This window comes from Cryptomeria japonica, chromosome 5, assembly GCF_030272615.1.
Source record: "Cryptomeria japonica chromosome 5, Sugi_1.0, whole genome shotgun sequence".
NCBI lineage: Eukaryota > Viridiplantae > Streptophyta > Pinopsida > Cupressales > Cupressaceae > Cryptomeria > Cryptomeria japonica.
Window position 1 is genome coordinate 858,511,018 of NC_081409.1, and position 72,089 is coordinate 858,583,106.

The 72,089-nt window shown below is 34.6% G+C and overlaps 1 pseudogene; it reads right to left on the minus strand.

Moving 5' to 3' along the window:
- Positions 1 to 23,451: 23,451 nt before the first annotated feature.
- Positions 23,452 to 59,031, minus strand: LOC131876236 (pectate lyase 1-like; annotated as a pseudogene).
- Positions 59,032 to 72,089: the final 13,058 nt, after the last annotated feature.

Genomic DNA, 72,089 nt, shown 5'->3' on the forward strand with positions numbered 1-72,089 from the left:
AAGTAAATTCTTATCTTTTCAGGAAAACAATGGAGGTCTAGTAAGATTTGGAGATGACAAAAGGCACTATATCTTTTGATGGTAAGCACAATACTAACAATGTTTATTATCTTGAAGGTCTGTAGCACAATCTTTGGAGTGTTGGTCAATTAGTTGAAAAAGGATTTCAGTTACAATTCAAGAATGGTAAATGCAAAATCATGAATAGAACTGGTTTGGAAGTTGCAACCGATAATCAAACCAAAGGTAATATCTTTTATTTGAATAACATTGAAAAGACATGCTTAATTGCACATATTGATGAAAGTTGGTTATGGCATAAAAGACTCTGTCATGTAAATTTTGATTGCATTGTGAAGATTAGTTCAACTATGGCAGTAAGATATTTACCTAAGATTGTAAAACCTCACAATCTAGTATCCAAGGAATGTCAATTGGAAAAGCAAGTTAGAACAACTTTCAAAAGCATTTCTGAGAAAATCAATAATGTTCTTGATTTAATTCATACAGACTTATGTGGTTCGGCAAGAACAAGAAGTCTTCAGGGAGATAGATATTTTATGCTAATCATTGATGATTATTCTAAAATGTGTTGGGTTACCTTTCTCAAGGAGAAATCAGAAGCTTTTGGGAAATTCAAATTATTCAATGCACTTGTAGAGAATGAAACCGGCAAGAAAATCAAATGTTTAAGATGAGATCAAGGAGGTGAATTTACCTCCAAGGAGTTCAATACATTTTGTGAAGTGAATGGAATTAGAAGACAACTATCAGCACCCTGGACACCTCAAAAAAATGGAGTTGTGGAAAGGAAGAATAGAAATATTCTGGATGCAACTAGAAGCATGATATCAAAAGCAAATCTACCTCATGTATATTGGAGAGAAGCAGTGAGTATAACAATTTATACTTTCTACAGAGTTCACATCAAAGGTGAAACCAGTAAGACACCTTATGAACAATGGTTTGGTTATATTCCTACTCTTAAGTACTTCAAAATATTTGGAAGACAATGTTATATTAGGAGAGATGAATATATTGGCAAATTTGATCCTAGAATTGATGAAGGAATATTTCTTGGTTATTTATCTAAGAGCAAGGCATATAGATGTTTTAATAAGAGATTGCAAAAAATCATTGAGAGTGCAAATGTGAAGATTGATGAACACTTTAGAAGAGATTCAAGGTCTATGGACTCTAAACCGATAGTTGAGATAATCACAAATGAACCTATATAGAATGCACCGGTATAGAATGTTGATCCAGTCACATCAGCATCATCAGAGAATTCCATAGTGACTGGAGAACAATAGCAAGTGAACACACCCAGGTATGTTAGATTGAATCACTCAGAAAGTTAGATAATTGGGAATAAGTATCAAGGAGTTATGACTAGAGGAAGAATGGCAAATGAAGAGGTATGTTTAATTTCTCAAATTGAACCAGCATCAGTTAATGAGGCATGTGAAGATAAACTTTGGATAAGGCTATGGAAGATGAATTAGAACAAGTTGAAAAGAACAATACATGGACTCTAGTTCCCTGACCTCAAAATAAAAATGTAATTGGAACTAAATGGGTATTCAAAAATAAACTTAATGAAGATGGTAAGGTAATCACAAATAAAGCAAGATTAGTGTGTAAGGGATACTGATAGAAAGAAGGAATTGATTACAATGAAACCTTTGCACCGGTAGCTAGAGTTGAGGCAATCATATTATTTCTTGCATTTGCAGCACACAAGAACTATAAAGTTTATCAAATGGATGTTAAATGTGCATTTCTAAATGGTGATCTTGAAGAGGAAGTTTATATTGAACAATCTAATGGATTTTCATGTACAAATGATAAAGATATGGTTTGTAGGTTAAGAAAAGCTATATATGGATTGAATCAAGCTCCTAGAGCTTGGTATGCTAGATTAGACAAATATCTTTTAAAGTTTGGTTACACTAAAGGTAATGTTGACAACAACTTATATTTCAAAGTGACTAATGATGACATCTTGGTTATTGAATTTTTTGTTGATGATATCATTTTTGGAGGAGAAGATGGATTGTGTAAGGATTTTTCTAATAAGATGCAGGAAGAATTTGAAATGTCTATGATTAGGGAGATTAAATTTTTTTTAGGATTGCAGATTTCACAAATTGATAAAGGTATATTCTTATGTCAATCAAAATACTTGAAGGAATTACTGAATAAATTTGGTATGAAAAACTCTAAACTGGTAAGTACTCCTATGACAACAACTAATAAACTATCATTGAAGGATGATTCAGTTCCTGTTAATCCGACAAGATATAAATCTACGATTGGAGGTTTACTGTATTTGACACAAACAAGACCTAATATAATGAATGCAATATGTATTGTTTCAAGATTTCAGAGTAATCCTATAAAAAATCATGAATCAGCAATGAAAAGGATTTTCCAGTATTTACAAGGCACAACAAATCTTGGTTTATGGTATCCTAAAGATGAAAATTTTGAGTTATGTGCATACACTGATGCTAATTGGGTAGGAGATGTAGATGATAGAAAGAGCACCATCGGTGGGGCATTCTTTCTTGGTAGTAGATTGATTTCATGGTTGACCAAGAAACAAAGTTGTACATCATTATCAATAGCACAATCAAAATATGTTGCAGCAACAACTAATTGTACTCAGGTATTATGGATTAAGAAAATGTTGAAGGACATAAAGGTAAAATGCAAAGAACCTATAATCATCTATTGTGATAATTCAACAATAATTGATATATCTAAGAATCTGGTATTTCACTCTAAAACTAAACATGTTTCTATCAAATACAATTTTTTCAAAGAGAATGTTGAAGCAAAAGAAGTGAAATTGGTTTATGTAAATACTAAAGAGCAGATTGCAGACATTTTTACCAAGCCTTTGCCTAAGGAAACCTTTGAATATCTCAAAGAGCAGCTTGGGATTATACCCTCACCGGTAGAGACTTAGATAGTTGATACTTGGCATTAGACTAACAGAAATTAACAGAGAAACTTTTTTTTCTGGCTTTGATGGAGGAGAGCTACTTCTCAGGGGGAGTAGTTGGATAACTTGGTAGTTTGAACTGGTTGTATCTGGTATTTATATTACTATTGCATTTGATTTCAAAGGGGGAGAGATATCTATGGAAAAACACATTATATTTTGGGGAGAGAGCATCCATTGGGGGAGTGATTATACAAATGTAGAGATGATTTGTATTTTAATTTCTGGTATTGATCTATTATGGAGATTGTTGGTTTTTGGTTTATTGGCATTTCTTCTTTGGCACTTAGATGGTTTTTCCATCCTGTGTTGCCATCAATGCCAAAGGGGGAGATTGTTGGTATTATGGATATGTTGCTTGGTTTTGTCATTGATGTCAACACTTATCAACACTTATCCTTCTGGAGATGTTTGATTATGTTCACCGGCAAGTTCAGTGACCTATGCATAGTCACTGATATTTGGTTCACCAGCAGGTTATATTGTTTACCGGCACTAAGGATGACTTGTTATCATCTAGAGATTACCTGGTTATGTCGAAGACATGGTTTGGACACTTGGCTTTGGAGATTTGATTATTGTTCTAATCAAGTTGGCATATTTGTTGTTATCGACAAATTGGTCTAGGTTATGGACCGACATGCATTATCTATTACAGATCAGCATGACACATTATGGAGATGGTTTAATCAATTAATATTATTGTTGAGCCAACATGATGTGTCGCATCTTGACTTGTTGTAATTAATTTTTATTGTAATATTCTTAGTGAGCCAACCTACACATTTGGTCTTAGGTTTTGGTATATATGTAAGATCTCATTTATGAGATTATGAGAGGAGAGGAGATAAGGTTGTGATATTTGGTATATGTGAATATAAATAGAGCTACTCATGCATACATCATTTGAATATTCAAGGAAGGTTTGAAGAAGACAATTAGAGCTTAACCGGTATTGAATCCAGCATTGGAGATGCTACTTTGAGTAGTACATTATCATTGGATTTAATCATCCATTTTGTAGTCAGTGTGACTCCCATTCTATGATTGAGCAGTGAGCTCTAGGTAGCTGGCCTTCCTGCATGTGCAGACTCCATTTGTAAACACATACTATCTGAAGTAGTATCATCTGATTGTGGGTAAGGTTTCCCACCATGGTTTTTCCCCTCACAGGGTTTCCACATACAAATCTCTGTGTTATGTGTTTTGGATATTGTTTCTCTTCCTATTTCATGCATTAAGATTTACCAGTACTATTATTAACTGTTAATCTATTTACCGGCATTTAGTTTGGTTTGCCGATATTATTTTTCAAGTTTGGTTAAAGTTGTATTAGAGATAAAATTATTAGACAACTGATTCACCCCCCCTCTTAGTTGCCTCTGGGTCCTAACATAAACATTGACCGGTAGAGTTACTTAACAAGTTTACTAAACATTATGCATGCAATCCAAAGTGATATTAAAGCATCCACAATAAGTAAAACATCCACCATAACACAAGTGTTTATACGTGGAAAACCTAAATGGGAAAAACCATGGTAAGATGAGACTCACAAGTTAACTATTTGCAGTAAAAGGTAACTGATCGATTAAGGTCTACAAAAGTGCTCTGCTAGGAGCGAATCCTATTAAAGATCCCAAAGCTCTGTTAGGAGCTATACCCTATTAAAGGTAGTACCCTATTTAGAGTAACCTCAGTAGAATATTGCAGAATCCAAAGTAATGGATCACCTTGTTAGAAGATTTGTACAACGAAGCTTGTTAGAGCTTACCCGATTAGGGGATTTGACTGTTGTATTGATTAGAAAACAACAGGTGGTGTGATCTAGAAGTAGCACAACTTTCTTGAATAGATCCTCTTCTGCTCACTTAAAATTACATCACCAACATATTCTACAACAACTTAACACTTCTATCTCGTATCATACTATACATAAAAAATGGTTCATCATAATGTCATTATATAGACATTAGGTTTCATGTTGGCTTAGAAATCACATCACAATTTTCTAGGTGTAGTGTATCTGGATAATCTAACAAAAGTCATCACAAATTGCTGCCAAATCTGTTGGTTAGGAATAACTCGTCACGACCAGTGATAACTCATCACACATTCAATGAATACCATTGGAACACTGATACCAGTTATGAGTTAACCACTATCAACATGTAAACTGATTGTCCTCCATTTTCTTCTTTGAGGGTCTCCGCTGAATCTCCACGCTACTGTCTGGCCATTCCTGCATATACCAGTTTGACACATATACCGGTTTGACGCTCTCTAAACCATCATAAACTAAACATCCAATACCAGTTGCAATACAAGTAACTTTAGAAGTATTACCGGTTTGTCTAAGATTACAATGACAATATGAACATATCTATGTGTACATGTTCCATCAATGACAATACATGAAGTCATTCATTACAATCATCATCAAGCCAATAGACATGTGGCTCAATAAGAAACAAGGGTAGGTAGGGATAAGTAGGAGTAGGTGCGAAAAACAATATAATATTCCACATGTGAGGTGGTTCACCCACCAAATATGGAATGTAACAACAAGACCACAAAAGATGGAAATTCTCCTACACACAATATCCTAATGTGGCACAAACACCCAAGTGTCTCATACCCAAAATACTATGGAATTTATTATCCTAAGTAAACTTAAGTAAGGTGTAATAATATCCAACATGAATAATTAATTACACCAACTAGGATAGCTCACACCGATCAATAGTTACAGAGGTCATTGGCTTATGTTATCCCAATGAGTAAGAAGAAAATAGCAGGTCAATAGGTAATCTCATTGTATTGAAGAAAGGGAGAGAGTTATGCTGATGGCACCAAAATAAAATTACATCTGGGAGACCTGTGCATATGAGTCGTTGCCAAATCAAATTTCAAAACTAAAGCAGAGGACTCTTATTAAATTCTTGCATCGGGTTCACATGAAGCCAATTTATGGGATGCTAATCATTGCAAGTTTTGCATTGAATACATTTGTTATATAATTCAAGTTGCCTTACATAAATCTCACACAATGAAGGAAATTGGCAGAATAGAGACTCTTAATTTGTAAAGGGTAGAGTGAGAAATTGCAGTTGCAGAAATGGAGGTGTCTAGTTCTATGGGGAAAAAGAAATCAGCCAAGAGTTTAGAGTTAGGAGCAAAGAATTTCAAAATAGGAGAAGATACCCCAGTTAGAAAATTGAACCAGGATGTGATTGATCAAATACAAACACTTGGCCCTAAGTCTAGAATATAGAAACAACATCTACCTAGTCGGGATCAATTGGAAGATAGATACAAGGATGTCAAGGATTTTTGGACTAGGGTAAGGGGCTATGAATTATTTTTATTCCATTACTTGAGGAGAAATAGGGAGGTGCCACTCTGCAACCCCTGGGTTACAAATTTGGGTAAGCTAATTGTCCCTAATGTTTTTGTAAATTTGAAATTTTTAGATATTCTAGTGAGAAATTATAATTCTGCAAGCAGATACATTCAGACTCCAAATGGAGAAGCCTTCATAATGTTTTCAGTAAACACTATCAATGAAGTGTTCAACCTAGATTTTGGTTTTGATAAACCTCTGTCTTTTGGGGAATTGGAAGAGGAATATCAAATAATGGACACTACACACCTTGCGTGGAAACTAGTTGTCCATAAAGAAGAAGCAGGAGAGCTTAAAAAATAGGATGGGCCACCATTTAACATTGATTTATTTAGATATTACCTTCAATACATCTATATGTCTTGTGGGCAGTTAGGAAGCATTGAGGTTCTAGACATCATGAATATTGGGCCATTAGTTTTAGCTTCGGACATTCAAATGTATGAACCCAGGCCATTTGATTATGCATCATATTTGGTTGAGAGATTGCAGGAGGGTTTTTTGAACCTCTGGGATAATAATAATAGCCCTTAATTTTTGTTTTACTCATTATTGATGCATTTAATCTTATTCTATGGATGTTTTAGGGGTATGTGGCCCAAGGAATTGAGGCTTAACATCAGAAATAGACAAGGGGAGGAGAAACTTGTTCAATTATGGACTTCTATTTGGGATTATCGTTACACAAGATCAAATTATATAAAAATTGAGGAATGTATAGTAAAGACAATTTATCGGATGTATGGATTTCCTTGTGATGGATCAATCTCAGATGATATTAAAAGATTTTTAAGACTTAAAGATTTTGATGACAGAAAGATAGTGAATCATAACTAGGGAGATTTGTATGTCCATAAGGACTTCACATGTTTCAGGATATATGGGTTTGAAGGAACTCCCTATATGTTGCCAAAATATGTTCCCAACTGAATAGCACACTTGGAGATTGTCAGACAATTGAGTGTCTCAAATGCTAAAAGCTTTGGGGATTTGCGTAAGTAGACTTTTTTGCCAGGTACTCTTAGCTTTGGATATTTCACAATTGTTTCAATAAAAGCCTATGATGTAATTGACAAGAAATTAATGGAAGAATTTAATTTATTCAAACATTTTTCAAGAAAGAATTATGATCTGGAAGGATATATCCACTCTGCAAGAAAAGGCAAAATCCAGGTGATTATTTGCATGTAAGTTTGGAAGCGGAAGATATATTTAGGAACATTGAAGATGCAGAGGCTCAAGAAGTGATTGATAACCTAAAAAAACAATTGGAGGAGAAAATACAGAGGTTAATGGAGATGGAGTCAGAAGAAGAAATGTCAGAAAATGAACCAGAAGACACCAAAGCCATTTCTAGGTCATAGGAAAAATATGTGGAAGAAGAGTTCAATGAAGATGATCAAATTGTAACTAAAATATAAATTTATAAAGATGCAAGATTGGATGGACATGTTGCTTTTGTGGCAGATGATGTATTTGTTAAATCCAAAGAATTTAAGTCTTTCCTTTATAATTTCAAAGGCAAAAGGTTGACGGAGTCTATCTCAAATGTGACTCCTGAAAATGAGGCAAAATTATTAAACAAACTAAAAGAGGATATAGAAGAAAAATTGGTGAAAATGACTCCACAGAGAGGGAGACAATTGCTGACAGAGGTCGGAGTAATTCTTTTTCCAGGATGGGACCTAAGTGCCTCTTTTATTTTTGATAGTTTATTGGACTCTGATAATAAGGAATTCAAATTGGATATTTAAGGAGTTAATGAAATTTTTAATGGGTAAAGGTTTGATCTAGATGAGGAAGAAGTAATTCTATGGGAACTATATCCACCAAACAAGAGACCAACAATCATTGATGTGGATAGGGCTTTTGGACACATGATGAAATTAAAGGTGGGAGAAATTGATCCTATTGTCTCAATAGATATAGGAGTAGATATTTCCAAATTCAACAGGGCACATACAGTTAGAATGGTAAGGGAAAGGAATCAATACAAAGCTATGTATGAGGAGGCCATCAGAAGAAGTGGATAGTCTGAACGCATGTTGCTTTATCCCAAAAATTCAAAATGGAAGAAGAAATGTGAGGAATTGTAGTAGAAAAATCAAAGAATTCTCAAACATATGCAAAGTGTAAGAATTGATACTACTTCTTTCTTATTGAATAAAGATTTGACAAGCTACGGGGTCACTAGGAAGAATTTTGGGTTGTGTTTCAAAAAAATGTGGACAATGCAGTATCACATAACAGGATAAAAAATAGACTGGGGGTCAAGCTACATGAGAATAATTTGGAGGGACTAGATGCCAAAGAGATTGAAAAAATTGAAAGGCTACTTGCAAAGCATGATAAATTCGATGCAAAATTACAAAAATAATATAATGAGTGTAAAAATGTAATCTAACATGGTATTCCTATGTTAGTTGACCAGAAAGGTGAAATTAAGGATAAGGATAAATGGATTTTTGAATGCGAGAGTCTCCTCAGTGTTGCCCTTGATTCTGCCAAGATAAATGGAATAGAGTTAAAGGAAACCACTTTATAGATGGAGCGGTTTGTCACATTGGAGATCGTTGTCAGGGACGTGATTTATGATGCGGATACCTATAAGTTGGAAAATTATTTGGAACATATTAAGAACTATGGCAAAATGCTTGGCATTAGCTCTTGCTTTGAATGTTTCAAATTGTTGTCTTTTAAAGTCTTATGTAATATGTTTGTTATGTTGGTAGTTGTGTTAGGGTCAGTTAATTGGTTTTTTTAAGTTAAGATATTAGTTAGTGTAATTTTGAATGAAGGGGTATGCCCTTTCATTTTGAAACTGAATCCTCATCTGTATATACAGAGGACCTTTTGATGAAATGAGAGATAGATCCGAAGATGTAATTATATACAATACTCTTGGGGTTTATTTTTTGGAAATGCCAAACTGGTGAAATGACATTGTGCTATATGTAATAAATTGGTTATCTTATGTGTAATTCAATACAAAGATCAAGTGTTTTTCATCTCTGATTGTATTTATCTTTATGATTGTTTGATTAGTTACCTATGGTAAATCTATTCATTTAGATTGTTTCAATGTGCTATCCTATGTTATTATAGTTTGGGTTAAGTTTCAACTTGAAGGATTGGATGTCAAGCTTCATTCTGTCTTATTGGTCTTTCAAAGAAACTTTAAATTCAGTAAGACTAACTGCAACATTATGTCAGGGGTGAAGGCACTAGTCTACTATTATTTGAAGATGATTTAATTAGGTGATTTCAGAGTAATCTCAATTAAGAAATTAAACATAATAAAGTAACCTTTTATTTAAAGAATTTACTTACAAGCAAGCAATTCAAAGTTTTCAAAAATTATTTAATGGAAGTGACAATCTTAGGAATCATTTGCCCTCTAATGCACATAAACATTGGAAAAATTCAATTCCAATCAGGCATACTTGACTAGAATGGGATTAATACCCATCAAAAGTCTCTTCTCAATCTTCAAAACACCCTTACAAGACAACAACTTAATAGACACCAACCATACATTGAGGAAGACAAACAAGACAAAGGGTACCCTTACCTTTTAATGAAGCCAATCACTCTGGTCAGTCTCTTTCGATCATTGTTACCGACTTATCCTCCAATTTATAAAAAGATCCAACGGTTCAAATGAAATTTATGATAATTCTTCCAAATCTACTACAAGATACAAGAAAGACAATATTAAGATAAACTATACAAGATATACATTATGTAGAAAACTAGTCAAAATTCTTGATAACATCAAATGAAATATAGTGTTTGATTATATTCTACTTTATTTTAAAGTTCTATACAATACCCATATTTCTATTAACCCATAACAAAATATGCAACTAACAAATAAAATGAGATAAATTATTCATATTTCAAGCCTCCAATTCAAAACGTTTCTGCATGCTAGAACCAATATCCATTAGGACTCATTTCACCTTGTGTTTTATGATGATGAATTAAATACGTATGGAAAAATTTATGGGTTGGATCACTCGGTAGCATATGATTTTTATTTAAAGCTAGTTGATAAGAGGATGATAGATGGCATATTGGTGCTTGGAATTGGGTAGGATGAATGTTAGTAGGCACATGGGCATCTTTTAAAACTTTAGTAAGGATCTCTTGATGGATAGATGATAATTTTAAAATATTAAAACTAGATCAATCAAATTTCTAGGAGAAGAACATCTACAGTAGGGATTGTGAGGCGCGTTGTGGCTCTTGGTCGGTATCTTTTGAATCCATTGGCCATGGTTGCAAAATTATGTGGTCTTGGCAAAGATATATTATCATTGAAGCTTCATTCACTAGAACATTTCCTTAGTCAAGATGACAAGTATGAAGTGTTCGAACAGGTAATGATTATAGTAACAAACCAAGTTGGTGTTGACACAAACCTAGAAACATCACATGAATAGATGTTTGCTCCTTTGCAATTTGTAGTTGGCCTTGGACCTAGAAAAGTTGCTTCCATACAAAGGGTTATTTTGAGGGCTGGAAGGCTTTACAGTCACAGAGAATTTTTCACCATAGAATAGAGGTTAAGGAGGTTGATGGCTATTAGTTAGTTGGTTTACAGTTGCAGAGAATTGTAGATGTCTTTATAACTTTCAGCCATAGAATAGAGAGGTTAAGGAGGTTGAGGATCCATATTTTTTCAAAGCGGATACCATTAAACAAAGTGAACAAGAGAATGCAAGGAAAGGAAAGGAACTTGCAAAAAAATCTTGATAAAAAGAACGAAAGGACCAACCTCTTGTATAGTTGTTGCCAAACATCTATCTGCAACAATTATGCTTGCTTCCTCCCAATTTTTCGCACCCTGAGCTCATGTATAATGATGATGCGTAATTACTTTTTTTTTTAAATACCACATCTTCGTCCGAATTTTGATGCGAAATATGAAATCTGCACTATTGGCAAAAGTCAACCCATTGGTAACACACAAGTAGAAGCATGTGATCGGAATAGAATACACCGATGAAGTCCATCGACAAAATGCATACTAGCAACAATGGATAAATCTTGTATTGTTGATAGCCAATGATGCTATCGATAAGACTTATCCCAATGGACACCAACAAAAGTAAAATGCATCGGCAAAGGTTACGACGATAAAGGGTCACAGCTTATGCTGAGAAGACATAACATATCAGGAGGAGCTACACCAAGGGAAAAGACATCAAGGAAATTATGCCCATCGCCTGAACACATTTTAAGCTATCCCAATGCCCGATGAGATTAGCGGAATAACTCACACCGATCACCAAGAAGAGAGGTCATCATCTTATATTATCTCGTTGAGTAAGAAGAAATCAAGCGGCTATGAAAATCATTGGACCAACATATGCCGATCATGGGTAAAATCCCATGAAATTTTAACATGTTATAATTTCAACAAACATGAGGTAATTTTTGATAAAAAAATAAATTAATCTGACAAAGCAAAAGAAATCCCATAGCTCGTCGGAAAACCTCTCCAAATCCATGAAATTTTAACACGTCAAAATTCCAATGAACATGGGGTAATTTTTTAAAAAATAAATAAATAAATCTAACAAAGTAAAAGAAATCCCATAGCTCGTTGGAAATCCTCATCAAAAAACTGCTCCAAATGTACTAGTGTGGTTCCAAAAAAGTTACTTTCATCTACATCTAATATTTTAAGAATAGGGAGGTTTTCTTGTTCTCATTAATAAAAACAAGGATAGGCCCATACATTAACATATCCACTAAAAAGTGCCACCTAGGGCACATGAGAAGTGCACACCTAGAAAAATGAATCCAAAGAGAAGAAACAACAAAAGACCATAAAACACAAAAAGGACCCAAGATAGAACTAGCAGCAAAAACTACCCACAACTAAACTAGAAACCCCAATCACCATAGACAAAAAGAGATGTCCTAGTTGTCGATGACATTACTTTCTTTTGAATCCTTACAAAAAATAAGGACTTTGTAATAGAAAATAAATTATGTTGTTGGAATCATTAGCAAGGATTAGGCTATTCGAATTAGGAGTATCCTTGACCATAGACATTGGGGGATCCATAGAAACAAAAGGTGAAAGAGCATCTTTTTAGTTTGGCTTTCCTACTATCGATCTCCTCTAGTATAGCCTTTAGGGAAATTGAATTTTTGAGGAGAATCTCCTAGATTCAATTGTACATTTCCTCAATTTTGTCTTTCACGACCTCCTAATTTTCCTTTAAATCTAAAACCATCTTATCCTAATTCTTCTACAGCACCCCTTCTAAGAGATTGTTTATCTTCTCTTCCAATTTCTCTCAATTTTCTAGTTTGTCATTCATATTAATTGCCACTTCCCAAACACGTTCATCTTGAAGGTCCATGACCCATTTGTCCACTCTATCCCATGCTTCTATCATAGCCTCGAGTCTATTTATTTTCCTATAGGCCATATAAAACTATGAAAGAAGCCATTATATAATCAAATCATGTCATTCCATGTTCTCTTCCAACTTTAAAATAGTGGTCTCCAAATTAAAAGGGCTCTTTTCATGGTTAGGAACCTCCAGGTTAGGGTGGATATGGCTCTTTTCATGGGTAGCCTTCTCAAAAGCCTCTACAGACCATTCAAATTAAAAACCATAGGAAGAATCTAAGCCCTTCACCTCCTCCTTATCACTTGATTCCAACACCTCCACTTTCTTAGGAGTTGGAATAGAGGGCTTCTAATTCACTACTCTTAAGGGATTAAAACACTTGTAATTTAGATTTTGTTTAGAAGAGGAACAAATAGAGGTATTTTCAGCCATGAGCGCCCTCGAAATCTCAATCACCAAATTTGGGTCTGACATAGGTTAGTAAGAATTAGTAGGGAACTACCAGGAGAGGTTAAGGCAAGGTGAAATTTATAAAGCCTAAGAATCAAACCTTGATAAAGGGGAAAATATTTTTTAGCCTTAGCCCCAGCCACAGATTGAGATAAAGAAGAGAACACCTAATAAGAAAAGATCATCTAGATACCATACCTTAGGTGGTTTAGCAGAGGGAAAATCTAGGTGTGAAATATTTTGAAGAACCCATCCAAAGTGAATTATTTCCTTAGCAGAAAGGTTGTGTCTTTCCATTTTCTTGGAGATCCTCCCAATTGTATCCACTTTGTAATATCGACACTCCTTCACCTACCTTGAAGAAATGTTTGAATTCCTCCTCATAAGATCCATTTGGCTTCTTATGGAAGGTAATACCATCCTATAGAAGCCCAATAATGCAACAATCTAGTCTAGGTTGACTTTGAAGTCAACCTTCCCAATCCTCACTTACCCTTTTTCCCAAGTCTAAGAAAAGTTCTTTGAAAGCTCTGGATCGAAACCTTTCATACCCTCAACATAGTTTTCCACATTACCTTTAACTATCTTCTACCAAAGCTTCAGCTTGATTATTGACTCTTCAGAGGAATTTGGTTTAATTTGAATTAAATCCCCTTATTTCAAGTGTAGGGAGCTTTGGAGAAAAAACCAAGTAGGAAGTGCAAAAACTATCTTTTTGAAACTAACATCACTTTCAAGGAAGAAGGATAGTGACATTTCTTTTTGAGATGGATGTCTGCCACCTTAGCAAAAAATTACTAGCCAAAAAGATGGCTAAAAAGGTAATAAAAGCCATTTTATAATCCATCAATAAATGTTTTGACCTCAAAGATCACCACACAAACCAAATCTAGTAAATCATAGAAATTATTCTGCAAAAGCTTAATAATAGCAACAATCAAGTTCGGGGTGACTTTGAAGGCAACCTTCCCACTTCCCCCATTTGCCAAGCTTGAGAAAAGTTCTTTGAAAGCTCCAAGTTGAAACCTTGCATACCCTCAATATAGCTATCTGAATTACCTTTAACTATCTTCTGCCAAAGATTCCACTTGCTTCTAAACTCTTCACAATTATCTAGTAGTATTTGAATTAAATCACCCCATTTCAAGTACAAAGATCTTTGGAGAAAAAATCAGGTATGAAGTGTAAAAACTAGTTATTTGAAAATAACAACACTTTCGAGGAAGAAGGATAGAAACACTTCTTTTTGAGAATGACATATGCCACCTTAATAGAAAATGACTAGCCACAAAGATGGCTGAAAAGGTAATAAAGGTGATGTTTATATTATGCTCCATCAATAACCTTTTTGACGTCAAAGATCACCACATGAACCAAATCTAGTAAATTATAGATATTCTCCTAGATTTTCAAATCCTTAGAAAAGTAACCTATAAATGCTAGCTTGTCCACAACTTTGTTGCTCTCCCTTCTTGTGTGACATAGGCTGACATGACTAATTCCTCAAATGAGGGATTATCACTTGGCCACTATGTCTTCACACTTCTACTATGACGTCACTTCATTCTTTGGGAAGAGAATCATATTCTTCGAGTCATCTTCTATAATTATATGATTGTACTTCCTTTAATAATAATTAGATAATAGTAGATGGTTGCCACTTCTACAAAAATAGACATCCACAAGCCCAAATTGATGACCATGTAGGCTTGCACAAAATTACCCATATAGTCTCAGATCATGCCACCCCCATGCACCTAACCTGGGTACCCTTTGGATGAGCTGTAGAAGTGTAACTTCAATCAACTACAATTGGAGGGGGGCGGATTTTGATTGAATTTTTTAAACCTATAGTTGGGACCATAAATCTAGCCAAATAGTTAGATAAACTACATATTTTAGACACCGACCAATCAAGGCGAGAGGGGCGACACGTGTGCTTACTTTTCTCAAACCAATTCATTTTTTTCTTAACATTAGATATTATAGAAGCAACACTCACCTCCCAACCACTCATTTTATCCATGAAAATTTTATTATTTCATTCTTTCCATAAAGTCCAACCAGAATAGAAAAATGTTTGCCACCAAAACTCATTAATAAGGGGATTATTTGAGGAGGTAGATGAGCTAGACACACAATCTTTAATATCTCTATCTTAAACCCCACTACCAAGTAAAAGTTTTGGTATCCATCATTTGAGTTTCCAAGAAAAATCACAATGAAATAAGATGTGACTAATGCTCTCCTCTTCCTTTGTGCACAATACACATCTGTTAACAAATTGAAAACCATGTTTTCTTATATTTTCAATAGTGAGGAACTTACCATGAAAAACTGTCCACTAGGAGAAACACACTTAATGAATCATACACATTCTCTAGAAAATCAACCAATTAAAATGGGGGGGAGTTGAAGGAGAAGCCAACTCAAAACCAAAACTAACTAGATACTTACCATTTTTGGAAGGGGCTTAGATTAGTCTATCCCAAGCATCTAGCCTAAATAACTTTACATTATTAATTATCTTAAACAATACCATAATCGGCATTCTTAAAAGAGGATCAAAGTTAGATGGAAGTAGATTGCATTTTGGCAAGGAAGAACTAGGGATCTAGTAAAACTCATAAAAATACCCTATCTAGTTGTTAGAATGCATTTGATGGCAGAACAGATGGGATGGAACTCTAGATAGACAAAGGAAACCCATGGATCTTTCCAGAATCACACCCTTCAAACATTACCAATTTTTGAGTAAATTCATTTCAAAAGGATTTCTTTGGATTTTATTAAATTATTCCAAACATGGGATCCCCTTGGAAGATCCATAGAGGATATGAGGGAATAACTGTACCTTCTATTAAGATACTTGAAATTAATAACATGCATCCAATCCATTTTTTCTGAAAGAAGCCTCCAACAAATTTTAGCCATAAGAGAACAATTCAAAGATTAGGAATCACAAATATTGAGGTCTCCAAATCTTTTATTATATCACAATTTACCTCAATCAAGAAGGGACATTCTATTCTTCTGCTCTACACCCAACTAAAGGAGTCTCCATTGATCTGATCTAATTTCTTTGCCCAAGATATCAGGATATGAAAGAGGGAGAGCATATAGACCATCAATCTTTGGAGGGAGGATTTTAGCAGCTGAAATTTACCCACATTACTAAGAAGTGCACCCTTCTAACCAACCAATTTTCTCTGAATCCTTTCTAGCAGACCAGTCCAGACCAAATCTAACACCTTCCTTGTAGTCAAAGAAAGACCTAAAGAAGAAGAGGGGATGGAAGCGATCTGACAATTCCACATTCTAACAATGCAGTCTTGGATACCACTAGGAATATTCATGAAAAAAAAGGCACGCTTATCCAAATTATTTTATTGCCTAGATGCACTAGCATAATCTAAAAATAAGGAAAATCATCCTTCATCCTCCACCATCAAATATTCTCCAAGTAAAAGAGTGTCATCCATAAATTACTTGTGGGAAATAATGAAGAGACCAAAAGAGGGTTTGATACCTTCAAAAGTACCCTAGAGCACAAGCTTATCAATATTACAACCAAGAACATCAGCCAACAAGATGAATAGGTAAGGGGATAAATGATCACCTTGTCTTAGACCTCCAAAGGAGCAAAAAAAGATATTTGCATAACCATTCACCATCATCAAATAATAGGAGGATTTTACACAACATTCATTAAGCTTCAAGAACTTCCTTCTAAATCCAAACTTTCTTAAAACTAGGGAGAGAAAGGGTTATGAAACCATATCATAGGCTTTTGAGATATCCAATTTTAGAAACATGCCCATCATTTTACTATTCTCCATAGAATGGAGAGTTTCATAGACAAATAGAGCCACATCAAAGATTTGACACCTAGGATCAAAGCCTTTTTTATTACCATGAATAAGTTTAACAAGAAAAGGCTTGATGCAATTGAGAAGAATTTTTGAGAAAAAATTATAAAGCATATTACATAAACTAATAGGCCTAAAATTAGACATATGATTGGCCCCTAATGTTTTAGGAATTAAAACAATGAAAGTTTTATTAATCTCTTTAAGTAATCTAGCTAAAGACAAAAATTCCCTTACTACCAAAATGATATCTAGACCCACAATGTCTCAGTATTCCTGGAAGAGAAAGAAGGGGGGAAAACCATTAGGACTCAAAGATTTAAAAGGCCCAAAGGAAAAGACAGCCTCCTTCACCTCATTGTCTTAAACCCTCCTTTCTAATAAGGCCAGATCTAAGTGATCAATAATCTTAGGGATAGCCTAAATAAGTCTTTTTGATAGTTCCACTAAGATCTGGTTCGAGGGAGCGTAGAGGTTGAGAAATGAACAAAAATATGATACAACATCCTCATTGATGTCATCACTATTAAAGAGTAGGGTGCCATTTGCACCATGTAATTCCTTAATTGTTTTATCTTTTTTTATGTCTACTAGCAGATAGATGAAAGAATTTAGTATTCCTATCTCCCTCCTTGATCCATTGAATTCTTGATCTTTGCTTCCAATAGAGTTCCAATTTGACCACTAAATTATGAAGATCAACAATAAGAGTCTTCTCTCTATATCTCCTGGCCAAGGGGGCACCCAAGGACTTGATCTTTTTTCAGATTAGATTAATTTAAGACTTCAAATCTTTCTTTTACTCAAAGATATTGTCAAAGGAATCTTTACTCTACGAGAACATACTATTCTTAAGGAGATTCAGCTTATGGGACATTTTGAACATAGGATTACCATGAACATCGTCATCCCACCATTCAGAAACAAGGGCCTTAATGTTAGGAAAATGCACCCACATAATATCAAAGAGCAAGGGGAACCTAGCCTTAGGACTAGTGGAGTCCCAGTACAAAAGGATAGTACAATGGTCTCACCCAAATCGGATAAGAGAGGATAGATGACAATTCTTAAAAATATTCCAAGAAGAAGAATTCACACACCCATCCAAATGCACATGAATAAGGTTATCTCTAGAGCATATTTTAGACTAAGTGTAATTTCTATCTTCAAGATCTACATCACAAAGAGACCCCTCACCAAGAAATCATGAAGGTCTTGCATGTTGTCAAAAAATTCAGGAGTATCCCCCAATTTCCTAGAAGTGTATAATAGGGAGTTGAAGTCTCCCATAACGATCCAAAATGAATCTCTTAAAGATTTTGTATGAGAGATGATAGTATTCCAATATATCTCTCCTTGCACTAACATTATTAAAGGTGCAAATATTAGTAAGAGTCCACTTTTCACTAGACATCTTATTCTCAAAGTCTATAGACTAAAAACCTTTACCCTAAAATCTTAGAGACCCCTCTAGAAGATGGGGTTTCCATAAAACTACAAGGCAACCAAAATAATCCTCTACTTTCAAAGCATAGGCATTAGAAATAGGACACATACAATTACTTGAAAAAGCCATCTGGGATCATCTTGATTTCTTGAAGATTAAGGATATCAAGCTTCAATTATTTTACCAGGTTTTACACCAAAATTTGTTTGTGGGGTCCATTAAGTCCCTACACATTCTAGGAGAGGATTTTCATTTAGAAGAAAGGGGGGAGGAACACTGCTCCACAGTACTTTGACAACCATTAGAAACATCTTGATCATATTTTGACTATCTAATTTCCTTGGTAGACTTCCCACCAACCTTAGAATCTCTCCCTAAATCAGTTAATTTATGATCAAACAAAGGAAGACTATGAGCACCTGTAGCCTAAAAGAAATCAAAAGGTCTCTTAGTAGAGGTGTGAGGAGGTTCCAACTAAGAGATTGTCAGCACAAAAGCTGGCATGAAAGGGACCACACCCTAGATGGGGATAATATTATTAAGGGATAGGAGATTTAGAGACATCCCATAACCATCAAACACCAAGAGGGATCCTAGAGGGACAAAGGGGACAATGTCGAACCTCTTAGATGAAGAAGGGGCCACAAGGGCCATTGGAGGAGAATTCTACTTCAATCCTCATCTGTGGATTTAGGAATAGGAATCCTTACCTTTAGAGAGAATTTAGGAAGGGATAGGTCATCCTTGTCAATGGGGGGGCAATACCACATCCATATTACCAACACTTGTTGAATCCTTAGACAAATCCTGAGCCAACTTCTTCTACTAAGGGGAGTCCACAGTGGATGACTAACCAATTTCAAAGAATCCATCGCCATTGAGTCCAAGGGTCTCTTGTCCTTTGACTTTTAAGAGGATTTGGCCTTCCCCATAGGGAACTTATTAGAGAGATGACCACCTAATGAACAAAGATAAGAAAAGAGCATTGAATTTTGATATTCCATTTTCTAAGTACAAGCACCAAGATGAGACATAAGTTTGATGTAAATCAATTGAGTTGTACGAAGGGCTATACCCAAACAAAAGTATGCATAGACTAGTTTAGATATTTTCTTGGTAATATCATCAAGAAAGATAAATTGGCCAAATGAGTTAGCCAAACTAGTAATAATCTCCAAATCACCTGGAGATGGACCCAAGTCGAAATAGTACCATCTAGATGACATTTTTGCTTGAACCCAAGACACCACTTACATAGAAGAAGCTACTATTTCCTAAAGAACCAAGGGATAGAAGAGAGCATAAGGGCAGTCTCCTCCTTGAGAAAAAATGAGAAACAAAAAACACATTTTGGTAAAGCCAAAACTACCACACTTCCTTTGATAGCTCATCTTGCTAAGACCCATTTTGAACTGAGGTAATCTTGGGGCACCTTCCCATGAACTTTCTTACCAAGGCATTCTCCATATTAGCCAAGGTGTAGTTAAGAGAAGAGTCCTCAATATTAACACAAGTTCCATTCTTGGATCTCTCAATCAACACACCATCTATGGGTGAAGACCATCCACAACCAAAAATATCCTTCCAACACCCCTAGGAAGGAGAGGCAAAAATCATGATAGGAGGCTTCAAGTTACTAAGAGTTGCTTCCTTTGAAGAGGAGAAAGTGGAGTAAGGGGGAGATCCACTCACCTTCAAAGAATCATCGATCCCCTCAATCTCAGGAAAAAGGAAAAAAAAGTTTGCAAAATAATAATCAGAACATTACATTTACGCCAAGTTGTGAATCTCCACATGTTGCACTTGTGTCGGGTCTGCACATTGTCCTTACTAGGAAACATAGAACCTTTCTAGACCGTTCCTCCCCACCACTTGGTAGACAAATTATCAATGGGATTATTATTGCTACTAAAGTTATTCACTCTATGAACACTTCTAAGGAGAAGGTTATTTTCAATAAGTTGGATATGGTCAAAGCTTATGACTATGTAAAATGGGCCTTCTTTGCATACAGTCATTTTAGATTTTGGTTTGGGCAATGAGTGGATTAATTGGGTAATGAGTGGTATCACTTCCTCTTCATTGGTTGTTCTTATCAATTGTAAGCTTTCTAACTTTTTTGGAGCCTATAAAGGACCGTGGCAAGATGATCCTCATTTCCTTAACTATTTATTCTTATGGAAAAAGGTTTGGGAAGATTTATTAGGTCTTGAGTAAGGTAAGTATTGATCCAAGGATGGAATTGGGACAATTATTTACCTCCACAGTCCCATCTTCAATTTGGGGATGACATGACACTAATGGTATGGAAAGAATTAATGAGCTAGTTAACTTGAACAAGGCTCTGGATATTTACTTGGCCACTTTGAGGAAAAGGACTATTGAAGATAAATATTTCATTTTATTCTTCAATACCCCTTAACTTTTTTCAAAAAAATATTTGTAGGATTCCCTAATTCTAGATTGGATCTCTTCCTTTTGTTTATTTTGGAATTCCTTTCATAGTGAGTTGTTTGAGCAGATAGTTTTGGTCAAATATTTTGGATAAGTTCCATAAGAGGGTCAGTGATTGGACCTGCAAATGACTCTCGACTACTAGAAGTGTGACTCTCCATAAGTTTATGATTCAAGCTCTCCTAATTACAAATATTTTATGCAGACTAAATTGCCAAATTTCATTAAGGAACTTGATTCTCTTCCTCATCAATTTTTATGGGTGGGAAATTGAAATTTTACAAAGTGGAGTTTGGTTAAGTAAGATTTTTTTGGTAGGACAAAGAAAGAACATGGCCTTCGTTTGAGACAAGCTGGCATCAGTAGACAATTTTTTCTTGCTAAGATATTCTAGATGTGGTGCATAAATCAAGCTTAGACTTGGGCAAAAATCATCAATGTTAAGTATTTAGGGTGAGTAGGTGGTAATGATGTCCCTGGGTTCAATCTTGAGGGTAACATGTCTATCATCTTGAAGACTCTTAAGAAAGGAAATGAGTTAATTAAGAAAGGTCATTTTTGGATTTGTAATAAGGGTTATGAAGCTCTATTTTGTTATGATTATTGGGATGGTTACCCACCTATCATCTCTACATATCTATGTTTACACTATTTTTGTAATATCTTTCTTGAAGTTGGTTGGAGTAGAGTTGAGGATTCTCAATCTACCTTGATCTTAGATCAAGTGCAGGTGGCTAGATGAAAGGAACCTCATGAATGGTGAAGTACATGGAAGATCATGATGGAATTACAAGGATCCTAGATGCGAGAGTGTGTAATTATCTAAAGAGAAAGGATGTTATTGCCTAGGGCCCAAATCCAAAATGCAAGTTCTTAGTGGCTTTAGGCTATATGGTGTTGGACAAACATAAATATGGGAAGGTTGATATTTATTGGTGGAACCAAGTGTGGAATATGTTTGCTTGGCCCGAGTGTAATTTTTTCTTATGGTTGGTTATACATAATAGGTTTATCACATGGGAGAAACTTAGGAAAAGAGATCTTCAAGGGCCTTCAATATGTGTTTTGTGCAGTAATACTGGGGAGTCTTCTTTATATATTTTATTTTCGTCTACTTTTGTCAAGGAGATTTGGCACTTTTGGTGGGGGGTGGAAGCATGCCTATGTTCATACCAATTCTTTGAAAGATATTTCGAATAGTCTAGGGTGACCCCAAGCTAAGACTTCCTTCCTTCATATAGCTTGGGACATTGGACCCTCTTTTACTTTATGGTAGCTTTGGTTAAAACGAAACCATGATACTTTTTTAGGATAAGAAGATTGTTGTTCTTCAAGTGTGGCAGAGAATTGCTAGTATGCTATAGGAGACTTTATTGGAAAAATGTGATCTCTCCACAATTCCACAATTATGTAAAAGACCTTAAATTGAAATTTGAATCTAACTATACTAGCTATTTCCAAAAAATAAGAAACTAGTAATCTATTATATACTAGTTCAAGTTGGTTTTTTGTTTTTTTTAAAGAGGCCATGCATGGAGAGGCATTTAATATCTTTGTGATTCAATATTAAATGTTTTGTATATGAATTGATGAAGTTCCTAATTGCCCACATTTAGATAATAGATAGAAAAGGGAACCTTTAAATATCCCTCTCAACATTGGATGGCTGGTAGAAATCTGTATTTATTCAAATTTAATCAGTACAACAAAGATATAGTTTTCAGTGTCCATGTATTCATCCCATTCTTTATCGAATACTTCCCACAAGCTCTTGTCTAAAGTGTTAGCTCATTCAATAAAAAAACATAATTTTTTAATATGGGTAGAAAAATGTGTTAGTCTTCGAGAGAGGGAAATTACTACATCATTTGACTCCTCTAACCAAAGAAAACATTGTGGAGTAGAGACAAAAAGATGAGAAAACTCTTTAGCGTAAATCAACTGAATCAAATTCAATATTTTAATTTTGTATTTACACCTCAGTTTAAGAGAAGAACTTAAAAGGAAACTAAGACTGGAGGTTTAACCTTACAAATACCAATGAAAGCAAGTAGAACTCCTCGTTAGAAATTTTAAAGTAGCACTCAATTTTTATTCTAAAGTTTTAGATATAATACCTTAACGTTAGTGAATACTATTTTTTGAACTTACGTCAAATCTTCTCCTTATTACAGTATGCAAGAGAATGAATGCCATCGATGTTTGGATGATCACGTGTAACCTAACTTAAACATTTAATTTAGAGTAGTTGATTAATGTTAGTACAAACTTTATAGCCAATTATTCGATGGCAACAATTAGAAACAAGGATGATTGGGAATGCAGGATAGGGTTCCCGCAGTCTTGGTAAATGTTGGAACAAGTGTTCCTAAGAAAACTTTGAATTTCTGTTGAGATTTGTAGTTAGGAAGTGCTTTTCCTCTTCCAGATGGGAGAAAGTATGCTCAATTTTGAAAAGAATCTCTCACAGACTTCCACAACCAACGATTTCCGTTTGGATTCCCATGCCATGTCACCTTCTTCTTGCACTCCTCGTTTGGAGCCACAAACCGATTTCCTTCGCTTCTGATAACGGGACCTGCGCTGCCTCCAATTGCATATATCCCCATGGTTCGTAGTTGTTATTTGCTACATGCACATACCCATGTTTGCACCTGCTTCATGACAATTACCAACGACCTGATTATGTAAAACAAGGACAATCCTCAAGAGGCAGCAAAGGGAGTTGAGATTGCATTGTATTTACCTTGGCATACGTTCGATGAGGACAGGCCCAAAGTGATTAAACACCACTGTCACCTTCATGAATTTATCAGCTGTATAATCATCACTGTGGCCCAAAAGCATCACCTGATAGGTTGGTTGTGTACTTACGATTCGTCATTCATATATATGCAAAACTAGTATGTGTTGTACCGAGAAATTTAGTCTATAAGCAGTTCGCTTACTTACCTTGTCATGGTGAGAGAAACGGTTGTGTATCCATCTCAAGGCTTATCTAGTGTATCCATCCCAAGGCTCATGGATTGTGAGAGGAGAACGTTACCAGCTACACTTGGCTTGCAGTCGTGCATGTTTAATCCCTAGATGATAATGTTGCTGACATTGAAGAGGCGTATGCAAGGCCCATTGGTTATGTGAACATTTGAGCCCCTTGCGTCGATAGTCGTGTGGCTGACCACAAACAAGGGCATCTCAAGCTTTATCTTCATATCACTGGCGAAAACTATCCATAGAGGACCATCGCGAGTAACTCCATATCTGAGAGTCCCTGGCAGGGGATTCACAGCATTGTCATCCGCGCTGGTGACTGTATACAACTCTCCCCCTTTGCCTCCCTTGGCTGCACTTCCAAAGCCCCCACCACAATCTGCGAGATTCATTCTATTATGTGCCCAATTAGCATCTCTTCTCCAGCACTTATCAATAGGGTTGTAGGACGTTGAAGAAGACAACGAAAGGGAGAGAGAAACAAAAAGGAAGTGCATCCACCCTGAAGCAGCCATTGAAAATATGTACTTGGCAACAATAGATTGATTAGATTAGTAAATATCTATTCTGGTTGACAATTCTTATGTTTTGAATTGTATTTATAGAGCTCCCCATACACCACATAATACTCGGCTATTTCATTCCATATAATATTGTACCTAACATCCAGCCACCTCTCTGAGTCTCTCTTTCATTCCATAATATTGTAGCTAACATCTAGCCGCCTCTCTCTCTCTGTCTCTCTTTCATTCCATATAATATTGTAACGGTTTGATATGTATACCGTTCAACCATTGCTTCAAAACAAATATACGCGTGTAGCTCATAAGCAGCTGAATAAGCCTTAGTCCTCTTATGCTTGTTATTGTACATGTTGCTTCCAAACAGAGGATTGGCTGGTCGTCGTATGCTTCCTTATTTTATCAGTGTTTATTGTCCACGTACACAATGAATCTTATTCAATACTAATTAAAAAAATAAACATTGGAATTCAACGTAGACCACTGTGGAGGACAATCAAGAAGAGTCATTTGGACCCCAACTTAACAAAATATGAAGCATGAATTTCTAATTATAAAATACAAAGGCCAGCAGGCTTTCTGAGATTTACAAAACTCTGATAATTGTTCTCAGCTGTTCTGGTTTGCATTACCATACGCTTAGATATAATCTTGGAGATAATATATAGCCGCCTATGTGACTCTATCTGAGTGTGTTGTATTGGTTAACGGTGAAGCATTGCTTCAGAATCAAACAACCAGCTGGATATGGTTCGCTCCGTTCAACTAGTTATCAGTTTTTTTTTATAATAAAATATAACATATACAAATATTAAATACATATGTGTAATATCCCGTAGTTTATTAAAATATTGAACATTGGGTAAGTGACGTTCAGTGCCTCTCGATATTCTTAAATTAACATGTTTCATTAATCCGTCTTTCAGTTTGCGTATATAAGAAATCAGTGAAGCTTTCTCAAAATTTGATTATTAGTCCCCATCTACATAGGCAGAGACTTATGTTTTAACTTCATTAAATGCAATTATTGTTAAATTTCCTGCAGAATATAGATCTAGCTAAAAAAAAAAAGACAAACTTGCAGAGAGAAATGAAGAAGAAAAACAAAACGGTTGAAAATGAAATTCTATTAATTCATTGTGTAAATTACAACAACAAAATGCATTATTTATACAAAGAATGAACCAACACATGAACATAGATAATGCAGAAATCATTGGAATGGAATGGAAGAGATGTAGAGTAAACTCCTTGGTTGGATTGGAATGGAAAAAGCTCCTTCGTTAGCTTAGCCAAATAGAACACGCAACAAAAGTTTCATTGTTGTGACTAACATGCATCTTCAGTCACACACCATAAATCACAGCAGAAAATAGAGAGGTTGGAAGTTGCACTAACAACCTTAGTTGGAGTTAACATTACTCTAACACCCGGGCCCTTAATTACAATTAAAGAGAAAAGGAAAAGAAAAAAATGAGGAAAGAGGAAAGAGGGAAAACCCAATGGACACAAAACCCCACTTCAAAATTACAACTATATGAAGTGCAAAAAACATCCTTTGAGATACAAGAGAAGTATGGACAACTGTCAAATGATAACTACCATAGTGTTGAATGACGAACTTCCTCAAAAGTCAAGATGATGATCAAGATCAAGAATCTGCATGAGTGCCCCTGACGACACTACTTGAACAATAAATAAATGGCAAACAAAGAGAAAACATCATAAATTTGAAGATGCAGGTGGCACATGAATATGCATGAGTGACCCCATCGACACTACTCAATCATGCAAGAAGAAGCTACTAGTCAAAAATGCAGGTGCCAATAGTGAACTGATCAAACTTGAAACAAAATGAAAGAAAGCATTAGCACTAAGTAGAAAAACTCCTTCATAATATGACAAAGGAGAGCCATGATAGGTCCACTGAAATGATATCTCACAAAGGAGAAGATTAAGACAAGACCCATGCAAAAAGATAATGAACAAAGGAAGCAAGGAGCATGCTCTAGAAACAAAGGTTTACGTCACCTTCTATTCTTCAGAAATCTGCCTGCAATAATATGTCCTTCCTCCTAGCTCTCGGGCTTTGGTACCACTTGTTACAAGTGTGGTTGTCATTGCACCAAAAGATCAATCTATTAATGCCCGATACAACCACTAGACTTATAGAATCTACAGGAGTTGGTTAAGCCATCTCACAAACCCAAGTGCTATGTTGCACAACACAACAAGATGAAGGGCGCACACCTTGCAACAATCCCCCCCAGCACAAGCGAGGGGTTTGAACCTGTGACCAAGCTCTAATACCATGCTAATTTTTTTGCATAGCAGAATATAGATCCAACTTAAAAACGAAGACAAACTTGCTGAGAGAAATGAAGAACAAAAACAAAATAGCTGAAAATGAAATTCTATTAATTCATTGTATAAATTACAACTACAAAATGCATTATTTATACAAAGAATAAACCAACGCATGAACATAGATCATGTAGAAATCATTGGAATGGAATCGAAAAGACATAGAGTAAACTCCTCAGTTGGATCGGAATGGAAAAAGCTCCTTCATTAACTTAGCCAAATAAAGCATGCAACAAAAGTTTCACTGTTGTGACTAGCATGCACCTTCAGTCATTGTAAATCACGATAGAAAACAAAGAGTTTGGAAAATGCGCTAACAGCCTTAGTTGGAGTTAACATTACCAACAATTGGTCTTTGTTGAAAATTGTAACAGCATGGGAGAAACAAGGTTTGACGATCGTCTATAGTGCATAGATTTTTCAAATGAGAAAATGGAATGGAAAAAGATCATTCATTAACTTAGCCAAATAAAGCATGCAAAAAAAGCTTCACTGTTGTGACTAACATGCACCTTAAGTCACCATAAAGGCAAAAAACAGAGAGTTTGGAAAATGCGCTAACAGCCTTAGATGGAGTTAACATTACTCCAAAAATTAGTCTTTGTTGGAAATTGTAACAACATGGGAGAAACAAGGTGTTTGAACCCTAAAAGTTTCAAATTTTAGAATTCCATATTTAGTCAGAAGGCAGATTTTTTCCATGCGATTGTGTGTATCGCCTATCATTAGCCCTCAAGAACCTATTATACAATCAAAACTTGAGGTAAGCATGTATTGCACAAATTCAAATCTCGAGTTGTGCGCTCTCAAGCCCTAATTCTTTTGTCTAAAAGTATGATGCCTTTTAAATTTGCTTATATTCAAGTATTTCAATTTTAATATTCACCATGTCTTTTGAATAAATCCAAATGCAATTTACTATGTGCAATATTGATTTTTTCTGAAAATCATGTTATCTAGACAATGAGTGGTTTTCTCCTACAAGGACATTACACTGATTGAATTCCATCACAGTATTTTTATTTTTTTACAATCAGTCTTAATTATATTAATTGGAGAGTGTTTAAGTTTAAAAATATTATCTTTTTATCCTCCATTTAATATTATAGCATTTAAATTATTTGTGTTATGAAACTATATGATGTTTTAAAAACTAACACAAACTTTGAGCTTGTGTGATGTGCAAGAAATAAAAGATTTTGTGTTTGATCAAATGAAATGATCAAACACTATGTAGTCAGTTGAAGGAAATAAAGAGTTTATTTTCAAAAGCAATATATAAATACTCTAATTTACACATATATTTAAATCATTTAAATAAATGATTTAAGGGCACATTATGAAGAGCATACTTTGAATCTTTTAAATAAAAGATTTAAAGTATTTTAAGGGAGGTAAAAGGTTTTTTATCTCATAAGGTAAAGTAATTATGATTTTTTCTCCAAAGGCATTATGATAGGGACTTCTTGATCTTGAAATTTTATTTATTTTAGGTGATTTCCATTTTATAGATCATTCTTGAAAATCTCCTAAATATTAGGAGAATTTTGTGAGGGTTTTATTGCGTAAGTCATCGGGGATTGGCATAATTAAAAAACGTGCTACCCCGATAGAGTAAGCTACCCCGATGAAAGATTAGGAGGTAAGTATATTGTTTCGATAATTAGTTTTTAATTTGATAATTAAAGGTAAAAATGATTTTATTTCTTCAAAATATTATCAAACATCATTTTTACTTTTAAAGCTTTCTTAAGTAATTATTTCTCAATGTTATTCACCAACATAATTACATTTTGAGAAATTATTCTATTTCCCTTGAAGGTTTATTTTATTATTTGATGAAGCATTTGAAATACTTTTGCCTCAAAAGTTTACCATATATGATGTAAATTTATTTCTTTTAGGGCAAACTATTTTACATGGGGATTTTGTTTTTAAAGATGTTAAATTTTATCCCTAATGTGAATATTTGGATTTATCAATAAAACTAACCTTTTTTTTTTTATGTGGGATACATTTGTTCCTTCCTTGGCATATATTTTAGAGGAGGAAGTATTCCTTACCCTAAGTTGGATATAATGTTTTATTTATCATCTCTTAAAACACAATAATTTTATTCCTTGCAAAATTGCTTTGGTAAGAATCATATTCATTTTTAGTTACCTTTTGAATAATTATAAACGAATATATCTTGTCAAAGGGAAATTACATAGATTCTTTGAGGTAGAAGTACATGTTGATATTTCTTATCATTTTTTCATTAATATTGACACCCTAAATCAATAAATTGAATTATTTATTAGGGTAAATTATAAAGAGTTTGATTCACTTTTATGATGATATGTTTCTCTAATCAAATTGAAAAGTGAAAATATATTATTGCAAAGATGGAATATTTATCCAAAGTAATTATTTCCAAAGGGAATTTTATATGGTTAATGTTACTTTTGTAAAGGAAATTTGAAAAACATATGAATATTAGGGATTATTATTTCGGTAAGCATTTGCCTTAGAATTTTTAGGAGCAAATTGTTAAATATCCCTAGCAATATGAGTTTTTGATAAATAAATAAATTGATTACACTATTTAGTGTGCAAGATGTTCACATATGGAAGTTTACATTTATGCCTAAAAGCACATATTGAGGAGGGAGTACTTCTCACTAACAATCTTTATTTACTTGCAATAACATTACCGAAAGTAAATATCATTTATAGCATTTGACATAATTATGATAATATTTTATTTTCCTTTGAGGAATTATAAAGGTATAAATGTTTTGCCAAAAGGCAAATTGTATTACATAATTGATATTATTTTGATGCATTATTTATCATTATTTTTACATTAATATTTTTACCCATAAATAATTAAATTGAATACATATTGGGGAAAGTATCATGTCTTATTATATGGATGATGCATTTAAAGATCAAAATATTATATTTGGACCAAAAAAGAAAATGTGTTTTATTTTGAAGAGTTATTTTTTACCTTGAGTAAAATGATGAAAACAGTTGTGTATTAAAATGGACTTATATTGCATATGCTAATTATTTGCCCTAGGTCATAAAATCAAATGTCTATATTAGGGTAAATTATTCTTTTATTATGAATAAATAATTACAAGTGTAAAGTGCTTTGAGTTTTATGAGGGAATAAAGATTATTAATGCTTCAAAAGAAAAACCTAATCAAGAGTAATATATGATTTATCAATGAAATTGATTGGTTTAAAATTTTTGCAGGATATTTCATCAAAGCTTGATGAGGAGGAATATCAAAGAATGCATAAACGGAAATGAAATTTTACCAAAGTGAAAGATTGAAAAGAGTATTATTAAAGTTTTTATTTAGTATGTATTTAGGGTTCTTATTTGTAATCATTTATTAAACCAAAGGGTGTGTCCTTTGGAAGGAAATTGTTCGTAACTCCCTCCTATGTGTGAAAGGGTGTGTCCTTTCATATGTGCCTATTGATTTATATATTTAAAGGGAGTCGGTTTTTTGAAGAGGGGGGATTTGATAGAATATCATGGTGTTGTAAGGACTGAAAGTCATTTGTACTAGGGAAGTCTGTAGGAAGAAGAAGTACCATTTCGTGCAAGCAATTTGTAATGGAGTATCTGCAAGTATAGCTTATGTATGCAATCATTTCCTGAAGGTTAATAACAAGGTTTGTTGTTTCTTTTCCAAATATTGTGCACACTTTTGTGTTGATAATTATCTTTGTCCTCTTGATAAATCTTTGTATAGATTTGTTATGATGTGAATCACATGTTGTTGCATTAAGTGAATTATTGAGTTCTTATTGTTTGTGTAGCACATACTGAACCTTCATAAATGATGAGAAATTGTCTCTTGACTTGATAAGATATTCTAACCACAAAGTGTCATATATATCCCTAGATAGAGGCACTGGTCTGTTATTGATTTTAAAAGGTTTTGATCTATATGCACTCAAAGTCCTTGATAGAAAAACATTCTTCCCAAATCCTATATGAACTGATCTATGCATATGTCTTTTAGGTCCTGAAAGCAATCTAATTTTCAATATACATTCACAATCATTTCTTTTTTAGGGAATTTATTTAAAGCACATAATAAAACATAATTCCAGACAACAATTTGTCAGTTTGTAATTTGCTAAAAGGCTTAAATCCAATTTAAATAATCTCTTTTGTTCTTGAGAGTGTGAGGTACACCCGCCTAGGTTTAGTGGAGCCTAAAGTGCAAAGGGATTTAGTCTTTGACTATCCCTGTTCGATGGCCAAGGCTGATTGGATTGCTTGAGGATTTGGCAAGTCTTTTGGTTTTCCAATCTGTGGTTTTGGGAACCAACACAAGGTTTGATGATGGTTTATAGTGTATAGATTTTTTAAATGAGAAAACAAAATGGAAAAAGCTCCTTCATTAACTTAGCCAAATAAAGCATGCAACAAAAGTTTCACTGTTATGACTAACATGCACCTTCAGTCACCATAAATCATGGTAGAAAACATAGAGTTTGGAAAATGCGCTAACAACCTTAGTTGGAGTTAACATTACTCCAACAATTAGTCTTTGTCAAAAATTGTAACAATGTGGGAGAAACAAGGTTTGACGATGGTCTATAGTGCATATATTTTTTAAATGAGAAAACAGAATGGAAAAAGTTCCTTCATTAACTTATCCAAATAAAGCATGCAACAAAAGTTTCACTGTTGTGACTAACATGCACCTTCAGTCACCATAAATCATGGCAGAAAATAGAGATCTTGGAAAATGCATTAATAGCCTAAGTAGGAGTTAACATTACTCCAACAATTAGTCTTTGTTGGAAATTGTAACAGCGTGGGAGAAACAAGGATTGACGATGGTCTATAGTGCACAGATTTTTTAAATGAGAAAACGGAATGGAAAAAGCTCCTTCATTAACTTGGCCAAATAAAGCATGCAACAAAAGTTTCACTATTGTGACTAACATGCACCTTTAGTCATAGTAAAGGCAGAAAGCAAAGAGTTTGGAAAATGCGCTAACAGCCTTAGTTGGAGTTAACATTACTCCAACAATTAGTCTTTGTTACAAATTGTAACAGGGTTGGAGAAACAAGGTTTGACAATGGTCTATAGTACATAGATTTTTTAAATGAGAAAACAGAATGGGAAAAGCTCCTTCATTAACTTAGCCAAATAAAGCATGCAACAAAAGTTTCACTGTTGTGACTAACATGCACCTTCAGTCACCGTAAATCACGATAGAAAACAGACAATTTGGAAAATGTGCTAATAGCCTTAGTTGGAGTTAACATTACTCCAACAATTAGTCTTTGTTGGAAATTGTAACAACGTGGGAGAAACAAGGTTTGACTATGGTCTATAGTGCATAGATTTTTTAAATGAGAAAATGGAATGGAAAAAGCTCCTTCATTAACTTAGCCAAATAAAGCATGCAACAAAAGCTTCACTATTGTGACTAACATGCACCTTCAGTAACCGTAAAGGCAGAAAACAGAGATTTTGGAAAAAGCGCTAACAGTCTTAGTTGGAGTTAACATTACTCCAACAATTAATCTTTGTTGGAAATTGTAACAACATGGGAGAAACAAGGTTTGATGATAGTCTATAGTGCATAGATTTTTTAAATGAGAAAATGGAATGGAAAAAGCTCCTTCATTAACTTAGCCAAATAAAGCATGCAAAAAAAATTTCATTGTTGTGACTAACATGCACCTCCAGTCACTGTAAATCATGGAAGAAAACAAAGAGTTTGGAAAATGCGCTAACAGCCTTAGTTAGAGTTAACATTACTCCAACAATTAGTTTTTGTTGGAAATTGTAACAGCATGGGAGAAACAAGACGATGGTCTATAGTGCATATATGTTTTAAATGAGAAAACGGAATGCAAAAAGCTCCTTCATTAACTTAGCCAAATAAAGCATGCAACAAAAATTTCACTGTTCTGACTAACATGCACCTTCAGTCACTTTAAATCATGACAGAAAACAAAGAGTTTGGAAAATGTGCTAACAGCCTTAGTTGGAGTTAACATTACTCCAACAATTAGTCTTTGTTGGAAATTGTACCAGCGTGGGAGAAACAAGGTTTGACGATGGTCTATAGTGCATAGATTTTTTAAATGTGTTTTTTCTCATTCCCCATCATTTGTCATTTTATGCTAGGGTTTTTTCTTATTTCATTTGAAATATTTGAAGTCAAAACCGTTTCACGAATTAAAAACTGAGCAGAAGAAAATATTTGACTAGTATTTCATGTTTTGTTGTGTTTGAAATTGTGCGAAAAAATTTGATGTTTTTAATTTTTAATGGTGTTTTGAATATTAAATGATAAACATTATTCAATTCCACTATTTTAATGATTTCATAGGGTATGCCAATCTTAAATCAGAAGGCTTTTTCTTCCTCCAAGGGAATTTTTAGAGAGTTGTGTTTTGCAAACGGTTCAGAAGTTCATAAGCTGACAACTATCTTCTAGAAGTCTTGAATTGTGCTACACATAATTTTGTTTTAGAAGCAATGAATTTTATGACAATAGGGATCAGTGACTTGCCGTTATCTCCAATATTTTATTGTCAAAACTAAACTATGAATCTGAACAAGTAAACCTATCTTCCCTTTGGTTATATATAACTTTCCTTCACATTGTTAGTTTAAGTCAAGCAGAAAAACATGACAATCAACAATAAAATAGAGAAAACAAAACAGAAATGAAAACATTACAACACATAACACAAAGTTTAACGTGGTTCACCACTAAGTGGCTACGTCCACCAGAAATGTAGGGAATTGTCTTATTAACCAATATTCAATACTACAGTACATACATGACTGCACTCAATCATTTACATAGACATCTTAGATATGAAATGAAGTCTTATGGGGAAGACAAACAACCATGTGACTGTTGGTCTTCATATTCCCAACAATCTCCCCAGTGAAATCCAACCAACATAGCCATCCACAACAACATCCCTGCTTCCATTTTTGAAATTCACATTACAACCAGCCTACTAGATTTTAGCTTTGTGATCTTCTGCTCACATACACTTCGGATTAATCTTCTCCAAAGCACGTCAGATTGAATAAAACCTAACCTTTGAACCATGACATTACGATTAACTCCTGCAGCTAATATATCCAAAACATTGAAAAGATCATTAATTAGTTCTAAAATGAACCCTTCATCCTAAAATGAATCCTTAAGATCATCGGTGCTCCCTCATGACAGAACATTGTCATTTCGAATTCCATCCACCGTTGCCAACTCTACACTATCCTTAGCACCTTCTGAAGCTTCAATTACAAGGTTCGAAGGTTTGCAAGAGAAGCATGCAATCAGTGCATTCCATTCTGCCTCCACTTCTGCAATCTTCATCAATAAATCATTGCTTTTGCAATCTACCTCTTCTTCTTCAAGGTCATCATTCGCTAGATTCAAGACTACATCCTTCTCACCTCAAGAGGCATCCTCCTCATCTTGGAAGGGAAACAAACCAGTCTCGTCTTCTTCAAACAATGAATACAACAAACACTCTTCTTCTTCAGCCGAAGTCTCCTCCTTTTTCCAGCCATCCCACCAATGGCGTTTGGTTTCAACCTCCACTTGGACATCACTCTCTACCGAGTCTAGACTATCAAGAAATTTTTCGATGACTGATTCGGCTTCATCATCTAATTCAGCCTCATCATCTGAAACTTCAGGATATTTGTCGATAACATAAAAGCACCCAGTTCCGGGATCAAACACAAAGTAAGGGCACCCATATCCAGGATCAACTATCCAATCGTATCCCATCTCTGCTCAAGTCAACCGTGGCTCTGATACCAATTGTTAGTTTAAGCCGAGCAGAAAACATGACAATCAGAAATAAAATAGGGAAAAGAAAACAGAACAATGCATAACGCGAAGTTTAACGTGGTTCACCACTAAGTAGCTACATCCACCAGAAACGCAGGGAATTCTCTTATTAACCAATATTCAATACTACTGTACATACATGACTACACTCGGTCATGAATATAGACATCTCAGATATGAAATGAAGAGTCTTGTGGGGAAGACAAACAGCCACGTGATTGTTGGGCTTCATATTCCCAACTACACATTTTCTCAATCGATGCAAACTGTCTTACAGAACAAAATATATCTTACTGTAGATTCTGCCTGGGATTGGAAGCGTTGCCAAAGCAAGCAGGGAGGAGAAATGTAGATTGCCACTAGTGCCAATCACTCGCCAATGTCTTCCGTCATGAGATCTAAAGCCTTTTGCATTTTTAGAATCAAAAAAATTTGAGAATTGCATTATTATTGGGGTATATAATTTATTGTGATTATTTTCGACTGGTCTGCAGTCATCCCATTTCTAATCTGACATGTCTATTGACCGTGGGCATCTCTCCTCCTGTGCCTCCTTTGGGTGCACTTGCGAATCCCACAGCAAATTCTACAACTTTCATTCTTCTCAAAGTGATAATGATGCTTCAGAAGGCCTGTTTTCCTTCGTTTGGAGTGAAAATGGGTGAGAAAAGTCGGCAACATCACACATCTCTATTTTGTATTGGTACAAGGTAAAGATATCAGCATCACTTGTCTATTGTATTGTTAGAACTGTAAGTTTTAATCTCTCTATTGACTGTTCTGCTTGTTATGGTCAGAAATTTTTTAGAGAAACTAATTATACCAGTTTTATTGCTCTTTAAGAAACTACCATAAAATGTTGATCTAATATTGATTTAAACTTAATTGACAGGGCTCGTAGAGATGAATTATTTTTATACTTTTCATTTAGAAGACACGCAAAACTCATTTGTTTGAGAAAGAGACTAAAAGTAGAGCTATAAATAAGTACTCAAAGCTTGGAACTAGATATGGCAAATCCCCTTAACGCAAAAAAAAATGAAGAGGATTTACAAATTGTTTCAATTGTCAGTAACAAGACAAAGTAGTAGATCTACAAATAAGGAAGGAGCGGGAGCTCTGCGTCATTGACTTTTTAGATGTTTTAAGTTCTTATCTGATTCTTGGGCCATTAAACCTTTTCAACGATATCGGCACGGTGTTCCTTTTAGTTGTATTTAGAGTAGAGACCAAGTTATAGATTCACATCATATGGGTTATGTTAATACTATAAACTGAACATTTGGTTAAACATTAATGCTCTCATTACATTTTTGTCACCTTAATCAAGAGAAATTAATTTATTTTGTGATATTTAAATCATGTACTCGTTTTTTTACATGGTTTACATTTTATTCTCATTTACTATAAGGAAATTTTTCAAATTGGAAAAGAAGTAATTGTTTGTAGTGATCTCATTAATTATATGGGTATGTTAAATATTCAATATGAATCATGACCTCAATTCTACTACAAAGATATGAAGAAGAATAAGAGCATATTTTCCTCTTTAAAACAATAAAAACAAAACAATTAATGTCATTAGATTTCCACAATCAAATAATCTATCTGTATAATGCTTCTGGATTTGATTGTTCTCCTAGTGCTCTCTATCATCCTCATGATGGATCACAAAGTGTGATCCGAAATAATGATGCCAAAAAACTCGCACAATCAAATCTAGAAGCATTATACAGATACAAAACAATTAGTTAAGGTGGTTTCAGTTATAGACATAAAAAAAAAGGAAAACAAAAAGATAAGCATCATAATTCTATCACTTTTAATAAGAAGACCATTAAAACCAATAACATTGGTATTGTGATATTAATTCATGTGGAAAAAAAATCATATGTAATTCCATGTTTAGTAAACCAAACAAAGAGAAAAAATTTACAACTTTATTTAAAGGGAAAATGATAGAATTTGGAATTAGGATGTAGATGAGAGGTTAGTTTGCATCATCATCTATAGCATGTATATTTGAATAAAATTGAATCTCAAGAAAATTAAACCTAACTAAATTCTTTGATGATAAAATTTTAAAATATTAAATAGATAGAATTCATGTAAATTTTTTTTTAATAAGAAAAAAATATTTTTAAAAATTTTGTACATAAGTTAGGTTGTGTTTATTAAGAAAAGTAATTAATATAGAAATAACTAACCAATGTATAGCGAATTTTTCTATTAAATTTTTTTTATTTTGATGAATTCATAATAGATTATTTTCCTATGAAAGTTTGCGGTGTCTGCTTTGATTTACCTTGATGTATTTCAGAGATGTTACCAAACAAGTATAGGAAATTAAATACTTACCAATGAAGGGTAAATACTACACGATAAAAAGGTTTTGTAAAGCTAAATTATAAATTTAATGATACTCAACCTAAGAGGCTGATAAATGTTGGTACAAAGTATTTCTTGCGTGAAAAAAATACAATATTTCTTTGACAATGCAATGAATTTTTTAGACTTATGTCAGACCACGCCCTCAATACAGTTTGCAAGAAAAGTAATGCCATATAGATTTGGATGATCTCGTGTAACCTGGCTTAATACTTAAAATGTTGAATTTACAGTTGTTCATTGATGTGAGTACAAACATTTAAGCCATTTATTTTAATGTCGACCGTTACAAACAAGGCTTGTTGGGTGTCCAAGATAGCCTTCCCGCGGTCTGGGTCAGTATTGGCACAAGTGTTCCTTTGAAAACTTTGAAATTCTGCTGTGAGTAGTAGTTGGGGAGTGCTTTCCCTTTGCCAGATGGGGGCCAGTATGCTCCATTTGCAAAACTATCTCTCACAGACTTCCACAACCAACGATTTCCATTTGGATTCTCACACCATGTTACCTGCTTCTTATACTCCTCGTCTGGAGCCACAAACCGATATCCTTCGCTTCTGATGACATGACCTGCGCTTCCTCCAATTGCATATATTCCCTATTGGCAACGTGCACATACCCATGTCGGCACCTGCCTCATGCCAATTGCGAACGACGTGATTAGGTTAAACAAGGTCAATCTTCATGAGGCAGCAAAGGGATTAAGGGTGGAATTGTATTTACCTTGGCATACGTTCAATGAGGCCAGACCCAAAGTGGTTGAACGCCACTGTCACCTTCATGTCTTTATCTGCTGTATAATCATCGCTGTGTCCCAAGAGCATCACCTGTAGTGTTTTAATACACAGTCAAGATGAGTCATTCATCCATATTCATGCAAGTAGTTTACAGTGTACAGTTTTGTTTCTTACTAGTTACCTTATCATGGTAAGAGAAGCGATTATTAGAAATTTTGTTTTCCCATAATCAGCCGAATAAGCCTTAGTCTCCTATTCGTATTTATCATGAAGGATGCTTCCAGACAGAGGATTGCCTGGTCGTCGTATGCTTCTTTATTTTATCAGTTCTCATTATCTTATTCAATACTAATTTTGAAAAAAACATTTGAATTCAACATACATCACGTTTGGAATTAACGAAACCATTGCAGAGATAGCGTTCGTCATACAGTTTGATATTATCCTACGGCTACCTCATCGAATCCACTATAATATTGGAGATAATATCTAGCCGCCTCTCTAATAGCTAGATATAGTTTCTGCTGCAGCATTGCTTCAGAATGAAACAACTAGGTGGATATGCTTTGTGATTATTTCTATTTTTCATATTGCCTTTTCCATGATAAAATGTACCGTATCTGACACTCACTATGCTATTGGAATTCAACCCATACCATATACTTTTCATAATATTCGTACTACAGTTAAATGATCTTATTAACTTCCTATCATAAGGACATATAAGTAGATATCGAGGAATATGATGAGCTTAACTATACGGTTTAAATTAATTTTTAATCTAAAAAACAGCTGGGATTGAACTATATTATATATTTTCTAATAAATAATCAATGAGTGTTTTGATTATCATTATTTTTCTTTTACGATTATGTAAATTATGTTTAATTAAATTTTTACTAATGTTTGATATTTGATGAATGGGTTTGAATGTGCAAGGGAATTATTGATAAGAAGAAGACCAAAATAATTAGAAAGGGATTTTCTATTTCATAGCATCAATCATTGGTATCTAATGATGGTGCAAGCATGACTTTATATCACAGCATGTCAAGTGAATCAAGATGTATATTACATGCAAGCCAAGAAGGAATACAAGTTATTCATAATGACAACATCATCTACTTCATTTCTTACTTCATTTCTAATTATGCTTGGCATATGAAGAAATTCCAAAATAATGAACCTAATGTTTATAAATTAAAATTCCCAAAATAAATCTCAATGATAGAGGTGCTTGGGTAGATGACGACAATTAGAAATAAAAGGAAATGGTGTGTGGGGTAGAAAAAGTTAATCAAAGTTGATAGAAGTCTTATTGACAACAAAATTATGGGAACTTACAGTAATAGAATAATAGGAAATAATGATAGGAAGATTAATGCTATGAGATTTCCACAATCCATGTTGTATTCTCTTAATTTTTTCTAGATTTGATTGTGTAAGTATTTTTATCATCCAAAAAAATACTTACACCATCAAATCCAGAAAAAATTAAGAGAATGATAAGAAGTTCAAGTTATAAATAGAGATTAATCCGGCCAACAATCCTACACCAAATAGAACAGAAAACTGAATTCAATTTCATACAAAGGTAGATGCACAATGCATGGAGTCAATTTCAATTATGCACCAATACCATGATTTCTAACACATTACAAAGGTTATTCAATCCCCTATAGGAACTGATCAGCAAATGTTACTTTATAATTTCAAAACACTCAAACTTTGCTTCAGCCTTTCTTCACACACACCCAATCGCCCTGTCCTCTGTATCCCCTATCGAGCTTCTCTTTTGTTTGATTCCCTCTTCTATTTCTAACCAACCCACCCCAAAAACCAAACAACCCCTTATATAGGTCAAGCAATCAATTGATAACCGAATAAATACCAACCTTCACCTTGCAACAGTCAAGTCTTCATATCTTTATTGTGACAGGAATACTATAACTTACACAAAATGATAGGAAGTTTATTACATACCAAAAATAGGAGGCACACAACCTTCTTATTAAAGAAAAACTAAACTAAAGAGAACCAACCAAAATTGAGAGAAGAAATACTACAGAAAAGAGACGGCAAGACGCCCCAGACAAAAAAAGAATTCATCAGTTGCTACTCATGAGATTTGCAACAATACGACCCATCTTAGCGATCTCTAGTTCAATTATCCAAGAACAATCCTCTAATGGATGATGTCACCAATTGACCAGATACTTAAAATATTCTTTTTCGGGTCTTTCTTAACAACTGTCTATCAAGAATACACTTAATTTCCAACGGGTTGGTTGTGGTTCCCTGCTGCTCCTGGATGAAAGGTGACTCGACCTCTGCAACATCTCCTTCCCCATTTTCTTTGTAATGATATAGGTCTGCCACATTAACGATAGGAGAGATGCCCAAATCTTAAGGCAAAGCTATTTCATATGCATTGGCCAAAAAATTTCTAAGAATTCTACAAGGACAAACTTTCTACATTTGGAGTTTGATGTAAACACTAGAAGGAAACCTCTTCTTATTAAGGTGAGCCAAGACAAGGTCTCCGACCTAAAAATGAAGTTCCCTTCACTTCTTATCAGCATGTTGTGTGTACTGCTGATTGTACCCTTCAATATTCAACTTTACCTCTTCATGGAGATCATGGATGACTTTAGTAAAGTCTTCTCCCATAGCACTACACTTTTCCATAGTACCAAGGTCTCTTAATTCAAATACACTCCTTGGATGCAAACCATATATAGCATAAAATGGACTAAATGTAGTACTTATATTAGGAGAGTCATTATATGCAAATTCAGCATGTGCCAATGCTAGATCCCAATTGTATGCTAGATCCCAATTGCCTAGTGTGTTTCTAACAATGCACCTCAACATGTTACCAACACTCCTATTAACAACCTGCATTTGACCATTTGTTTGGGGGTGGTAAGCAAAACCAGAACTCAGACTTGTGCCCAATTTCTTCCATAGGGTCCTCTAAAGATTACCCACAAATTTAGTATCCCTATCAAATATTATAGTTTTTGGGATTCCACATAATCTCACTACTTCCTTAGAGAAAAAATTTGCAATGTTAGGGGCATCATTATTTTTATTGCAAGGTATGAAATTTACCTTTTTTGGAAAAATCTATTTACCACAACAAAAATTGACTCATTGCTCCATTGGGTATGAGGCAAATCCAACACAAATTTCATACTCACTGAGTCCCAAGGCCAAGTTGGAATTGGTAGTGGTTGATATAATCTAGTATTTTAGCTCCTTCCCTTAGTATCCTTACAAATTCTACACCTTTCTACATACCTCTTGACATCTTCTTGCATCTTAACTGCAAATAGGTTTTCCCCTATCCAAAGTGACCAACAAGACTGCCATAATGTTTCTCCTTCTACAAATTCTCTTGTGGAACCTCTAGGGTCTCCACTTCTTTAATGATTGAACCAAAGAATAAAATTCCAAATTATAACCAGAATACTTCCTTTTTGCATCATTTAACTTCTCACTAAAGTATGCTACTACTTTACCTTCCAGACTTAAAACAACCTAGGTAATAGCCAATCCAATAGCATCACATTTGAATTCAAACACTTTCTAAAAATTAGGGAAAGCTAAAATAGGCTGCTCACTCACTTATTGTTTAAGAAATCTGAAAATTTCTTCATCCTTTCTAGTCCATTCAAATTGTCTCTTCTTCCCTTTAATGTTCTCAAAAATGGGTGCAACCATATGATAAAAATACCTAATAATTTTTTTATAAAATCTTGCAAGTCCATGAAATTTCCTCACCTCAAATACACTCTTTGGTGTTGGCCAATTAAGTATGGCTTGAATGTTTTATGTATCCATCTTTAGCCCATCCTTCGACACTACAAAAGCCAAGTAAATTAGTTCAGGCTGCAAAAACACACATTCCTTGAGATATATCTATGCATTTCCCTCTTGTAACCTTGTAACCACCTTCCTCAAATGCTCTATATGCTCCACTTAGGACCTGTTGAACACCAAAATATCATTAAGATAAACAATCCCAAATTTCCCTAGGAATGGTTTTGAAACCTCATTCAAGAGTCTCGTAAAAGTATTGGGTGCATTAGACAACCCAAAAGGCATAACCAACCATTCATATAAACCATCATTAGTATTAAATGTTGTTTTCCATTCATCCCCCGATCTGATTCTAAATTGATGGTATCCACTTTTCAAGTCTATCTTAAGAAAATACATTCAGCCACTTAAACAATCCCTTAAATCTTCAATTATGGGAATTGGAAATCTATATCTGATGATTATTTTATTGATAGCCCTAGAATTCGTACACATACGCCACTCTCCCCCTTTTTTTGGTACAAGTACTATTGGAATAGCACAAGGTCTTAAGCTCTCCCTTATCAAACCCTTCTTTAAAAGATCTTCCACTTGCTTCCTAATCTCTTCATTTTCCATAGGTGTCAACCTATAGGAACCCAAATTTAAAATGCTAGACCTTGGGATCAAACCTATATGGTGGCTAATGCTCCTCATAAGAGGTACTCACAAGGTAAATTAGATGCAATAATATTTATGTGTTCATTCAAAACATTGTGTACCTGAAGTGGCAAATCATTAAGTTTTGTAGATGTAAACACACACCTAGGTTTAAGGACCAAATCCAATCCTCTTTCCTCATTCTTCATATCATGAATAAACTGCTTACCACTTACCAAAATTACCTTACTTTCTCTACAACTACTGTTGTCTGCTTCTTTCTCTTGGATTGGCATCAATATATGCTTGACTCCATCTTTGTGAATCATATAAGTGTTCTCCCTTCCATTATGCACCACTTTCCTATCAAATTGTCATAGTCTTCCCAACCAAACATGGCACACATCCATCAGAATCACATCACATAATATAGTATCTTTGTAACCACCAATCTTAAAATTAACATGAGCTTGCTCATTTACTAATGGGGAGGTTACTCAAACAGAGCCATTTCCTTGCTTAAGGGTAGTCAGATGTTATCCTTGTGGGATTTATGCTTTGTTCATATTGTCTTCTAGTCAATTTAGATACCTAATCTCTCTAGGAGTGCTCCCAATCCAGATGTGCTCACTTGTTGCTCAAGCATGGTTGAGATTCACAAGGGTAAATCCAACCTTACACTCTAAAACTCTTAACAAGTTCTTGCAGAGGATGTAGTAGGTACTTGGGATGTTTTTCAAGGTCAATCAATTGGTTTTGTGTGGGGGTTTCATTATTTTCCCCATCACTTCTTCCTTTCCCTATTTTCTAGGCCTAGTAGCCCTAGAGCCCCAATTAGCCCTACCTAACTGGTTTTTGTGGATTTTATCCCAATTTATCCAAAGACCCACACAAACTCTTTGCTTATCAGGATACCCTTTTGGAAGTAATTTCCAACTTTGGAATTTAGGAAACTCGCTCTGACCATACAGGTTTTGGGCTTGTTTTGGTCTTTTTCCAAGGGTTAGGTGTCTTCCTTGATCTACCTCACCTCCAAATTCACACATATGTTCTGCCACACATCACTTTTTCATCCCAAAAACTTTTCAACTCCAACCCTACTCATTCCTTCAAACACTTGCATAATCTCATTCATTTCCTAACTGGGCTATGACTAAGGTCGCCTAGGAAATGATGCTCATTGGCCTTTCAATGACCTCCAAAGGAAAATTAAAGTTATATAAACTGTACAAAGGTTCCATGGCTTGAGTCCCAAGGTTTATTGAGAATAACTCAAAGGACTTCAAGCTAGAACCATGTCTGGGCCTCTCAAACCCTTACTCAGGTCGAGAGCTTACAAAATTGGAAACTCAATTCAAACCTGCAAATAAACTAATCAAATTTCTTCATGAGAAAAACAAGAACAAGAACATGTGCAAAACAACAAGAAAGGTACAAGAACATTTACAAAACAACAAGCAAGGTAAAACAATGCAATAAATCCATTAATTATGGATTGCTGCTCTAATTCTTGACAATTGCAATGTAAAACTTCAAAATTGGTCTCAAAATGTATTCCAATCTACTCTAGGAGTTGAACAACCTCATTACATTTATTCTCAAATATTTAGATGCCATTTTTGGCCTAACTAACTCACCATTAGTTCCCTAACCAACCCTTTGCACAAAAATGCAAAAAGTTGCTCAACGTTGCAAAAAGTTGTCAAGCAACTTTGACAACTTTTGCCAAAAAGTGCATTTCTTCCTTTCGTGCTTTATTCTCTCCTCCAAACCATCTAATATGACTAAAAACCATTACATTGACATGTCCTAATGCCAAACAATGCTATTCAAGGCATTTTTCATCAAAATGCAAGAATTTCCCATTTTAGGCTTACAAGGGCTTACAAGCCAAAATTGAGCAAATGCATTGTCCTAAGGACATTCAACTTAGCCAAGAACTACCAAAAAACATAATAAGACCTAAGAGAAGACTCTTATTCACCATTCCAAACCAACCTATGAACAAACACAACAAAATGAAGAAACTGGACTCAAAACTAGGTGCTCTTGCACCATTTACAACCAATTGGTGCCCCTTTTGTAACCACGATACCTTATAAGGAGAGGGATGCTTAATTATTTCAAGGCCTAACTTATCTACCATCTATGTGGCAACAATATTATCCATACTACCATTATTGATGATCATTTTACAACATTTACCTTTTGACTTACATTTGGTTTTGAATAATTCTCTCCTTTGGACTAGTTCTTGACTTTCTTTTTAAGGCTTCAATAGTACCCTCTTTAATAACAAATATTCTCTTTATTTTATCTCTTCCTTATGGTGGAGATATAGCCCCACACTCTTCTGGTCAGCATGAATAATTTGATTACTCTTTTCAAACTTTTAATGCCCTCCTTGAGAAGATTCAGGACATTCCCAACTTTTGTGTCTAGCATATTGATTGCACTTAAAGCATTTTCCAGTGAAACCTCTTCCTCTACCTTAAGAACCACCTCTACCATAGGATCTCCCCCCTTTATTTTGATATCCTTCTCTATTATTATTGGTTGTGCCACTATAACTTCCAACTCCTTCTTGATGATATTGTTGTCCTCTTCCAATTTGTTGTCCCCTTTATCTAAATTATCTTCCTCTCTTTCTCTCTTGTTGGTTTTGCTTCCTTTGCAACTTCTCTTTTGCCTTGATGACAAGTTAATAACTCTCTTCTATACTTTTAGGGGACACTAGGATCAATTCATATTGAAAACTATACTTCAAACCATTTATATATCCTGCCACTTTCTTCATGTCATCCTCGCTATGTATTGATTGTATCACCAACTTAAAATATTATTTAGTATAATATTTCATAGGCATATCTTTTTATTTCAGATTTTGCACTTTTGAAGAGATTACTTTGATATTCTCTCAAAAGGAACTTAGTCTTCAACTTTGCAACCATCCAATCCCAAGAGTGAATATTTTCTTTATTTTTCTTCCTTCTCTCGAAATGAACAATGTCCCACCACATAGAAGTGTAGCCCTTAAATCTGGTGCACACAAATTTCACTCTCCCTTCTTATAAAACTCCCTTATACTCTAAATATTTATCTAAATCATTGATCCAACTGATGAGATCTTCTCCATTGAGGTTTCCCAAATAAGTAGGTGATGCAGAGGCGGGGTTCAAAACTCAACAACATGAAAACATATCAATACCAAGTAGACATTTCACAACAATGGGATCAAAACTTCTTCTCAAACTCAACACAATTACTCATATCATGAAATTTACTTTCAAATAAGTCTCTTTGGTATTTAAAGATTTCAAAATTAGCAAAGAATCATCAAGGAATGGTTCCCAAATAACACTCCTTACCATCCTTCACAGACTCCAACCTACTCTTCACAATAACCCTAGACTTCATTGCCTACCAACTCCAACCAATGACTTAGTGTATCACAGGATTTATTCAACCTTGGAAACATCTTATAGAAATCAAATACAACATTCATACACTCTTGGCAGCCCTCCAAAATACTGGAGTTCCAAACTTGTGTACTTTCCACATAGACTGTCCCCAACTCCTAGTAGCCTTTCATTGATAGTTTTCTAGTCATAACTCTTGACATGGAAAAATTATCCACAAGAAACATAGGTTTTCAAATACCCTTTAAGGAGACTTAAAAAAAAAAAAAATGATCATAAGGGTTGTTTTTGGACACTTTATACAAAACAAGGTTGTTACTGTTCAGCTTAGGCCTAATTAGGCCTCTTCATCAAAGCAACTTGTTGAATAATATCTTCCAAACTTCTAATCTGAATTTAAAGGATTGATTCAGGTCTAAAATGATCTAGCTCAACTGGTTTCATGATTTGGAGATTCCATTTTCATTTTGATTTATAAACACCTAATATTGCATTGTTAAAATAGAAAAATTACTCAATCTGCTCGCCTAGGGCATCATTTTTCTCCCTCAAAACTTGAGTTTCTACTCTGAAACCAATGGCAACATCGAAATGAATTTTAAAAATAACATTTCACTGATATTTAGAATTTTCCCACAGTGGAATGGGGATTTATCACCACTTTTGTGTCAAAACCCTTGTTTACTGGAATTTCAGACCCACTTTTAGTAATTTGTTCATATCTCCCTTGATACTTAATGAAATGAACTCAAACCAATGCCAAAATAAATACAACTGATTTATATATCTATCCATATGATATTAAGTTCATTTGGAGGATGTACCTGCACGTACAATTCACTGCAACATGACTGTTACAGAGAAATCTGGAAAGTTACAGTCAATAAAATAACCATAACTCTGTCAAATATTAACAAAGTTTGATGCCACAAGATCAAAAATTAAGTTAGTTCAATTATCTATCATATCCAATAGTTTTGGTATCAAAACATGATGAATTATATTATGAAAAATATAAATGATTAGACTGCAATGTCAGAAAACAGTAAAAATGGAGGGAAATTCAAAATTTTATTGATTTTTCTTCAATACATCCAACCACCAAAACAAGGGTTGATGAAAAAAATATATTTATAGGTTTTATCAACTCTCCAACATCCGTAAATACTTTTAAACATTAACTAACCCCAAACTAGTCAATTTTGTTCAATATGATAGTTTTATAAGAAAGTTGCAATGACAACTTTGTGTCAACCTTTGACAATTTTTCCACATCTTACATATGACCATAAAATGACTCAAACACACTTGAAATTTTCATACAATACCTTATTATGTTGCAAAATACTCAAAACACAAAAACATAAAACCACATTTACACCATTGCCATTGTGCTCCTGTCAATTGGCCTAGGTGCTCCTGCATCAGTAGGAACCTGCATTTTTGGTTTGGAACCCATATTCATCACGTTCATCAATAAAATTTCTTCAAAACTTTTAGGTTATCCTTTCTCTTCTTCATCATTCTCTCATTATTGTTCTTCTTCTCAAATTATCAATTACCTCATCATTAGGGGTTCCTCTTTTATGTACCCTCTCCATAGCATATATCCAAGCAATCAAATGTTGCAACATTTCTTGGACTCCTTCACCATGTTCTATTTTTCCTCATCCTCAAGCACCTCCTCTGCTGATTCTCCTTAAAGGCATTTTGTCCACAATACTAAATCCCAGCCTCTTAAGGCTTTGATACTATTGGCATATGCACACTCCAATGAGACATTGTATGCGATTGAAGGTTTTGTCATTGACGGCAACCTTGCAATCTTATGGCACCGGCAAGCCATTATACCGGCAAAGCATTACATCGACAAGTTAGTGCACTAGCATCAGCAGATCACACTCTACATCGGCACTCAGGACACCGGCACAGAGGCCGACAGGATTTTGTTATATTATATTTTTTTTTATTATTGTAAAAATGTGTAAGCTGACTTGGCAAATTGTAAAATGACTCTTATATATAAAAGAGATCATTGTAGACATTTGTATGAGGAAAAAGAGAAGCATTAAGGAAAATATTAGGTAGACCTAATGTGTGAAATATAGGTCAAGGGGTATATATCTGGCATTGAAGATTCTATTGTAAAGTAGTACAAGTTATTGGATTAGTATAATCCTTATTTGTAAGTCAATGAGACTTCCCATTGAGCAGTGAGCTCTAGGTAGTTGGCCTTCCTGCATGTGCAGGCCCCTATTGTAAGTAATATTCTCTTATTGGCCAGTGAGTGAATATTGTGGGTCACAAATCTCACCAAGGTTTTTCCCACACCAGGTTTCCTCATTAAAATCTTGTGTTATGGTGAGTTTTTCATGTGGATGTTCTTGATTCTGTTTATTGCATTATTTCTTGCATACCGGTACACTGTTATATTATGTTCTGCATGTTTTAAGTTAAGAAATTCTAACTACCGGTTAGATACTAATTCACCCCCCCCCCCTCTCAGTATCTATGGGATCCCTAACAATTGGTATCAGAGCTTGGTCCTCTATTTTTAGAAGCCTAACAACTTGAGGAAGATCTTGACACCGGTAAAGATGGAAAATCTGATGAAACAACTGGAAGGAGCTCTTACAAAATATGATGCAGAAAAGTTGAAAAATATCAAATTAGAAGATGATTTAAGGGCAGCTCAGGATATCATTTAGGAACCTCAAGAAAATCTTACTGTTGCAAGAAATAAGAGAAGAGAACTTTGTGAAAAATTGCAAGATGAGAATGATGAAAAGGAATCACTTAATGATATGATAAGCAAGTTGAAACAAGAGAACATGACAACAAAAAATGAAATGCAGGATATGACTATGAGATTTTGCAAAGAAATTGAGGATAGGAAGAAGAATGAAGAAGAATTGACCAGAAGACTAAGTGATGCAGCAAATGAGAACACAAGACTTAGCTATGAAAATGACATGTTGAAGACAGATTTGATGCATACTCAGAATGACTCAAATGAACTGATGAGACAAAAAGAAGTCTTAGAAAGAGAACTAGAAACTGCAAATCAACATAAAGAAAAATTCAAGAAAATCTCAGAGGAACTTGGCACCTTGCTAAAGAATCAAAAACCTAAAGGTGACACTTCTGGAATTGGCTTTGAAGTTGGTGAAAGTTGTGGTACTACAAGTACTCAGGATCATAGCAAACCAGTAAGACAACCTAATGTTTATAAATTCAATGGAAAATGCTTTAACTATAATAAGTATGGTCATAGAGCAAATGAATGTAGATCTAGAAATTATCAGAATATCAACACACCCACCGATCAATGTTCTAAATGGAACAAAGTAGGTCACAACTCTGAAAATTGCAGAATGAATGTGAGATGTTATGTTTGTGGAAGATTTGGACATTTATCTAATCAATGAAGGACACAAACCGGCATAGGTTATGGGAAAGCTATTCAGAAGAATATTGTAACTTGTTATGCATGTAACAAGATTGGGCATATTGCTAAATTCTGTAAAAGTAAAGGAACACTGGTAGACAACAAAAGTTCTAGCTTGAAAGTTTAAGAAAAAGTTGAAGAGGTTAAGCAAGAATTCTCAAAACAATGGATTAGAAAAGCTGATCTAAATATTGGGAATACTCCTCCACCGGTAGAACAAGTCAATGCTTCACTGGTAGGATAGAGTGATGCTTCACCGGAAGGACAGAGTAGTGCTCCACCGGCAAGAAATTCTTCATCTAATTGAAGAAAATTTCCTTGAGGGTTTGGCAATCTATTGATACATGTGCTAATTATTCCCTCGGTTAGAGATAAGAAGTTGGAAATTACTTATTACTGGCAAACAATGTTAAGTGAATACTTAACCGACATGCAATTAATGTGGTAGATGGAAAAAAGACACTATAAAGTTAAGGTTTTGGCTCCATTTCATTTCGCCAAGATTTCAAAATTACGAAGAGCGCGAAGACTCCGAGCTAAGGCATTTCGAGCAAGAAGCAAGCACACTCCAAGCAATTATCCATCCAAGGCAGTAAAAGGTATTTAATCATGGCATCCACCTTAGCAATTGAATACATAGCAAACCCTACTATTTTTGAAGTGACAAAAAGACCTAGGCCCATATTTCAGTTAGTTCCTGAGATAGCAAAGAAGGATGATACCTTAGGTGCTTTTTCTCAAATTCCTAAGGGAGTTGTATATGCTGAAGACCCTAGAATGTACATCCACTGCAACATTGAAGAGTTAGGGGATGAGGAAATTAAAACCATGTATAAAACCTTGATATGTGATAAAACCGGCAATGTAAAGGATGAACACAAAATAATTGAGACCCTAGGATTTATAGAGATCCTTGGCATTCCTAAATTTCCAAAGGATGTGATTAGGATAGTTTTGAGCAGGGTACATGGAGAATTTTTCTGGTTAGATGCAATCCATAAGATCACCAAAGAAGAAACTGACACCCAAGAAGAAGAAAAGGACAAACAGAGACTTGGCCCCTCTTGATATACTGCTGAGTGGAATAACAGAGGAAGGTAAACTGAAGAACATAGAGAAAATATATGACACTCTAACAGCTGATGAAAAAGAGCAAGTTGAAAATAGTGTTATATTACATATGGATATGTACAAGAAATTTTTGATGGAAGTAGTCAATGAAATTCCTGATGAATTATTCAAAAGACTTGAGGCAAGAAGACAGGCAGTGATAGAATTGGATAAGAAAATAAAAATTGAGAAGCTACTTGCTATATATTCGGTAAACTCTCCAAAAGAAATTGATGATTTGATTGCTCAAGCAAACTGGTTAGTATTCTCTACTGCACACCGACATATTTCACTAATGGTAGGAAGAGTTAATGAAGTGACAGAGGAAACAGAAGATGGATGGGATATATTCCTAGATGAGAAAGAAAAACAAGAAGAGTACAGGAACCCCAAACCTATAAAGGTATATCAGAAAGATAGAGACAAAGGGAAAGGAAAAGTTGGTGGACCACCAAGTATCAAGGTTAGAGACAACTTACCCCCACCTCCTTTGAATACTCCACTGGTAAAAACAACAACTACTAAAGATCAACCGACAGCTGAGAGTATGGATGTACAAGATGGCAATCCTAATCCTAAAGTCCTATATACTGTAGATGTTGATACTCAAAAGATTAACATAGTGGTAGACAAAGATACAACTGATAAGTTAGATATGGCTAATGAGCCTCCGGTAGCAGGGGAAACTGAGAAACTGATAGAAGATAAAGAGAAAAAGGTAGAGACAGAGTCACAGACTGAGGCAATACAACATACAAAGAAACAAATAGAGCTAAAGGCTCCAGAACAACATCAACTAGAACAAGTACATAAGGAAACAGTGCCACCGACAACCAGTGAAGTAGGAAAACTAGTGCTTAAAGAAATACAGACACAAACAGACCTACTAGAGGTCAATACAAGCTTGGTTACTTCCACTGGTACTCAGATTGTTGGATCATCATCAGCATACAAATCAACAAATGTGACTGAGGTGTTATTAGATTCTATCAAGAAAATAACCGACTACAGCTCACAGGCTTACAAAGCAATTGATGATTCCTTACCAATTTTGAAGGTAATAGCTCCCAACTGCAATATAGATAACAAAGATTCTTTAGGACAATTGGATACATTGTGTAAATATATCTCAGAAAACATTAAGAAAATAAAGGAAGAGTCAGTGAAGGATAAATTAGAAGTAGTAAAACAAAAATTCTTTGATGAGGAAATAAAGAAGTGTAATAGAGATTTTGACACACTTCTACCAGAATTATGTAATTTGTTGAAAGAGTACAAAAATCTGTATAAGGATACTTGTAAAACAAACTTTTTGACTGTAGATATAGACAAGAAAATGAGCAAGGTACAAGATGAGATCAATAAACTTGCAGATAGTTTTGTCAACTCATCTGATACACTATCAGTTTTTGAAGAGAAGATAACAAATTTTGAGGAAGAACTACTTAAATTGGAAAGAGAGAAAGAAAGGATAATAAATAAGGAAAAACATTTGAGATCTAAACTAAGTCCAAGATTGGACTATCTAGCATCTTTGTTGAAGGAAATTTCTGAGGCACTAATACAAGGAAGCAAAACATCGGCAGAGCATTTGTAGCATCTCACCGATACAGTGAAAAGAACTGAGACAGCAATAAAGGATAGTAATAAGTTTATGGATAGTATAAACTTGTTATTGGGAGATCCTTTCAGATTATAACAACCCAACTACAAGTTTGAGGTTATGGATAGTTGAAAATACAAACTCTACTAACTTCTTGACAACCTTTGTCATTGATGCCAAAGGGGGAGTAGTAGTGGGATGGTAAAATTCAAATCACAGGACAGGAATCATATGCTCAGGGGGAGCTCTCATATTTTTGGTAATATTTTTTGGACTACACATTTTTGGATACTTTTTGAAATTGCTCATGAGTGTTGCCATCAATGCTAAAGGGGGAGATTGTTGGCATATGCACACTCCAATGAGACATTGTATGTGATTGAAGGTTTTGGTCATTGATGGTGACCTTGCAATCTTATGGCACTAGCAAGGCATTATACCAGCAAAGCATTACACCGACAAGTTAGTGCATCGGCATCAGCAGATCACACTCCACACTAGCACTCAAGACACCGGCACCAGCACAAAAGAAAGGAAGTATACCGGCACAAAGGTCGACAAGATTTTGTTATATTATATTTTGTTTATTATTGTAAAAATGTGTAAGCTGACTTGGCAAATTGTAAAATGACTCTTATATATAAAAGAGATCATTGTAGACATTTGTATGAGGAAAAAGAGAAGCATTAAGGAAAATATTAGGCAGACCTAATGTGCGAAATATAGGTCAAGGGGTATATATAAAGAACAGAGTAGGAATCGGTACTGAATCTGGCATTGAAGGTGCTATTGTAAAGCAGTACAAGTTATTGGATTAGTATAATCCTTATTTGTAAGTCAGTGAGACTTCCCATTGAGCAGTGAGCTCTAGGCAGTTGGCCTTCCTACATGTGCAGTCCCCTATTGTAAGTAATATTCTCTTATTGGCCAGTGAGTGAATATTGTGGGTCACAAATCCCACCAAGGTTTTTCCCACATCGAGTTTCCTCGTTAAAATCTTGTGTTATGGTGTGTTTTTCATGTGGATGTTCTTGATTCTATTTATTGCATTATTTCTTGCATATCGGTACACTGTTATATTATGTTCTGCATGTTTTAAGTTAAGAAATTCTAACTACCGGTTATATACTGATTCACCCCCCCCTCGCAGTATCTGTGGGATCCCGAACAAATACCACTATGATGGTAGCCTTACTGACAACAGAATTACAGGAACTTACAATGATAAAAAAAGAGAGGAAATAATGATAGGAAGTTTGGGATATAAACAAAGATTAATCCAAACAACAATCCTACACTAGATAGAATAAGAAACTGAAGTTAGTTTCATAAAAAGATAGACACAAAATGGACAAATTTTATTTAAATTATGCACCAACGCAATGATTTCTAACGCATTACAAAGGTTCTTGATTCCCTTACTAGAACCGATCAACAAATGTAACATTATAATTTTAAAACACTCAAACTTTACTTCGGCTTTTCTTCCCATACACCTGATCGGTCTTTCCTTCGTATCCCCTATCGGGCTTCTATTTTGTTTGATTTTTTGTTGTATTCCCAACCAACCCACCCTGAAAACCATGTAGCACCTTATATAGGTGGAACAGTTGGCTGATAACTAACTAAATACCGATCTTCACCTTGCAACAGTCAAGTCTTCCTATCTCTATTGTGGCAAGAAACCTATAACTTACACAAAATGACATGAAGTTTATTACATTCCAAAAATAGGAGGCACACAAACTACTTATTCAACTGCCCCAAGAAAACTAAATAGAACCAACCAAAATTGAAAGAAGAAATACTATAGAAAAGAGAGGGAGGGAGATGCCCCTGCATCAAACGTGGTGAATGATGAAATATCGGGAAGGAAGTAGGAATTTTGACTCAATCAAATACAAATGAAATTATAAGTAATAATATGATAATCAAAGTGGATAGTAGAGAAAGTGCATATAGGAAAAGTTTCAAGGAAGTGAAATCAAATTAGAAAGTGGGAGTGGGTGAAAGATCCTAGAAAGTATAATAAAGGTATTAATATGATATGTGATTTTTAATCTATGAATATAATCCCCCTTTGTGTTTAAAATTTAAATTTATTCTAATAAAAATGTAAGCTAATTATATGAACATTTCATGAATTAAGTGTGTTGAAATTGTAGATCTCAATAGAAAATATATGAGAATTATCATATAACTATGAGACCTTATTATTTTTAATATATAGCAATCACTTGGTGAGTTTGATTGTAATAAAAATTATCTAAATATGGTGGTATATAATTTCAACACCTTGGCCAGAAATTGGAGGATTAAGATTTCCTTGTATTAGTTAGTACCAAGTGGGGCATGTTGTAGCCACCACTAATTAGAGAATGGATATCTATACCAAGTTAATCTTGAGTAGTCATTTTGTTTATAGTCATATCAAAATCATATTGCTAATAGGTAGATGATTACCATCTCAACTATACTTAGATAATCATACCTTCATTGTTGAAATATCAAACCCTACTAAGTAATCTTTGTATTTGCCGCATCTATATTATCAAAACATACTAAGTAGGAGGCACTAGGCATCTATTTTGACCTTATCACATCATCTCAAATTAGACTATTCTTCTAACAAATAAATAATAAATAAAGAATTATGTAAATTAATAAAATAAATAATTATTTTTACAAATCAATCATACAAGTCTTATGAATGCATTTACAAATATACTCTTATAATATTTAAATACATAGTGTTTGCAATGTTAATGGTACCTTAATCCTAACAAGATTTGCATTCTTATTAGGCTTCATCATTATCATTTTGTTTGTTGTAATATGTGTGTCAGTTTTGTCTAGGTTGCTCATTTTATTCTCTAATTTGTTAAGAATGGTATCTCCAAAAGGGCCAAATTTTCTCCATTTATAACCAATACAAATATATTATTACTACTCCTCCCTTGTTTTAGGTTTTGTCTATAAAGATCCCTCTAAAACTTTCTTTCCCTTTGTGAAGAGATACTCTCTTCAATAAAACTAAAAAATTGATAATAATTTTCTATATATTTTATATAAATGGTATGGGCCCTCTAAAAACATACACACACATACATATCAAGGTAATTATTCTAAAAATGTACTTATGAAAATATAAAGAGTAGTCAAACCAAATAAGATGAATATATAGAAGTATTAATAGATTACTATAATTGCAATAGTATGATCGGCTAATATTTTCTCTTTATTTTTTTCCAATAACATTTGAAATATTGTGGAAAAATGAACAATACTTTGCAATTTTTCATATTTTATGAAATAAAAATATGATGTCTTAACAATAAAATAAAATATATAATATCAAAAATATTTGTCATTTTACAATTTGGTTACTTGGAGATTGATGCCAAGGTTTATATGCTTAATGAGATTTATCCATACTTCACCTTTCTCCATCCTTTTGTTAGCCATACTATTTTTTTTAATATTATCTAGGCTACTCACTTTTTTATCTAATTTGTTAATAATGATAATCTCATAAGAGTAAGATGGCTTTTAATAATCTTGGATCACCTTGTGGTGTAGTGGTGTGGTGGTTGCACTGTTAATGGTGCAACCAAGGTTCAAATACTCACTTGGCCCAAATGGTGTTAATGCTGATTTGGGCCCACCTTGGTGGATGTGCAGAAGGTTTGTGGACATGCAAACATTGGAGGATGTGTTGGTGGTTGTGGAGGTGGAGTTTGGAGAATGTGTAGGAGTTGGAGGACATCTGAGGAGATTTAGAGGAGGATAAGCTCAATTGGAGATTAAGGACTATTTGGGCTAGAACATCGCTAGACCAATGTCCTCATGGACCTAGTGCTAGACCCAATTTAGGTGTGTGTTTCTCGTGGATCTAAATCCTCATTGACCATTTCTACTCATGGACTCTGTGTCGAACCCATGTGATTCTTTCATGCTTGGTGTTTCTATATTAGACCCACATGGGTCTTTCACTCCTATGGTCTCAAGGTTCCTATTAGGCTTTTGTGCTCGCAGGTCTGGACTATTGGATTCAGGGATGAAGTCCCCTAGTTTGTCGCCTGACCTAGCTCTTGGACCAAGCTAAAAATCCATGTAACCTAGCGATTTGTCATTATGAAGATGTCATATTTTCACTAATGTAAAAATATAATATTTATTTTTTAAATATAACTAATATACTATGTAAGGGCCCTCTCCACTTTTCTCAATAAAATGATATGTATAAAAATTTATAGTAGAAACGTAATTATGAACATAATCATTTGGGAATAAAATACATAATTATTTATAGATTACTAAATTATTATCTACATAAACCTCTTTTAAATAACATATATAATCTATGGAAAATAGAAATATAATTTACAATAATTTATGTATAATAAAATAATAATATAATATTTATTAAATAAATTTAAATAATAATTAAGTTATATTAATAAATATAAATTTTAGAGATAATAATTTCTTAGATTTTATGATTGTAACAATGGATTTTATATTTTTCTTGAATGATATGTTGTAACTTAAGCAATGAAATGTGTATTTGATATTAAAATTATGTTTAGAAAATGAAGAATGGCAAATAATGTTCTTTTTATCACCAAGGATGATTATGCTCCAAAAATATAGTTTTTTATGTGTAGTTTCAATTAATGACATGTAACTATCCTTTTCTCAAGTTGACATTTCAAATAGATGTACTTTGTCTAAAATATTTGTATTATTAAAAACATCTTTAGACTTGATTTCTCAAAGACAACAGGTCAAAGAACATGACTTGTCTCAATGATAAGTCATACCCTTGTAGGCATATGCGTGTACAAAGGGAGAAATAAAAAAATCACATTATGGCTTTAGAATGCTTTCATTAGCACAATCACATCTATTACATAGCTCAAAGCATGATTGAGCCATAATATTACCACTTTATGGTGAAACCAAACTTTTCCATTGTGTAGTTATCTCACCTTTTGAGAAAAATATTGCCCTTAATTGTTCAACATAGATATATGGGCTCCCAAATAGTATTTTACAAAAACATCCCATACTTGTCATTCCACCTCATCATCTTTATATGTATTAAAACAAAATTCTATGAAATTATCGCTACAATTTCAGTCTATTATTGTTATTATATCACTATATTATTGATAAATCTTTCAAATTCTTTTTTATTTTATTTTTTTTGTATGTGTAGGCTTTTCTTTGATAGAACAAAACTTTAATATTCTATCCATATCATATGAAAACATCTTGCATCAACATGTGCACAAATTGTTTTCATTTGGACTATTAGAATCCAAATTTTGATGATAAATTCATCTCTCCATATTGTTTATATTTCAAAGTCAAATTATGTAAGTTTATATTACAAAGTTCTATAAATTCTACTCTATTAAATTCTCTCATTTTAGCTTTGATGGGATTTATGGTTTCTTAGTTCCAAAGTAGTTCTAAATTTCTAGATTTGCTTTGCTAAATTATGATAAACTACATTTATTTTAAAATTATTTAATCTTCATGTACAAGCAATTAAAAATCATTTATATTGTCCACTTTAGCTAAATCTTTAAAATATCTATTTTACAAGAGATATTTATTGTGATCATAATAATCTTCAATTTTGGTTTGCATGTAATCTTAGTATTGGTTATAGTAATTTTGCTAAGGATATGATCATTTGTCAAGCTCTTTTATGGAGTAAATAAAGGAATTTTAATATTATTATTTTAAAATTCGATTGAAAAATCTTGGTTGAGCATTTCAAAAGAAAGTCATGCTCTCACTTTAAGTAATTGCAACTAGATGAATGTAAGAAAAACATCAATATCCTCATTCATTATTTCAAAATTATCAAGTGGAATCATATTAGAAGGGATGGAAATCAAGCTACTACTTTTTTTTGCTAAATCAACTTCTAACTACAATAGCATTAAGGTTTGTAATGGAAATGAACAAGATGTCCTATCTAGAGTGGGAGAATACACTTAACTAATTTATGAATATTCATTACAATGTGTCTTTGTGTTGTTATGTTTCATACTGATTTGTTGATTCTTCTAATGTTTTTTATTTATTTCACTATGTTTAGTTTTCATATTAGTATTTTAAATACATTTAATGTTAGAAACTCTCTTAACATAAGAATAAATATTGTTTCTGATACTTAGAACATGTATAATCTTCAAGAGAACAAATATTTAATAAGATTTAGAAGTTTTGTTCTCTTGTTAATTGTGTATTTTCAATAGATGTAGATTATGATGTGTCATGAATCTCTTTTAAGACTTAGATAATTAATATATAATCTTATTTATGTTAAAAAATGCATATCATTAATTTATGAATTTATAAATGATAGACATTATACAATTCTACTGTTTTAATGATTTCAAGGTTATAACAATCTTAAATCAGAAACCTTTTTCTTCTTACGCTGGAATTTGTTTTTAGAGCGACAGCTATGCAAGAGTGTTGTGTTTTGGAAACGGTTCAGAAGTTCATAAGCCGCCATCAGACCAGCTGTAATGCAAAATTTTATAAGGCCACACATACTTTTGCATTAGAAGCAATGACGTTTATCACAACAGAGGTCGGCTTGCTGTTATCCCCAATATTTTATTGTCAAAACTAGATAATAATATATGCTGCAAATCTGAACAAGTAAAACTATCTTCCCTTTGATTATATATAACTCCCCTTTACCTTTTCTCAATATATGCAAACTATATTTATTTACAGAACAAAATATATCTTGCTGTAGATTCTGCCGTGGGATTGGAAGCGCTGCCAAAGCAAGCAGGGAGGATAATGTAGACTGCCACCAGTGCTAATCAGAATGCTAGAATCCTTCGGCATTGTGTTCTGTAATACCCACTTGAGATTTAATAGGCGTATATAAAGCCCTTTGCTACCACTAGCTTTCAAGAATTTTGAGAATTGCATCATTTTTAGACTATAATGTATTGTTCATCCCATTTTTTTGTGTGTCAATCTGAGTCACATTAAAAGAAAATATCCCTACTGACCGTGGTCATCTCTCCTCCTATGCCTTCCTTGGCTGCACTTCCGAATCCCACAGCATTACTTACAAGTTTCATTCTCCTCCAAAATTAAGAGAAAATGGGTGAGAAAGGTAAGCAGCAACAATTGTCTTTTTTTTTGTATTGGTAGAAGGTAATGGCTTCAGTATCGTTTATTTATAATATATCGTTCACTTCTTTTTTTGTTGGTGAATGTGAGTCACTTTTAAATTGGCAATCTCTCCTAACTGTGCCTTCCTTGGCTGCACTTCTGAATCACACAGCGTAATCTACAAGTTTTGTTCTCCTTCAAAATGATTATAATGCTTCAAAAAGCTCTTTTCCTTCATTTGGTGACAAAATGGGTGAGAAAGGTAAGAGACATCACTTATCTCTATTTAGTATTGGTAGAAGGTAATGGCTTCAGCATCACTTATCTATTGTATTGGCAGAACGAGTCCCTCTTTTCACTGATCTGTTTATTATGGTCAAGAAAAAATTAAGAGAAACTAATTATACCAGTTTTAATGTTCATAAAGAATCTCCTATAAAATTTTGATCTAAACATGATTTAGAGGGCTACAGGAGACGGATTTTAAATACTTTTCATCTACAGGACAACCACAAGATTCATAAGTCTGGGAAAGAGATTGCAAAAAGAGCTATAGAGTATTCAATTTCCAGCATAGCAAATTCCCTTAACACAATGTTTCAGTTGTCACGGATAGTCAAAAAGTAGCAGATCTGCGGATAAAGGAGGAGCTGGAGCTATACCTCTTTGAGATATTAGATGTTTAAAGTTCTTTTACCCTTTCAAAGATGTTCTTTTTGCTTGTATTTAATTGCAACTATACTTACCTGAAATAGCTAAGTAGTCTTGTGAATGTTGGAACGTTACTGGAAGGTTAGAGAGAAGCAGAATTGTATAAGTGCTTGGATCATTTTCTAAGATAGAATAGGTCCATGAGCACTCTCAAGGGGAAAATGGCATTACGACATGATCCCTTATTTGTATAGAGTTTCCTCGCATACAACATTCATTTAATGTTGAATGTAATATTTTTATTCAATTTATAAGTTTTGTCTTATTTTTAATTATTGATATAATATTTGTTATGAATGTTTTAATCTAAGAAATCAAATTTAAGCTAGGAGGATTGTTTCTCACAGTATAATCAATTACGTTCATAGTAATATTTTTATTAAAATAATAAGATTCATAGTAATAAAAACATACTGTTATGTCCATTCTTTTATAGATTGTTTTTTCTAAAAGATCATAGTTTTTGTGTCTATTTTAATGTGAATAGACTGTATAGCTAACAAATTTGTAGTTGTATGGTCATTAGTAGATCAACTAATTTTATAGGTGTTTTTCTACCTTGCCAACAAGATGTATCAACAACAAAAGGTAAAAACATTAGAACCATAAAACATAAACTAATTAACATGTATTTTGATGGTTAATAAAAAATCAACAAGGTTGAGTTTGCTCTAGTAAACATTTGATTATTGAAATGTAGAGAAGATATTAGAGCTTCTTGTAGGAAAATTAGGTTTGTCTATCAAGACACAAAAATTAGTTGAAGAGATAGAGTCAAGAACATAAGAAGTAGTAGTGCTCAATCATTCAAGCTTCACCTTATTTAGAGTGGAGACAAATATATAAATTTTAAATATTCAGCAAAATTAAGAAATTGTAGTCCTCTATCAATGAAGTTCCATCACATTTAGAGTAGAGATGAATTTATTGATTCACAACATATTTGGGTGAAGTTAATACTTAAAATGACTATTGGATTGCAATTGATTATAAGATTAGATTTTTATCTTCTTAATCAAGTGATGGATTTACTTTATGAGATTAAAATTGGGTACTCATTCCTTGACATTGTTTGAATGTTATTCCTATTTAATTGAAGAAAATTATTACAAAATCAAATTTCCAATCTTGATCAAGTCGAATTTTTATCATATTTAATATAAGGAGGTTTATAATAATTGACATAAATATAAGGCCAAATTGTGTAGGATTACACAAGAAAATTTTACAAAAAGTTTACTCATTTTTGTTGTAAGTGAATTTCCTTTTCCAACTCTTAAAATTTCATATCAACACCATTAAAAAACAAAGAGTTAAAAATTATTAGACTTTAACAGGATTTGTTGAATGTGATCAACATTTTGCATGAGACAACTAGGCATAGTTGGTGTATCCATGATATGATCGATGAATCCCATATTAATATCACTTCATTCCATAAATATATGCGAAGGCGCATATATACAAAAGGAAACATGCTCATAGTTTTGCTAGCTAATCTAGCATCCTAGAAAAATGATTTGTTATAGGGAATGAAGAGTCCTCTATTTTGCCTCATGTCACTAAAAGACAGCTTTTAATAAATTTTCTCATACATATATTTATTGGTTACTATCAAGGCCCAATTATTTCAATCCCCATGGTACTGACACACATCCTATCATCCATTTCCCCTCATCTCTAGTGTTTTCTTGTTTTTGTTTTTTTGTTTTGGATCTGCTCTTATCTTATGGCCATATCTGGGGACTTTGTCCAAATTTAACGAAAAGCGTATGACACCCTAAAAAATTAAAATGAAACACATCTCCTTCTACATCTCAAAGGAGGGTATGGTGACTATGAAACACATCTCCTTCTACATCTCAATCAAGACCATAATCGGTAGAATTGGCATCTCTAATGATTGCAATCAAATGAAAAAAATCCTAAAGGCAACTACAAGGAGAACATGAGAAAATTTATTGAGGCTAGGGAGAAGGTTGATTATATCTAGAATGGTTTCAATCGTGAAGATCTTCTTACCATTTGAAGGTTTCCAAAGTTCTCATGAGGTATATAACTCTTGAAGGTTTCTACATAATAATTCATGCCCTTTCATTTCCCATGCAAAACCATTGTAGACACCTTGTTAGGCTTAATTTTTCTTTTTGGATTTACTCTTCTCCTAAAGAGTCAATTGAAAAATTGTTGGTTTTAGAAAATCCCCCCTCCATAAACGTTTGGTTCTTTGTCTCTTTTAGTTTAACCTCGATTTAACCCTAGCTTACAATCACTACCCCAAAATTATTAACCCTTCAATTTTGGCACAACATGTTATCCCCAATTTACCTACCCTAGTTACTTCTCCTCTTCATCCATTTTGGCCCTTACCTCCAAACGCGACCCTCTTTTCTCCCTCTTTGCAAACAATTCCACCTCTAATATTTAGAATATCTCAATGGATAGCTTTCTTGAATCCTCTAGGGACAAAAGGGCATTTTTTCCTAATCAACCGGAGATTTCCTATGTTCTTAATACTAACCCTAGTTTCTCATCTACTTTCAAGACTAGCTCATCTTCCCATTTTTACTCATTCTATTATGAACCCCACTCAAACACTTCACCCCGTTCCCCTCATTAAAAAAACCCACCTCCCCTACCTATCCCCCATTGACCCACTGAGTAGGAAGTGGTGTTGATTTTGTAGCCAACTCAAAAAAAAAGGAGTTGTGTAGAGTTTTCAACTTTCATATGGAGATCTCTAAATAGAAATTGGCTCAAAATCATGTGGTAAATAAAAGAACCTAAGATTAGAAAAAGTAATCATTCTAAGAGGGAATTTTTGGGGCTCATGAAAAAAGTGGTAGATACATTTGAAAAAGAGAGGTTAATTAAAAAGGATGTGTCAGAAATTAAGAAATACATGGGTGCAAATAGGAACATTCATGTTGAAGAAGATGTGTCAAAATTGAATGAGAATCAAAGGACCCTTATAAATAATATTCAAGAAATTATTAATTATTACAAGGACTCAATAAAAATTGTGGCTACTGTCATTCAAGTTCTATGGTAGAAATTGTTGACAAGAAAGGAGAAGTGGATGAGAAGGGATGCAGTGCTTTAGGCCCATGGTTGTCTTCTATGGTATGTGCACAAAAGACCAAAACACATGTCAAAGAATCACTATTCTCTCAATCAATCTAATATTTTTGTCGATTCCTCTATTCAATTAATGGGGGTTTCTTTTAAAGACCATCAAGATTGAGTTCTTACAAAAAGAGTGGCAACCTATTAACATACTAAAGTCTCTCAACAATAAAATACTAGATAAATATTTATTTTCTAGTGAGAAAAAATGGCAGATCGACCTTAGCAGGGCTTTAAACGCCATGAGGGTTTCAAATACAGTGGAGGCTTCAATGGAAAATGGCCGAGGAATAGGAATGGAAATCGTGGCCATTTCAGAGATACCCGTACAGTATTCTGAGACCAGTCTTGGCCATGGAAGGGTTCGGAGAATGTGAAACAAAGGAGGACGGCAATGGGTGGTTTTAAACGTAACGACAAGCTTAATATCAACAACAGTTTCAGAGGATATGAGGCCCTAAGAATCCATTAGAAGGTGAGTTTTAAGACAATGCAGGAGAAATTTTGGAAGCAGAAGCCTTTGAGGGAAGCTACGAAAGTGTTAGATGGTATGCCCTAAATCAGCCTATAATAGAGTCCTGAACATTGAAATCTCGCATGTTGAATGGGGTGGTAATATCAATTTTCTTAATGCACACACTCTCTTCTTGAAATGGGGGGGCTTGTGTCCGTCTATGTCAAAAATCAGGGCATGGTGTGACTCTATTTGGGGGGAGGGTGTAGAACTCAAAACAATAGAAAATGGCTTTTTCCTAGTTATATGCCCTACTAATATGGATAGGGATTGGATTCTTAACAATGTACCTTTCTTTATGGATGGAAAAGGCTTTAGCATTCTCAAATGGAAGTCCAATTTCAATCCAAATGCATAAACCATCAATAGGGTGCCAATATGGATTGAATTTCCAAGATTGCCCCAGGAATACAAGAACACAGAAACCCTAAAAAAAAGGAGAAAACCTAGGTTTTTTCAGAAAAGCTGAGGCATTTATAGACCCTACAGATTTTAGTATGGTCTCGCAGATATGCATTGATTGGTATCCAGTGCATAACTTACCAGACATAATAGAAATCAAAACTGGTTCAGAGATCTGGGCGCAGAAGGTGGTCCTGGAAGAAAGGTTGGCAACATGCTCAGATTGCAACTCTTTTGCCCATGCTAAAGGGGACTACAAAATCGAAGACAAAGAAAAGTCTAAAGTCCAAGATGGACTGGCAGAGGATATAATCAGACTTTTAGAATCTAAGGACTGGGAAACATTGGATTGGGATGTTTTGCAACATTCTAGGATGAGTTATGGGTCTAATTTGGACACAATAGCATCTCTTTGTTCTAGAAAAGGACTGATTGATGATTTATTTGCACCAGAGGCATCTACAAAAGGACTAGGTAACCCTAACAAACACTCTCGGATCAGATTCAGTAACGATCCAAAATCAAAATAGTGATCCTCAATTGCAGAGTAAGGCAATGGATGTAGTGGGAAACATCTAGGCCCCTGTCACTAGTTTAACTGCTACAGATTTAATCTCTTTAGAGAATCATAAGCAAAATACTGACCATACTGAAGAGGAAAGCAATGTGTCCCCACAAATGTTTCAAGTTGTTTCCATGGTAGATGAGGAAGAGACTTTAGTCCCTCAGACTCAGATGGAGGATATGCCTAAAGAACATAATGAGGTGCCTCGACAAAGGACACACTCACAAGAGGACAAGCACCCCTCTACACCTCTAAAAATTGATCAGATTGTGGAGGAAATGGTCTTTAAGGATATCCAAATCTCTTGCATCCGAAACCTAGATGCATCCTTTGAAGGGGTGAAAGATAGTGGAGGTGACCTAATTTTGTCAAAATCCAAGGGAGAGCTATATGATAATCCGGAGGTAGAGGATGACATGGGAATTTTTTCTATAGGAGGGATTTTGGATAGGAGAACTCAGGAAATGACTTTATCTCAAAATGCTAAGGTAAAGATAGACGAGAGTAAGAAAAGAGGACCTAAATCCAATAGAGTTAGATTGGATATTGCAGGTAATGCTGCTGGCCAAAGCAAACTCAGACTTAGATCAGGAAGGGACATGGTCTCTTCTCGAAAGAAATGAGGTTCCTTTTGTGGAATGTCAGGTGCTGCAATGCCCCTATCAAGGTTAGACTGATTAAGAGATGTCTTGATCAGTTTTGCCTGGATCTTGTTTGCATACAGAAAACCAAAATTAAGTCTGAAGATTTTGAAACCTTTTATAGTAGATTCAAACAATGGAAATATGTCTTAGTTGAGGCTCAAGGAGCCTCGAGTGGCTTAGCCATTTTATGGAATGAGTCCCTAGTGGATGTCAGCAACATTAACCAGGGACACTGGTGGTAGTGGGTGAAAATTTACTCAAAGAAAATTTAATCAATGTCTATGGCCCAAATAGCCCCTCCTTAAAAAAATAGTTGTGGAATGATATCTCAAGGTGTCTTAGACAGGACACTGTAACACCTTTTCTTATAGGGCGTGACTTCAATGCCTTGATTTGACCATCAGATAAAATGGGTGGCAATAGTTGGATGAGACAAAGTAACTTAGATTTTGGCTCTTTCATCACAGAATCGGGATTAATTGAAATCCCCTTCAAAACTAGGGAATTCACTTGGACAAACAGAAGAAGTGGATTTTTAAACATAGCAGAAAGACTGGACAGATTCTTTGTAGTTGGTGACTGGTGCTCTCATGTGTGGATGTGTAGTGCTGATGTTTTATCATTCATGAGTTCTGACCACTATCCCATTGACATCTGAGTTCAGGATGAAAGAGCCCCTGATAGATGCCCTTTCAAATTTGAAGCTATGTGGCTAAGGGATAACAATTTAAGATCTTTGATGGAGACATGGTGGAACTTGCCCCCCGAAAAGCTAGGTAATAAGGCTTTTATGTTATTAAAAAAACTTCAATTTGTAAAAGAACAACTCAAAAAGTGGAACAAAGAGTCTTTCAAAAACATTTTCAATGAGATATTGAGTCTAGAGGAAGATTTAAAAGCACTACACGAATAAATTATTCTACAAGGCATGGATGAATTAGCTTTCTTGAGAGAGAAACACCTTAATAAGAAGTACTCTGAAGTCCTAGCAAGAGAAGAAGCCTTTTGGAGACAAAAATCCTGAGATATATGGTTGAAGGAAGGTGACAGGAATACCAAATTTTTCCACACCTCTAAAAAGGTCAGGAGGAATTATAATAAAATTTTCTCAATACACAATATGGTGGGGGAGTTGTTAACTAATCAGGATTCCGTTAACTATGAGGTGGTGAACTTCTTCTTGAGTGATTTCAATGGGGAGGCAAGGGAAGACCAAGAGTTCCATTCTATTATGGATATCTTACCCTCCTATGTGAAGGAGTGGCATAACAAAATGTTACTCAGGGCTATGTTGATCGAGGAAGTAAAGGCTGCAATTTTTGACATGGGAGCTGACAAAGCTCCGGGACCGGATGGGTTCCCAGCTCTTTTCTTTCAACATTTCTGGGACATTATGGTAAATGATCTATGGGAAGTAGTGGAGGAATCTAGAATAGGTGGTTTCATGCTTAAGGACTTTAACAATACTTTCATAGCACTGATCCCAAAAAAGGAAATCATATCTACCTTCCATGACTTTAGACCCATTTCTTTGTGCAACACGATCTATAAAGTGATCTCTAAAGTGATATCCAACTAGCTAAAATGTATTCTGGAAGAATTTATTTCCCCGGAACAAAGTGGTTTTGCCCCCGGTAGATCGATTTATGAAGGTATTATTTTGGCACATGAGGTAATCCATTCCATTTGTCTTTCTAAAAAGGAGAATATGATGATAAAAGTGGATATCAGGAAAGCCTATGATGAGGTTAATAGAGATTTCCTCTTAAAAGTTCTTGCAAAATTTGGCTTTGACCCAGTTTTGATAGCCTGGATAGAAAGTTGTATTAAATCCCCTAGGTTCTCAATCGTTATCAATGGGAGCCCTCAGGGTTTCTTCTCTTCCAACAAGGGTTTAAGACAGGGGGACCCACTATCCCCTTTTCTTTTCATTATTATGGCAGAAGTGCTGGGGCGTTTGATTTTGAAAGATTGTAGTGTTGGCCGGTGGAAGAGTATAAGGATGGCTGCAGGGGTGGATCCTCTGACTCATCTGCAATTCGTTGATGATGCTTTCCTGGCTAGAGAGGCCTTAGCAAGGGAAGCTCAGGCTGTAAAATAAGTGATAGATAAATATGAACAAGTATCAGGTCAAAAAGTGAGCTGACTCAAATCTGAGATTTTTTTCTTCAACACTCCACCTCCTAAACAGAGGGAAATTAGCAACATTCTTGGCATGAAGATGTGAACTTTACCAAGTAAGTTTTTAGGTGTTCCCTTATTTCGAGGCGCTAATAAGTCAATAATTTGGAAAAAATTGGTAGAAAGTTGCTTCAACAGATTGGAGGGATGGAAAAGTAAATGGATGACTTTGGCAGGAGGAATTCTGATGTTAAAAAAAATTGTCTTAGCCATCCCCATCTTCTCAATGACATGTCTAAAACTTCCCAGCAAAATCATCAATGTGTTCAAATAGAAAATGAAAAAATTCTTTTGGAATGGAGCTAATGAACAAGATAAGATCCCTCTATTGGCTTGGGAAAAAGTTTGCAGTTTGAAAGTGAAGGGTGGTGTTGGGCTTAGGAATTGGCATATCATGAGTGAGGCTCTAGGAGCTAAACTCTCTTGGAGCATTTATAATAAACCAAATCAATTATGGGTAAAGGTAATGAGGGCTAAATACCTGGACACAATGGGGAATCACAAAATTTTCACAATCAAAAACCCACCCAGGGGATCTGTAATTTGGAACTTCATAGTGAGCAACAAGAAAGTACTCATAGAACATCTTTCATGACATATTGGTAACAGAAAGTCAGCTAAATTTTGGTATGATTCTTGGGCATCGTACCCAGTCATAAAACACATGGCTGATTTTTCTAAAGCAAAATCTCTTTTATGCATGATTTGGGGTGACAAGGTCAATGACTATTTGGTGAGCAAACAAAGCCACCTGGGAGAAGTTTAGTGCTGGAAAGACCTCTCAGGCATAGGGCTATCGGATAAACAACAAATATTGTTAAAACATGTCTTGGATCAGATAAATATTTACCTCACAAAAGGTCAGGACAAAGTAATTTGGTGTGGTTCAAAAGATGGAAACTAGTTGATTAAATTAGGTTATAGGCTTTTGGAAGGCATGGTAGGGCACTGTAAGACAACTAATGACTTAATTTGGCATACACATTGTCTACCCAAAGTAGGGGCATTTGCATGGCTGACCCTGAAAGGGAGAATTCTAACTAGTGAGAAGAGGAAAAGGCTTGGATTGGTAGGACCAACCAAGTGCGTTATGTGTGGGGAAGCTGAAGAGGATCTTGACCACCTCCTGCTACAATGCAAGATAGCGCAAAAATGTTGGTACTTGGTGAAAGGTAAATTGCAATGGAAAAGCTCGTTTCCAAATTCACTCAAAGATGTGTTTGATAGTTGGCCAAGACAAAACAAGAAATCAACTTTCTCAAGCATATGGAGCATATGCCCATCACTTGTGATATGGGAAATATGGAAGGAAAGAAATCAGAGGATTTTCCAAGACAATGTTGAGGATGGTAGAAGGCTATGTAGCATAATTGATCATGCAGTGGAGGAAAATTTAGGGCCTGTAGCTGCTTAGATGGATTCAACAAAAAACCCTTTCACCATAGAGGACATGAAAATACAAAAAGCATGGCCTATCATCAAAATAAGGCATTAGGCCTGGCATTCTAGTCAAAAGAGTAAGAAATGTAACTCATCTATAATTTGGACTCCACCTCAGCTAGGGTGGATCAAAGCCAATTTTGATGGGGCAGTTCAGCATGGAGGGGGTCTGTCAAGGGTGGGAGTGGTTTTTCAAGATCAGAGCGGTTGAATTATAAAATTGGGAGCACAACATATCAAACATGGCACCAACAATCAGGCAAAAGTTTATGCAGCATGGCTGGCGATCAAATGTGCTAGGAAAATGGGGATTAAAAAACAACATCTAGAAGGGGACTCATTGATCATAATCCAGGCCATAAAAAATGGCCAAATCAAAGCATGACACCTACCAAATTTTATCTCACTAATTTTAGAGGATTTGAGTCATTTTGAAGAAGTCATGGTTAGCCACATCAAATGAAAAGGCAACACAGATGCAGATAAATTGTCTAAATGGGCACTATCCTTTAATCAGATTGAGGATTCCATTTTTGAAGTCTTTGATGACAAGTTGGATTTAGAATAAGATGGGATAAAACTCGAACTCTAAATGATGACATGACAGGGTCATATCATGTGCTTAGACAACTTAGGATTATTTCTATCTACCGAAGTACATATATGATGTGTGTGAATCATAACTTAGATGGTCATTAACTTTTTCTTTGTAATGATTGGCAGCTCACATGTGTTACTCTTCGGCTCTTTTATTTTTGTGAGTGTGAATGATAGAAATGACGACAGTGATGTGAACCATTACATGTGCTTCCTTACAAAAAGCTCCAATTTATAATGTTTCCATCTATGCGAGCGGGTGATGACGTGATATTCACAGTGTCAAGTAATAACTTTCAAAGGTCATGGCAGCAATGTGATTAACTACTCCCATGAGCCGACTTCCTTTTTAAAGAAGCCAAACTTGTTGCATTTCATCTTTCTTTTGTTAGTTGGTGTGTGTGCTCTTATTTGTGTAGGTGTTGTTTGGTGATAGGATGGAGGTTACATTTACCTTCCAAATAAAGAAGCAGTAGAAATCTCTTTACAGACCGATGGAAAATCAAAGACTCGGACTATGCTCAAATACCCTTTAGAGGAAGTTATAAAAGTGGTGTAGGGGATGTTGGGCTTTTCCTTCCAACAAGACACACATCGGTGGAAATGCAATGTGGATATAGCTGCCATGATTTTGGCCTCGGGCCTGAAATTGGGGATTGTTGAGGAGGATATCCGCTAGGTCATAAACTCTCTTTTTTAACAAGAACTAATAACTGGTATGGAATCTGTTCTTGAATGGGTCCACTTGGGATATGGCTTTAATTTCAGTGAGTGCTTCAAGAGTCAAATCGTAGTGGAAGAGTTGGGGTTCGTTCCTTTTGTCCAATGGCCAAATATGGTGAACCAGAGACTCTATCTAAATCATATAAGGGTGGAGTGGAATTCTTTAATGGAAGTGACCAAAATTTATCAAAATGCACAAGAGAGGCGGAGGCCATGGTTTTTGAATTTCATCCTGAGGAAACATCAAAGTGCAAGACAACGACCACCCCAGGTTTAAATTTTGAGCGTGGAAGGTTTTTTCTACTACGACTTGCATAGGATAAGTCCCGCCTACAATTTTTTTGTGTCTATGAAGTGAACCAGTTTTTGCAGTTTCCAGTCTTCTATATGTTGGTATTTTGGTATGGTTTTGTCATCGATGTCAACACCTACTAAAACACTAGCACTTTGGAGATCTAGCAGCACTCACCGGCAAGCAAGTAACTATTGCACAGTTACAGGTATATGGTTCACCGGTAGGCTATAATGATCACCGGCACTTGGAATGATATTGAAGACACTTGGTAATGTCGAAGGAATCATGTGGACACTTTGTTTTGAAGAATTAATCATTGGTATAATCATATTTGCGTATTTTCTTTTACCAGCAAATAGGTCCAGGGTTACCTAGGGTTACACTGGCAGGTTTATCTTTTCCAGATCAGCATGGCACGCTATGGAGATGATTAATTATTGTTGTAAATGCATTAAGCCGACATGTTTAATCAGTTATTGCATCGGATATTATATTGTTTGTAAAATGTTTTTATTGTAATATCTTGTAGAGCCAGCCGACTAAAATTGGTCTTAGGTTATGGTATAAATGTAAGATCTTATTTGTAAGATCGAATGTGGAATGCGAAAAAGAATTGTGTGAACGTATATGCGAGATTAAGTAGAGCTATACACAAAGACATCATTTGAAGGTGAAGCTAGGTTTTTGATAAAGCATATCAACATTACACGGGTACTAAATCTAGCATATGAAGATGCTATTTTGTGTAGTACATTCTTATTGGATTTAACTATCCAACTGTAGTCAGTGTGACTCCCTTTTTCTGATTGACCAGTGAGCTCTAGGCTGTTGGCCTTTCTGCATGTGTCAACCCCATTTATGTACACTTACTATCTACAGTAGTATCATCTGATTGTGGGTAAGGTTTCCCACCGTGGTTTTTCCCCTTACAGGGTTTCCACGTACAAATATTGGTGTTATGTGTTGTGGATGACTTTGTGTTTACGTTTCATGCATTAATCTTTACCGGTAGAGCAATTAATTGTTAACACTGTCTACCGACATACTTAATTGGTTTACTGGTATTAAGCATTAAGTTGGTTAAGTTCTTTTTGGTTTGAATTTATTAGACAACTAATTCACCCCCCCTCTCAGTTGTCTCCAGGACCTAACAATTGGTATCAGAGCTTAGTCCTCTTTTCTAGAAGTTTAACAGCTTGAGGAGATCCAAAGACTACTAATTATTTCAGGAAGGACAATCCTAAACTTGATGGAACCAACTATGGGATATGGAAGATCAGAATGGAGACACATCTGAATTGCATTGGTAAAGACATCTGGGAAGTTACAAAGAATGGTTATACTGTTGTTGTAGCTGGTCAGACTGCTCCAACTACCTTAGCTAAAGATGAGGAGAATGATTGCAAAGCAAGAGAAGCACTTTTGAGTGCTTTATCAGATCAACAAATCATGGGATTATCATATAGGTCTACTGCTAAAGCTATTTGGGATCATTTGGAAACACTGAATGAAGGAGATTCCACAGTCAAAATTGCAAAACTTGAAAGCTTCTGAGTCAAGTATGAACATCTGAAAAAGGAAGAAGTTGAAAGGATCTCTGCTTTTATGGAAAGAGTAAATGAAATGTTTTGGGTATTAAATGTTGTGGAGGAACCTTAAGTGAGGATGAAATTGTTTCAAAAATATTAAGAGGATTGCCACCAGCATATAAAATGAAGGTTACTGCTATAAATGAGTTGAGAACAATGCCTAATACATTAGTAACTAGGGATACATTGATTGGAAAACTTTCAACTTTTGAAATTGAGGAATTTGGTCCTATTGCT